The following is a 72,089-nucleotide window of genomic DNA, read 5'->3' as shown; positions in this document are numbered from 1 at the left end:
TGTCGATCGGGTGCTTGCTACAAATGTGGCAAGGAGGGGCATATAGCCAAGGATTGCCCCAAGGGATTCATAGTTTGCTTTAATTGCAACCAGATAGGCCATCGGAAGGCCGAGTGTCCGCAGCTGCGGGGGACAGCAGAAGGAGCACAACAGGGATCTGCCCCTACCGCCGTACAAGCTACTGAGGCTCGGCCGGTGAAGGCCGAGGCACCGAAGGCTCGCGGGAGAGCCTTCTAGTTGACAGCGGAGGAGGTCCGCGCAACGCCCGATGTCGTGGCTGGTATGTATTCTTTCATTTATTTATGTTGAGTTTGAGGTGTTGTGCTTATATTATGTTATGTATAGGTACTTTTCTTGTGAATTCTGTACCTACTTTGGTGTTATTTGAATCAGGTGTGAGTCAGTCATTTTTTTCCTTAGCGTTTAGTTAGCACATCAATATCCGACGAGAGGCGTTTAGCCGACCTCTGCGAGTTTCTATAGCTGACGAGCGAGCGGTGTATGCTACGGATGTGATTCGAGGATGTGTACTCGAGATCTTCGGTGTGGAGTTCCTGATAGATATGATCCCGATTGCTATGGGGGATGTGTATGTCATAGTGGGCATGAATTGGTTGAGCTGATTTGGGGCTATTATAGACTGTGAGCGACAGTTGGTGACGATACGAGACCCTAGTGCGGTAGTACTTATGGTGTATGGCGAGGGTACCCGATGTGGGTCAGCGTTTTGTCCGGCTACCAGAGCGAGACAGAATTTACAGCAGGGCTGCAGCGGGTTTGTAGCCTATGTGATGGACACACGGGTGGCCGCTGGGAGGCCAAGTTTGATTGGCGAGGTTCTGATAGTGCGCGAGTTCCCGGATGTTTTTCCCGAGGAGTTGTCAGGTGTGCCTCCTGAGAGGCAGGTAGAGTTCCACATCGATTTGGTTCCAGGGGCAGCGCCTTATCGCCTTGCACCGCCGGAGATGCAGGCGTTATCCTCACAGCTTCAGGAGCTGCTGGGGAAGGGGTTTATTAGACCGAGTAGCTCACCTTGGGGAGCGCCGATCCTTTTTGTCAAGAAAAAGGATGGTTCACTCTGGATGTGCATTGATTACCGGGAGTTAAACAAGTTGACGGTCAAGAACCGTTATCCATTACCGAGGATCGACGATCTGTTCGATCAGTTGCAGGGAGCGTCTTGGTTCTCGAAGATAGACTTGAGGTCGGGATATCATTAAATGAGAGTGCGGGATGAAGATATTCAGAAGACGGCGTTTAGAACTCGTTATGGGCATTACGAGTTCGTGGTGATGCCTTTTGAGCTCACCAATGCACTGGCAGCGTTCATGGATCTCATGAACAGGGTGTGCAGGCCGATGCTGGATCGGTCAGTGATCGTGTTCATTGATTATATTTTGGTGTATTCGAGATCTAGAGAGCAGAACGAGGAGCATCTGAGAGAGATTCTCAAGGTATTGAGGTCGAGAGGCTTTTCACCAAATTCTCCCAGTGTGATTTTTGGTTACGAGAGGTCCAGTTCTTGGGACACCTTGTTAACTAGAATGGGATATTGGTCGATCTAGCCAAGATTGAGGCGGTTATGAGATAGGAGGTGCCGAGATCACCCACCGAGATCAGGAGTTTTCTAGGATTGGCCGGCTATTATCAAAGATTTATTAGGGATTTCTCCAAGATCATTGTGCCTCTCAACAGGTTGACTCGGAAGGGTGTTTCTTTTTCATGGGGTCCGAAGCAGCAGACCTCGTTTGAGACACTTCGCCAAAGATTATGCGAAGCCCCGGTGTTAGCTCTCCCGGAAGGGATGGAGGATTTTGTGGTGTATTGTGACACATCGATATCGGGGTTGGGTACAATACTCATGCAGAGGGGACATGTGATAACGTATGCATGGAGGCAGCTGAAGCCTCATGAGACGAGGTATCCCACCCACGATCTGGAGTTGGGGGTAGTGGTGTTCGCCCTCAAGATCTGGTGTCACTATTTGTATGGGGTTCGGTGTACCATATACACGAACAACAATAGCTTGAAGTATTTGATAGATCAGCCCAATCTGAATATGCGCCAAAGGAGATGGTTGGACGTGGTAAATGATTTCGATTGTGTGATCCTGCACCACCCGGGCAAAGCTAATGTTGTAGCTGATGCCATGAGCCGTAGGGCGAAGAGTTCCCCGATTCGAGACATTTGTATGCGACTGACAGTGATGACTCCAGTGTGGGACACCATTCGGGAGGCCCAGGCAGAGGCCGTGAGGCCGAAGAACCGCAAGAGAGAGCAGGTGATTGGGAAGGTACTTGAGTTCGCTACCGATAGCCGTGGGCTTATGACCTTTCAGGGTCGGATTTGGGTGCCGTATGCAGGCGGAGCACGCACCACTTTGATGGATGAGGCACATCGATCGAGGTTCTCAATCCATCCCGGGGCCACTAAGATGTATTTGGATCTGAAGAAAGATCATTGGTGGCCCTGTATGAAGAGGGATGTAGCATGGTTTGTTGAGAGGTGCTTGACTTGTCGTAGGGTTAAGGCCGAGCACCAGTGTCCGCATGGAAAGTTGGAGCCACTTGAGGTTCCCCAATGAAAGTAGGAATAGATTTTTATGGATTTCATCGCCAAATTGCCGAGGACCGCGAGGGGTGTTGATGCAATTTGGGTGATCGTCGTCCGACTGACGAAGGGCGCTCACTTTCTTGCTATCAGTGAGAGCTCTTCTGCAGAGAGGCTGGCAGAGATGTATGTCAGGGAGGTGGTATCGCGACATGGAGTGATGATCTCGATTGTGTTAGATCGGGATGTACGTTTCACTTCCAGGTTCTGGAAGAAGTTCCACGAGGAGTTGGGCACGAGGCTGCATTTCAATACCGCTTACCACCCACAGACGGACGGACAGAGTGAGCGGACGATTTAGACGCTTGAGGACATGCTTCGGGCATGTGTGTTGGACTTCGGAGGGAGTTGGGACACGTATTTTCCGTTGGCTGATTTTTCCTATAACAACAGTCACCATTCGAGCATTGATATGCATCCCTTCGAATTGTTGTATGGGAGGAGGTGTCGGACTCCCATCTGTTGGGGAGAGGTAGGGCAGCAAGTGATGGGCAACACTGAGATAGTGCTTCAGACGACAAAGCAGATACATCAGGTTAGACAGCGGTTGTTGACGGCTCGGAGTCGCCAGAAGCGTTATGTGGATAGGCGACGATCCGAGCTTGAGTTCCAGGTGAGAGACTTCGTACTCCCGAGAGTGTCTCCTTGGAAAGGAGTGATTCGATTCAGGAAGAGGGGTAAGCTGGGGCCCCGGTATATTGGGCCGTTCATGGTGACCGTGCGGGTGGGCAGAGTAGCATATCAGTTGGAGCTAGCTGCAGAGTTGAGTCAGATAGATGATACCTTCCACGGGTCTCAGCTGAGGAAGTGTATAGCCGACGAGTCGGCGGTGGAGCCACTGGAGGATATTCAGGTGTATGCGAGCCTGAATTATGTTGAGAAACCGATCGCGGTCTTCGATCGGAAGATCAAGGTTCTGAGGAACAAGGAGGTGCCCCTAGTTCAGGTCCAATGGCAACATCGGAGAGGGTTTGAGCTAACTTCGGAGTCTGAGTTGGAGATGCGGGAGCAGCATCTGGAGTTGTTTTCAACATGAGACATCGAGGGCGAAGTCTGGTTCTAGTGAGGGAGAATTGTAACATCCCAAAATTCAGATACATCTATTTAACCCTTCTTTTTTGTCAAGTTGTCAAATTTATCCCTTGAGTGGAAAAATGTTGCAAATGAGTATGTTGGGCGTACTGGAGAGTACGCTGCACGTACTCATGCGCTTAAGTTGGACGCGGACTCGCCTAGGTACGCTGGGCGTAGTGGGCCCAAATGCAAACCCTAATTGTGGCTTGTGCACTATAAAAGCAATGTTAAGGCCTTATCCTCAGCCACCATATCAGAGAGTGAAAACCTAAGAGAGCATTTCCTTCGTCCTAAAGCTTGTGTGTGAGTGTTTTGAGCTAAAAGTGCCTTTGTGTGTTAGTAAAGAAGAAGGGGAGGTGGCGCTTTACTTAGAGGTAAAAAGCTCAGAACTTTCCTCTTAATTTTGGTTTGGTGTTGAATATTCCATTTTTAGGGTTAAAGTCCCAAAGGTGGAGACTTTATGAGCATAAGGGACCCTAGATCTGTCCCATTTCAGTGTTATATGTGTTGTAGATCCATAAAAATCCCAACTTGGTCGTTATTACGGAGTCATGCTTGAGTTATGGGCTTTTAAGTGTTGGAAATGGAATGATATGGGTGTTGGTGACTTTTACAGCCATGCAAAGGCTTAAAGTCAGCGACTTTATGGATTAAGAGGCTTAGGGACAGTCAGATAGAAAGTTGGACGTGTGTCTTAACCGTTTAAGACCCAAAATCAAAAGGAGTCTGAAACTGGGAGTTACACAGGGCGTAATCCCAATACGTGCAACATAAGGGGTCGCGTTCCACGATTCTGTGAAGTCGTCGGGTACGCCCAACGTACAGATTTAGTACGCGCAACGTAACCCGGAGGGTTGACTTTTGTTGACTTTTAAGGTTTTGGTCAACATTTGGACTTTTGAGTCAGGGAGGGGTAAAAAGGTCTTTTACCCTTCTGTGGGATTGTAGGAATGGATTTAAGCTAGCCTTTGAGAGCCATTATTTATTAGTATTGTTTATGTGATTAGGGTGATTAGGCGGGGGCTAGATCAGTGCTCTCCTGTGTGAGATTATCCGAGATACTCGAGGTGAGTCTTCTCAATATACTGTACCTGGAAGGGTACCTATGTGTGACCGGAAGGTCTTATATGTTATGAGATGTATGTGCTATATGCTGATATGTGATATGTATGTGTTATTTATGCTATTTGTGATATGGACCGGAAAGTCAAGAGGACATGGACCGGAAGGTCAGGAGGTTACGGATCGGAAGGTCGATACGGGTAGGACCGGAAGGTCTACTGGGATTCGGGACGGAAGTCCCTTGAGACACTTGGACCGGAAGGTCCCACAGAGTTATGGCCTGGAAAGGCGTATGTGTTGTATGTGGTATTTTGGGGAAGTCACTAAGCATTTATGCTTACAATTGTTGTGTTGTGTGTTTCAGGTACTAGCGAGGACCGTGGGAAGGCGCCGACATGATCCGTACACACTGAGAGGATTTATGTATTTGAGATCTTTTGAGATTATGGGATTTGTTGTTATGATGACATTGGATACAGTTTGTTTGATGCTATTTTGATGATTGAAAATATGTTTTAAAAATGAAAAATTGTTTTGAAAATTTACGTTGTTACATCTACATTTCTATCAACTCATCATTTCCTTAAAACTTCCCGAACTAAAATCCAAAATTCATAAAAAGCCCAAACTAACACTCAACTGATATACCCCTTGGCTCCAAAACATAACTAAACTCCCAGATCATCTAAATTACATTACCCACACCTAAATGGGTCTAAATATCTTTTCCCAAAGGACCTAAGCCTTATGATAACCGATCTTCGGGTCACATCCCCGAATTAGGAAACGATTTGGAATAGGGTGTTAGAAAGTTGATTCCCATCCTTGTTAAATCCAACAAACCTCTTTTCACGGTGAGGGATGACAATTCTACCATCCACTGCTCCCTGAAACATTTCGATTATAGCATTTCACTTTAAATTTTGCTTAAAATAAACCAATCAATGAAAGTGTTTCGCAACTTGTTGCACATATTTACCTTGCGGGCACCAAAAACATGACACGTTTAGGTTTACTAAATTTCTCTTTCACAATTTCTTTTTTATTGTTTCCATCCATTGATTTGTTGATGCTACTTTGTAGTATCTTCTGTTTTTTAATTTATAGTAGCAACATACATTAACCACAATGTTAGGGGAAATTTAGTCTTTTTAACATACAAATCAAGTGGATGGTGTTGCAACTTGTATTGCTTACCTCATGACATTGAAGTTGCTTAACATCTAAGCCAAGTGTGAAATAGTTACAACTGTACCCATGTAGTGGATTATTGTAAATTAGTAATTAATATAAATTATATTTTCAGTTTAGATTATATTATGAAAATCAAAAGTTAAATCCCTAACCTCAAAGTTCACAAATTCGGTGATTGGGGATCAAAAGAGAAAACTGAGGTGTCCTTGTCTATAACAACTTCAAATTTTAGTTTATTAGGTAAAGGAGCATTTTTTTTGTTCCTGTATTTATGACATATGACCCCATGGTTTTAACCATATGAGCCATTTTTTTTATTTTTCTGATAATAAATGCAAAGCCAGCTGAAAAAGAAAAAAATAACTTTAATGCAAAGAATGTGGTATGGAACGCCCGATATTCTAAGGTATTTATTTAAATTTGGTTATTTAATTATTTAGAGTTTGGGCCTTCAAGTCATTGGACCTTTTTCATTTTGGGTTTAGGGTGTGTCGTATGCGGGGCGTACCACCCTATGTATGTTGGGCATAATGGAGTAAAAAGGACGCGGATGCCATGCACGTACGTGCTGCGGACAAGGAAGTACGCGCAGCGTACGTGTCCAGACCCCAAAACCCTAATATTTAGGGTTTGCGCACTATTTAAAGAACATTATGTCCCAAGGATCTTTTCTATCGGCCTCCCTCTTGTTCCTAATCAGCCTCCATGAAATCCTAACCCCGTTGTTGAGTGTTCTTGAGCTTGGAAGGTCTTTTGAGTGCATTTTGGTGTATTTTGTCCCATTTTCAAGAAAGAGAAGGTTGGAGCAAGGTGGTGGTTCAAGGAGAAGCTTGTAGATCCGAATTATCTGCTCCATTTCAAGCTTGTGCAAGGTATAAAGTCTTGATCTTGATCTTTAGAAGCTTAGATCTCCTTGTTTAAGCTTTTCGACCCTTTTTGGTCCCATAGATGAGATCTTGTGGTTCATATCATTTCAGAAGCTTAGAGTTGCCATACTTAGTGTTTATTTGATCCTAGATTGATAAAGTTGTCACCTTTGAAGCTTAGACACATCCATGCATGATATATGGTCAATATTATGGAAGTAGAAGGTTATAATTCGAGTTTGGGCTCATTTGGGGCATATAAAGTCACCAAGTCAGTGGCTTTATGGTTCTAGACATCCTTCGGGACTCAAATTTGTGTTTTGGACCTTTAGATATGAGCATTAAGAGCTTAATGGAAGAATGGCTTAATGAAGAAGTACACTGAGCATACAAGCCATGCAGCGTGTACGCTCGGTGTATAGCTGAGTACGCCCTGCGTACTCAGTCAGATTAAGCTTCGCATCATTGGGCCTCAGTTGGGCCATTTCTTTGGACTTGGTTGCTTTGGGCCTTATTGGGCCTTTGAAATCAAGCTTTTGGGCTAAGGAAAGTTATTGGGCTTTAGGGAAAGGCCCATATGAGGGGTTGGGCCCAATTTAGAAATATGGGCCATAAGTGGGCCATGAATGGCTTTTTGGTTTTGGTCCTTTTAGATTGTGGATTTGGGCCTTAGTTTGGATCAAGCTAGGCCAGGGGTAAAATGGTCATTTTACCACAAGTATGGAATATTGGTTATAGTTTGGAACCCAAGTGTTGATTGGGTGTTATTTTGTAGTGATAGCTCGGGGAGTCGTCAAGGCAGCAGCTAGGGATTTCTTTCAGTGAGATTCAACATTCAAGGTGAGTTTCCTCACTGGGTTTAGCGGGTCTAAGGAACTAATGTCGGCTCTTATTGATTATGTTAGGATGCTAGGAGTCTGTGTGACCCTTGCATGTGTTATGTGCTGCTATGTATACCGAGCGGGGGTCGATGCCAGTCGAGGCCTGAGGACTAGAACATATGCTAGTGTTAGTGATCATTATATGTATTAACATGATTATGTGATATAGATTGTATGTGTATATCAGGCGAGGCCCAGTGACAGGCGAGGCCTAAGAATAACAGATATGTATACCGAGCGCGGGCCCAATATATGATTTATTATGTATGGTATGGGGTAGTTTGGGGAACTCACTAAGCTTTGTGCTTACAATTTTCAATTTATGTTTCAGGTACTTCTAGTGTCAAGGGGAAGAGCTCGGGACGACTGCATTGCACACACCATATGGATTTTGTTTATTGGACACACTCTGATTTTTATGATGTTTGACATACTTATTTTATATGGGTTGTATGAACAATGATTTGGAATACTGTTTCTACTTAAATACAAAATGAAATTTTTGGGTCATATTTTTGGGATGTTTCATGGTAAAAGGAATAATGTAGTAGAAAATAGAAATAAATTACCAGCTTTAAAGATGAAGGTGATAAAATATGCAATAACGAAGAAATCAAATCTTCCACAAAAAATTTAGTAGATATGTGTCTTGAGATGGATGGAGATATTTTGTTGTTCCACATGAGCGATGACTCCACTTTTTTAGTGAGTGTCATTCGATACCTATAGTTTTCAATAAAATGAATAAACTCAACCTTAAAAAACAAAAGTTAGTATTTATAAAAAAAGTATAAATATTTAGTCTTATTGACATACCGATGAAAAGATGTTGGCAATTGAATATTAGGCTTTTAAACTTGAGATACCACACCATGTATAGAAATTGCAATGGCAGGTTGATAACCTGCAAATTATATATATACCAAGTCACACACATAGAAACAAACAACCATGGTCTAACTGGTCACTATTCATGCATTTATAATTAAAGAAAATGATATTTTCATAACACATCAAACATGCAACTATTTACTCAAAATTTAAAAACATAACTAATTAATTACCCAAAACTTGTAACATACATAAAATTCATGAAAATTTTAAACTTTTAAAACCAACCCAAAATCATAATTGTTTATAATATAGTTTTCAAACATGTTTAATATCAGAGTTCTCCCAAAAATCATAAGTCCAAAACACGAGGAGGTGCATGATCACGCCTTCTTCCCACAATCATCCGAGGTACCTGAAACATAACCCGAAACTGTAAGCCAACGCTTTGTGAGTTTTCCCCCAAAGTACCAACACACAATACATATAACAATAACAAACAACATGCATACAGATCCTTCAGCATGACTGGACCACCTTATAGGCCTTCAACATATCTGGACCACTCATAGGACCTTCAACATGACTAGTGTAACATCCGTAAAAATCATGCCAAATTTAAACATTTTAAAACATTTCAAAACCAATAATTATTACAAAACTTTTTTTCAAAAAGGTTTAGTGTCAGAGTATCCCAAAATCAAATCATGAAACATTAGGAGGTGTACAATCACGCCTTCACCTTTCCGCGATCATTAGAAGTACCTGAAACAAAACCAACAACACTAAGCCCGAAGCTTAGTGAGTTCCCCCAAAATACCAACACCATACAGATATAACCGTATCACATAAACAAACAACATGCACAATGAGCCATCAGCCTGACTGGACCGCCTCACAGGCCATCACTCTATCTGGACCGCTCTCTGATCCATCGACACATTTAGACCGCCTCACGGGCCTTCAACCTATCCAGAACGCTCGCCGGGCCTTCGGTCTGACTAGTATGCCCTCCCAGGTCTGCAGTCTATCTGGTCCACCCTGGGTATGTTGGCCTAAGAACAAAGCATGTCCGCATCAACCCAACCCCTAATCAAACAAACATGTGCACATAAATATCATACGCTAGCTAGGATGTACAAATAGTCATACAGATCTAACATATCACTAACATGGCAACCATCCTATAACCAGGATACCGATCTAACCGATCACTAACGTAGCAACCATCCTATAACAAGGATACCGATCTAACCGATCACTAACATAGCAACCATCCTATAATCAGGATACCGATCTAACAGATCACTAACATAGCAACCATCCTATAACAAGGATACCGATCTAACCGATCACTAACATAACAACCATCCTATAATAAGGATACCGATCTAACATATCACTAACATAGCATAATCTTATAACCAGGATACCGATCTAACAGATCACTAACATAACAACCATCCTATAACAAGGATACAAATCATAAAGGGTCGACCTTGGTGCCTTAGACCCTGTTGATATAGTGAGAAGAACTCACCTCACACTGCTGAAGTCCCGCGGACAAAACCCTAGCTGCTGGATGACAGATTCCCGAACTGTCAACATCAAAACAACACCCAATTAATATATGGGTTCCAATATATAACCACAAGTCCATGCTTGGGGTAAAAGACTACTTTACCCCCAACCTAGCTTGATTCAAGCCCAAGGCCTAAAACTCACACTCCAAAGGCCCAAAAGTCAACCAATGGACCAAAGCCCAACATATGGCCCAATTTTCCAAATTGGGCCCAAACCCTTCAGATAGGCCTTACCTTAAGGCCCAACCATATATTCCGGTCCAAACACTTGGCATTCTAATGGTCAAATCTCTCATAATCATCAAGGCCCAATTCTGGCCCATTTATGGCTCAATTTTCCAAATTAGGCCCAATTCCCTCACATGGGCCTTACCCTAAAGCCCATCCAAATATTTTAGTCTATTTACTTGTTCTTGGATATCCCAATCACCAAAGCCCAATAGAAAGGCCCAACTCAAGGCCCAAGCAAAATTAGGGTTTTCACATAAAATGACGATTAGGGTTAAGTTTTTCTTACCTAACCTATTAAGGACTTAATACATTAAGTCCATCACTCTACTAGATCAAACATACAACGTGGTCGGGATTAATTCATGATTCCATTCCAATGGTCCAAACTTGTAGGTCCTGACAATTCCAAATTAACAAATTCCAAAATTAGGGTTTCCAACCCAATCACGTGCCTATTAGTCAAATGGTTAGGTTTTTTGATCAATTAGGGCTTCATTAGGTCAATTAGGGTTAAACAAGTCGGGCACCACACACTACCACCTCGGGTAGTGGCGGTCAACGGTGGCTCAGGGCGGAGGCCACCACCTTGTGGTGGTGGTTATGATTTTTGGCTAAAAAAATATCTAAGCATCCCAAAATGATAATCACACACACAAAAGCACACAGCCACCCAAGGTGGCGGCATAATGGCAGCGTGAGGTGGCAACCACCACCTCACGGCGGTGACGGGTTGTTTTCTTGGATTATTCCGGGCACGATAAAATGATACATCTATACAACAAATATCCAAAATAAACAAAAATAATAAAACACACACACAACCACCCTTGTAGTGGCAGGTGGTAGTTGGAGGCGACAACCACCACCTCACGGTGGTGGTGGTGGTTCTCTATCGAAACCCGATCATGCAACACACACTCCAACACACACACACAAAAAGTAGCACAATACAACAGCATATACACCCGCTTGCGAACTACAAACTCAGCCACATCAGTTTCAGGAGACGACCGAAAACACCACAGAAGGTGGTCACTCAAGGCTTACGGTGGCGTTGGGCACAGCTAGGCGTAGCACGTTGGAACGGAGAGGAGATGTGACTGGGAGCGACGGTGGTGGCACCCACGACGACAGATCGGCCCTTTTGATTTCCACATGACGCGACGTCACCTTCGAGGAAGTTTCCCGTTAGTCTTCGATACCGCCAGCAATAGAGATGTGTGAGGTTGGCTTCGTCGGTAGAGGATGCAGCTACGAATGGCAGCAAATACGAACCAAGTTTGTCCTCTTTCGATCGTCAATGGACATGGTGCCCAAAGGCAACCTTCTTTTTCAGAGGCGGTGGTGTAGCGGCGACGATTCGGTGGTGCAAGGTGGCGACGAGGAAGCTGGAGGCGGCGGCCGGATGGAGGGGATATAAGGTGGGCGGCGGCTGCAACATTAACTTGGTTTTGGGTTTGGGTTTGAGAGGGTGGCGGATTTACGGTTATGTACCCGACTCACATAAAATCATCCCATAATGACGTAAATGTTCCCCCCCCTTCTCTTTTTTTTCTTTCAACATAAGTCCAAAGGTTACCAAATGGGCCCTCCTCTACAAAACCTTTTCAACTTAGGTCCAGAATTTACTCTTTAACCCCTGCTCCCATAAATCCTTTCGTATTAAGTCCAATACTTACCAAAAACCCCCTGACATCTAAAAATCTTTACAAAATAAATCCAGGAATTACACTTTAACCCCCGAAAACCCAATTTATATCATTTGGCTCCCCGAAATCAACACCCCGCTAAATATTCTGGGTTTTTGGGCTTCTATTTGTTTATTAATTTTTTATCAATTTATTTATTTAATAAACAGGATGTTACAATTAGACCGTCATGTCGGGCCTTCAGCCTATTTGGACCGTCCTTTGGGCCATCGGCCTGACTGGATTGCCTCATAGGGCCTACAATCTATCTGGTCCGCCCTGGGTGTCTTGGACTTCAGCACAAAGAAGGACCTCCTCAACCCAACCAACCACAACATGTCGACTTGCACATAAATAATAAACATATAACCAGTCATCAGACAAATAGGCAGATTTAATAACTACATGCTAACATCCTATCTACCAGGATACAGATCTAACAGAACACTACAACATATAACATCCTATCTACCAGGATATAGATCTAACATATCACAATAGCATAGAAACATCCTATCTACCAGGATACAGATCTAACATATCATAATAGTATAGCAACATCCTATCTACCAGGATACAAATCTAACAGATCAGAACAGCATAGCAACATCCTATCAACCAGGATAAAGATCTAACAGATCACAACAACATAACAACATCATATCTACCATGATACAAATCTAACATATCACTATAGTACACAATCATACGATAAACTAGGATAATAATCCAAAGAGCCGGTCTTGGTGCCTTTGACCCGCAAGTACAGTGAGGAAAACTCACCTCGCACTAGCGAATCTCACAGAAAGAATCTATGGCCCCTGCCTCGCTAAAATCCCTGCGCTACAATTCACCATAATAATCACCCATCAATAATCGGATCTGGTCCACATTAATTGCTTAAACTGGGGTAAAAGACCTTTTTACCCTTTACTCAGCATGACCCAAACCTAGGCCCACACCAACAAACTAAAGGTCCAAAGATCCAAATAAACACTCAAGGCCTATACATGGCCTAATTTTCTAAATTGGGCCCAAACCTTTACATGGGCCTTACCCTAAGGCGCACTAATTTTCTCTACTCCAAGCTCTTCCATTTAGGTGGCCCAACAAGGCGCCAAGCCACTAAGCCGAAATAATAGCCCAAATCCGAGGCCCAAATAGGCAAAGTCCACCAGACTAAGTATGCTGGGCGTACTCAGCAAGTACACGTAACGTACTCGCTTGAGGGCTTGTACACTAAGCGTACCTGCTTGTACTCCCATCGTACTTACCCATTCAACCCAAAACTTAATTTCAACACTTAATCCCTTAAGACATATATCTGACTTCCTTGAGTTGGATTATCACGTAAAGTTGCTAACTTTACGTTGATGTATGGCTAAATGAAGCGCTTAATCTTAAAGAGGACTTAACAATTGACTTAATGCATGCATGTGACCAAAAATCCCATAAAGCTTGCACCTTTATGCTCAAGGAGTCCACCACAAGCTCATATCTAAAAGAACAAGCCCTTAAAACATCTTAACTCTTCAATCAACCCAAAATGGGACAAAAAGCATAACAAAATAAACTATGAGGAGATCTAAACATCTACAAGCCAAGGTATGAACTTGATACCTTGAAGAGATTGCAACATGTGATATGATTTTGGATCTATGACCTTCCTTCTAAGGAAGGCACCTTCAATCTTCAAAGCTTCCTTCACAATGAGCAAAACAACCACTAAAATCCTCTAAAGGGCTCAAGAACACCACAAGGAAAGCTTAAGGGACGATTTAGGGTTTTAGGAGGTTTGGGGGTTGGTAAAGAGGCCATCCCTAGGGTCTTAAGGTGATTATATAGAGTACAACACACTTAAATTAGGGTTTCTTGAACTCCTCGTACGACCAACGTACTCCTCATACGCCCAACGTACGAGACCGAAGCTTCGCGATCAAACCGCTGACGATGCTCAGCGTATTCCATGATACGCCTCGCGTAAGGGTCCTTGCACGAGTACGCCCTGCATACACCCCATGTACGCCTCGCGTACTAGGGTTTTCCCCAAACCCTAAATTCTTACGAAGGCCATAACTTCTTCATTATAAATCTGATTCCGACGATCCGTATATCCATGAAAAGGTAACAAGAAGCTTTATGCTTTTATCATCTCATAATCACCTTAAAATTTCCCGAATAAAAATCTAATTTACATGAAAGTTCGAGGTGACATTTACCAAAATACCCCTTGGCTCCAAAATACAAACTGAACCCCTGGATCATCTAGATTTACATCACCCATATCCAAATAGATCCAGATCTCATTTGCTCAATGGTCCTAAGCCTGATAATTCCCGATCTTTGGTCACCACCCCGAAATAGGATACGATTCGGAACAGGGTGTTACAAAAACTTAATCAGAATGAATTTTAAAATATATAATCCTAAAATATAGAAACAAAATAAAAGGAAAATGGAATCACAAATAATAAAATTATCCAACTGTAGCCCCTGATACGGATGCTTATAATAAACCCTATGTCCAAACAAATGCTAGTAAAAAAGGTGTAAAAGGTAAAGTTACCTATTTTTGTCTTTGATTGAAGTGCCACTAAGGTAAGAATTGTTTTCCTAAAAAAAACTAGAATGAACTTATTAGACACTCCTAAATAATTGCATACATGTGGTTATTTCATAACAAAATAATTAACCAAACTTTAATGGGTGAAATGCAAAAAATAGCAATAAAATTTCACTTTACTTACTAATATATCTATCATCTTACTTTGAAAGAGCAAGAAATAACAATGTATTTTCATTGGAAAATGAAAGTAAGTTGCTATATTTTCTATTGAAGTAAATTAAAAAAAAAATAATAACAAATGAATGTAAGTTGCTACATTGAGATTTCTTGCATTTAACCCAAGAAAAGTCTAAATGCAAGAAGTAACAATGTGCTTCTTATTTTACAAGTTAATATAACATAGCACTCTATAAGCAAATAAGTACATTAACAACCTCATATAATAGTCCATTATCAACCTTGTCTCCTTAAATTACATCTGGAATGTGAGACAATAAAAAAATTACATTAGGTCCTTAAACATTAGAGTAAAAATGATTAAACTCCAACCAACCTCTAAGTAGAAAAAATAAAAATTTGTGTATCAATGCTATAACTAAACAAAATTTCAAAGTACAATGCCTATAAGACAAGTAAATAAACTCCTTTAAAAAACGTGACTTTAATAAGAAGTGAAAATGAAAGCTTCACTTATTGGAGTGAAATGAGAATAAAAAATATGTCAAACTTATCTTTTGTGTTACCAGATAATCATTTGTCAAAACTGTAGTCATGTTGTAACATCCATTAAATTCATGAAAATTTTGAACTTTTAAACAGCCCAAAAACCATCATTGTTTACATATTGTTTTCGAAATGAGTTCAATATTAGAGAAATCCCAAATTCATAAAACAAAACATGAGGAGTTGCACGATCACACCTTCGTCTTCTCGTGATCCTCTGAGGTACCTGAAACAAAATCCAAAACTGTAAGCCCAAAGCTTAGTGAGTTCCCCCAAAATACCAATATGTAACAAATAGCACAAAACAAAACAACATACTATGGGCCCAATCAATCATCAGGTTGGAATACCCCAGGCCCCTCAACCATCGGGTTGCAATGCCAACATACTATAGGTCCAATCAACCATCGGGTTGGAATACCCCAGACCCCTCAACCATCAGGTTGGAATGCAAATATACTATGGGTCCAATCATCCTCGAAATGGAATACCCTAGGCCCTTAAGCATCAGGTTGGAATGCCATGGCCTGTTGTCTTACGCACAAAGTAGTGAAGCCTCAACTACTAACTAATCATGTGTACATAATATAGATAAACATACTAATAACCAACCAACAAACAAACAGACAGATCTTACAGATCACTAAGCATAACATCATCCTATCTACCAGGATTTTGATCAAACAGATCACTACCATGTAACATCATGCAAAACAGGATATCAATCCAAAGGGGTCGGCATTGGTGCCTTCACACCCGCAAGTACAACGAGGAAAACTCACCTTATAATGTCGAATCACACTGAAAACCTCCGGCTGTTGGCTCATGAAATATCTCGAACTATCACAACAAAACAAACATCCAATTAACAAGTGGATTACCATCCTTGAATAAAGATCCATACTTAGGGTAAATGTCCATTTTACCCTTTCCTTAATTGGGCCAAGACCCAAGTCCAATTTTTTATCCAAAAGGCCCAAATTACTTCAAGACCCATAATTGGCCCAATTTTACAAACCGGGCCCAAACTCCTTATTGGGCCTTATCCTAAGGTCCAACTCTCCAAATAGCCCAAAACACTCATACTCAGATAGACCAATGAGGGCCCAAGCATTCAAGCCAAAAAGGTGGGCCAAAACTTGAAGCCCAAACTCAAAAACCCAACAGACGACGTATGTTGGGTGTACATGGGAGGTACACAGGGCGTACATGAGCCTCACATTGACCACCATCGGGGTGACTGACTGTGTACGCGGGGCGTACCCTCGTAGATCCCAAAATTCCTTTAGGTGCTTAATGGCTTAAGCATGTAATCCCATATTACAGTCATAAAGTCCCCAACTTTATGACTTTATATGTCCATAAGTTCTTAATACAAAGTTTTAATCCTTTAAGACCCTTTTTCCAAATGCATGAGAGACTTCTGGCCATTGGGACCTCATTTTTATGACTAAGGACCCTTTCTAGGGTCTAGAAGGACAACTCAAAATGTTCAAAACCAAACTTGCACAACAATGGGACTTTTAGGGACAAAAGAACATCAGAAAGATACCAAGATGATATCTAATCAAACCAAACATAAAGGTTGCAACTTTTTACCTTCTGAAGCTTCCCAAGGAGATGATGATCCCAAAGCTACAAGTTTGCTTTCCTTCCTAGACTCCTTGATGCACTTCCTTCTCCTTTAAGCACACAAATAACACACTTTAAGCTCAAAACACTCTCTTATGGGGTTAGGGCTTGCTAAGAACAACTCAAGGACTCTGAGGCTGAAAGAGTGAGGCTAAAAGATCCATAAAGGTGCTTAAATACTCTTCAAACCCTAAAAATTAGAGTTTAACCCGGACATTAGTACGCCCAACATACATATGTGTATGCCCAGCGTACTAGGGCATGCCCACGTACGCTAAGCGTACTCACATGTACGCCCAACGTACTACTCCTGCCCCCCCCCCCCCAAAAAAAAAATTACCATTTTGCCACTAGGGCTACATCTTTATACTCTAAGGACCCAAAATGACATATTTAAAAACCAATGGAACGATTTGAAAATACCTGAAAGCTCGGGATGTTACACATGCTACGATATTGCAATTCAGAAAAGTCTCTGAAAAACTTTACAATCCACACAATGAAGCAAATAAATTTGAACCGACTTGTATTCAAACACTAGTGACTACCTTTACCTTCTACTAAGAAATAATGACTACTTTTACCAATATTCACACATATATACCAACATAAACACACATTTACAAACATTTAACCTTCATCTATTTACAAAATTGAAGTTAAACGAACCTAAAATCAAATTTTGGTGTTGTGGTGGTGGTGGTTGCTAAATGAATGGTTAGTCGTCAGAAAAGGAAAAGGCATGGGAGGTGAGTGTATGGCATACCCTCAAATCACAATAAACTTGCATTTAAACTTGATTTCTTTGTCAAAAGAGAAAAATAACGAGAAAAACGAAGGAAAAGTATCGAAATCTTCGATGGTTATCGAGCTCATCGTCAGAAATACCGATTTCGTTATCGGTAAAATATGCCCTGATAGTTCGTATGGCATGCTGGTGATAATCGAAAAAATTTGGTTTCAATCAGTGGTTCTTGTGGCGTGGTGATGATAATCTTCGGAGAGAACCAAATGAAATCAAGTGTCGTTGATTGTATCTTTGGTCCACTACAACTATGCAAAGGTTACAAAGGAATGAATCAATCTCTGAACCATGAATCGCATAGAGAGAGGTTACAACGACGTTATTGATTGTGAAGGAAATCGCCACTCCTGTAAGGTGGAACAGATAGAAGAAAAAAGAAGTGGTGGGAATGGCTATGTTGATTTAGGAGGAGCTACAGATAAGAGGAAGCGGTGAGAAAGAAATGTTCGAGAAGTATTTGAGTAACATAACACGTGTCCAAGGACACACAGCCAGACATTGACCAGTCGTTCAGGAGACCAAAAGTGCCAATAGGTAAAAAATTATTTCAAAATTTTCTCCACTACCTACAAAAATAGCAGGCGTTGTCGGTGTCGCTGCTAGCACCCACTAAGAACCGCCCCTGAACTCATATGAGAAAGATTCAATCCGCACCCCATGTTTAATGATGTTAGAACAAATGGACATAATGATAAGCCATTTAACATTAAACAACTACTAAAAACATAGTTAAGTGTTGTTAGGATCTTAGTAATGCTTGATTGCTTTTGTCCAGGGCTCGTCTAGACTGTGGGCAACCCGAGCGACTGCCCAAGGCCTACAACTCGAGGGGGGCCAAAATTTCTAGAATATGTAGTGTGTGTGTGTGTGTGTGTGTGTATATATATATAACTTTTATTTATCTATATATTTATTTAGGGGCCCAAAGTTAGTCCAATGTCATGTCCAAAGTCACGTCAACCCAAACAAATTAATAAAATAGGTTGCTTGAATCTTGATGTCGCTGAACGTGATTCCGATTTCCGTGAATATCAAATAGGAATGAGATTAGGGCGCCATATGAATCGGTAGGTAATTGAATCGATGCCTCACGCCTTGATATTGAATCATTGATTTTCTCTAATATTTAATCTCTAAGGCTAAGTGTCTTGACTCTAGATATAATATACCTCGTTTTTGGTTTCTCCCTTCTCAAATCTCAATTCTCACTTTGTCTCTCAGAGTCTCACGCAGCTCTCTGCTCTCTTCGATAATCATAAACTGATATTGATAATCGATTGAATTTCTATTCTTCGGCTGCTACAGTGCTTACTTGCGAGTTCAGTTGCAGTAGGCTGAAAATTGACGATTAGATTCAATTTCTAATCGATTTCAGTTGCAGAAGGATAAAAATAAACTGATATTGACACGCCGACACAGGGAAAAGGACACCAGGTAATCGTCTAATCGATTTCAGTTTCTCATTCAATTCGTTTCATTATATTCAATTAAAGAGGAATATGAAAAATTAGGGAAGCAGAAAGCTGATTTCTGTTTCACTAATTTAGGATAATTTTATTTTTGTATCAAATTGATTCAATTCAATTGAATATCTAATTTCTCATTTTAATTTCTAGCCTTCTGCTTAGTAATTCAGATTCCGATTCTTAGTTTCTGAAATCTTATATCTATTCTTTTACTGTATTAGATTTCTGAATTAGTGAAAATAAATGTTTATGTTTTCAAAATTTCTAATGTTTTGCTTCTGACTTGATTCTTTTAGAATTTCAGCTTCAAAGTTCAAACCTTCAAAGTATTAATACACTATTAGATATCTGACTTGAGTATTTGACAATGTTACATTGTAATATGATGTATTGGCTATTTGATTTTTGATATTATTTTAGTTGTCATATTAATGTTTTTTGTTATTAATTTTTTCAGCTTGCTTTGATATTAGGCTTCAACAGTTCAACATATTTCACAAAGAAATCAGGTGTATTCTTTTCTTACAGTAGTTTTTACTTTATTGTCAATCATAAAACCATAAACGAATCTTTCCCAGACGGGTTTACTTTGACTATTTTCTTCTTGCATAAAATTTCGGCATCGTTGGCGCTAAGCCAATCCATTCCCAAAACGATGTCGAAACCGTTAAGTTCTATAGGCAATAATTCCTCGTGGAACTTATTCCCATTCAGATCAATTAAGATGTTTCTCATACGATGGCTAACAGGTACAAACTTGCCACTAGCAACTTCGACTAATAAGGCATCATCTAGTCTAACAACAGGCAAAGCTAGCTTTCTACCAAATTCATGCGATATAAAGGAGTAGTTGGCTCCAGAATCAAATAAAATTTGGGCAGGCAATTCGTTAACGAGAAAGGTACCTGAAGCGACATCAGCTTCATCTTTAGCAGCTTCCAGTGTCATCTGGAATGCTCTCGCCTTTGGCTTTGGTGGAATGTTGGGTCTAGCTGCTTCTTTCTTCTTAGGGCAGTCCCTCGACATGTGACCCTCCTCACCACAACCATAGCAAACTTTCTTGGTAAGTGTGCATTCGTTGGCATAGTGCCCTGGCTTTCCACACTTGTAGCATGTGTTCGCCACCTCACATCTTCCATGATGCTTCTTCTTACATTTGTCGCGCCACTTCGCTTCACGTCCACTTCCCCTCGAACCAGACTTCGAGAACTTGTTTTTCTTGTTGGACCCTGAAGTTCCATCGAACTTCCTCTTTTCTCCAACATCTATCCTTTCCAGACCCTTTTCCTTCTGCTGGGCCTCCACATTCTTAGCTGCACGAACAACCGTTTTCAGAGTAGTTGCCATCTTGACTGTCGGACCAAAGTCGGCAGGCAGTCCATTAGCAAACCTCTCTATCTTGGAGAGTTCCGTTGGCACTAGGTACGGAAACAACTTCATTTTCTCAGTAAATGCAGTAGCATAGTCGTCTATGCTCATCTTCCCCTTCTTCAAGTTTTGGAACTCATTGTTCAGATCAATCAGATCTATCTCTGAACAATATTGCACCCTTAGTTGTTCCAAGAACTCCTCCCATGACATTTTCAGGGCTTCTCCTCGTGGCATAGTATCTGCCAACAACTTCCACCAACTCAAGACTCCAGTCTTGAGTTGTCTAACCGCAAAGACGGTCTTCTGTTTGTTGCTACAGTCGCAACTTTCAAATACCATCTCCATTTTGGAGATCCAATCCATTATATCAACAGGCTTTGGGCTTCCAGAAAGACTTGGCGGCTTGGCGCCCAAGAAGTTCTTGTACATTCGCCCATCCTTGTTGTTTCTCCTTTCCGGATCGTTCCTTCGTTCTCCTTGAGTCCCAACTTGACTCATAATGCGACTATTGTTCCCTTCCTCTGATTGCTCGGGAATCAATTCTGGTTCCTCAATAGGTATGATAGGTTCATCCCTATTATCATGCAACATTTGTCGCATCTCCTCCCTTTGTTCGGCTAGCATAGCCCGAATCATGACTTGCACCGCAGCCATTGTTATTGGTTCTGGTGCTGCTGCTACAACAGGTATTTGCTCAATCACTGGCGGTTGATTCCTGTTTTCATCCGCGTTTCCAAGGCCACTTCTCGTTCTCACCATATTTGATCTACACACCGAATAAGGTGAAATTAGATCCTCATTCACGATAGATATTCAAATCATCCTTATTACTCCGAAACGTTTACATGCTAGTTCTAATACCGTAAACATACGCTTAGAATCCTACACACATAAGGTTTCCAGATCCGGTCGGCAACAGACCGTAGATCTGAACAATTAATATCATATATGGCAACATATAACATTTAGCACATAAAAGCATTTTAGGCAACTTTCCTAAAATAACTAGTGCTCGTGTCTAAAATCCAACAGACACACAACTCACAATTCCAGTTAGCATTCTAAGTTTAAGTCTAGAAATACCAACAAATTCCTAGTTCGCTTAAACTAATGCTCTGATACCAACTGTGACATCCCCAAAATCTCGGCCAGAAAAGACCGATTTTCATTTATGCTTTTAAATAATTTCAGAGTAAATCCTTTTGATTTGAAAGAGTTGCGGAATTTGTTCCCAAAACAAAACATGATAAAATAATATTTATCAAATCATTTCATCAAGAGATGCATTTTCATTATATAATCAAAACTCGGGATGTCATGTTCCGATATAGACCATAAAGCATAAACGATAACATTACAAGTCATTCAACAAATATATACATATACAGACTTGTAAACAAAACAACTTGATGATTCAACCATCTTATGCCCTCGCGCCACTACCTGTAATACAAATAAAACTGAGTGGGTCAGGCTTGGGAGCCTGGTGAGCATATAGGGTTTTCAACCCACAATAAATAAGTTATATTTAATTTCACCAACCAATCACTATCCCGATTACCCATTCCCGTTATCCTCACTTTACGTCCCTAAAATAACATCTATCTCAAGGGACCTAATCTAGGATTTTCATCGGAACGGACATCACTGCGAAGGGGTTTCCTCAACAATAGATATCCTAAAGGCAACCATGAGGGGGATAGAGTACACCAGTGAACACATCGTTCACAACACCTACAGGTTATAAACCTGCTAGCGTTCCACTGGACTATCTAGAAAGAGTCCGTGGTCGTTATCCATACTCCGCTGAATAACTAGATCAACAACATCAACAACATCGAGGCCTCTCATCTGTTTATTACACACCAACTATCTACCCATGTTCTACCCAACATATTAGTAGATAAAATATATACTTTCATACATAGTTTGAAACCTGTATATCATTTTCATTCAATATATATTCCACATAACAGATGAGGCATACCCACGTAACACGTATTTCATAGAAAGCAATTCAGATCTATGAGATGGAAGAGGGTGAACATATATTCACACACATAACAACAAATTCTACACACAACACGTATTTCGTATAAAATACTTCATAATCATGCGTTAGAAGAAAGTAACTACACACTCACACCTATAAACAATAATATACTTAGTACACTCGAACCATACTTGTATTATTATCGTGTTTATGAAAGGTAGTATACACTCACTTGATCAGAAGATGATCGGACAGCACTACGACTTGCATAAGTAGTAATCCACAGCAGATCTGGAAGATCTTCACAAAAATCGAACTTCTCGCGGGCAGAGCTTCGACTCGGGAACCGCACTTCTCGGGATCTTCGGGATCTCGAGACTTGCCTCGAGGCTCGAGAATAATACCGGGGCTTCGGGGTATTTCTGGCATGCAAATCGATGCAAAACGGGAGAGAGAAGAGAAGAAATTAGCAAAATAGCCGGCTGCCCTCGCATCCTATTTATAGGAGGCTGGAGCCTCGGAGTACGCGGGGCGTACTAGTCCGAGAAACGTCACTGCTTATGTATCCGAAGCCACTTGCTGCGATGTCGACACCTTCGGAGTACGCGGGGCGTACGTCGGATCGGACCGCTGACTCCTCTTCGGATAATACCGGAATTAAAGATTAAAAATAAATACAAATTATTTAATAAACTTCGGAAATTCATATCTTCTTCATACAAACTCCGTTTTCGACGTTCTTTATATCCATGCGAAGGTGAGACTACGCTCTACAACTTTCGTTTAGACTCCGTCGGCTAATTTTGACTTTATTTTTATTATTTATTTTTAATAGGCCGCGACAGAAAAACTTCGTTATAAATTCATAACTTCTTCGTTTGACGTCCGTTCTCGCCTAACTTTTTATCGCTTCGATACCAACAACGAGACCTTCGATCCTTGTTTAGAATGCTTCGGCTAAAAACCGCTCGATCTCAAATCGATTATTTCAGGCTGCATACCGCTAAGTCGAAACTTCGATAAATCATAACTTCCTCATACGAAGTCAGATTTGGGCGTTCTATATATATTCGGAAACCTCGTTTCAACTACTACAACATTAACCAAAGATATTAAGTTCATTTTACACTTAAATTTTGACGCTTATTTTTATTCTTAATTAATCAGACCACATAATTAAGCAATTAAGCACAAAACACATAATACTCGAATAATACATTCTTATTATTTCAAAACGGGTTACAAAGGTTAACCTAGACTATTACATTGCTAAAAATGGCAAGCCCAGAAACACAGGCGTTACAACCGAACACCATAGAGATAGTGGCGCCAAATCTTGACGGCGAAAAGCACCACCCCTAACTCCAAACCATGAGTAGGGTACCTCACCTCATGAGGCTTCATCTACCTCAAAGCGTATCCTATCACATGCCCTCTCTGCATCAACACTGCACCCAATCCCGTAATGGATGCATCATAATAGAATATGAAACCCTCAACTCCCTCCGGGAGGGCAAGCACTGGAGCCTCGTACAACCTCTGACGTAAAGTCTCAAATGATGCTTGCTGCTCAGGCCCCCAACTAAAGGAAACATCCTTCTTGGTCAACTTGGTGAAAGGAACAACAATCTTGGAGAAATCTCTGATGAACCTCCGATAATAGCCCTCCAAACCAAGGAAACTATGAATCTTAGATGGAGATCTCGGTACCTCCCACTGCATCACCGCCTTAATTTTGACTAGGTCGACCAAAATACCATTCTGATTGACGAGGTGCCCCAAAAACTGAACCTCCCTCGACCTTAAATCACACTTGGAGAATTTGGCATAAAGCCTCTCCATCCTCAAAACCCTAAGAATCTCTTGCAGATTCTCCTCATGTTGCTCCCTAGTCTTCGAATATACCAGAATGTCATCGGTAAAAACGATCACTGATCGATCCAACATGGGCCCACACACCCGGTTCATGAGGTCCATGAACGTTCCCGGTGCATTGGTGAGCCCAAAAGGCATCACCACAAACTCATAATGCCCACAACGAGTTCAGAATGTCGTCTTCTGAATATCCTCCTCTCGTACCCTCGTCTGATGATAGCCGAACCTCAAATCAATATTGGAAAACCAAGATGCCCCCTGAAATTGGTCAAAAAGATCATCTATCATCGGCAAAGGGTAACGGTTTTTCACCGTCAACTTGTTCAGTTCTTGATAATCAATGCATATCCGGTGCGAACCGTCTTTCTTCCTGATGAAAAGGATCGGAGCTCCCCACGGAGAACTGCTCGGTCTAATGAACCCTTTCCCTAACAGCTCCTATAGCTGAGAGGATAATTCTTGCATCTTAGGAGGTGTAAGATGTTACGGTGCCTTGGTGATCGATGTCGCACCCAGAATCAGATCGATCTGGAACTCCACCTGCCTCTCAGGAGGCACATCCGGTAACTCCTTGGGAAAACATCAGGGAAATCGCATACCACCGGAACATCAGGAAAATAAGTTGATCCTTTCTTCTAAACTTGAGTATCCAGCACATATGCCAGAAAACCCATACACCCATGCTATAAACTCTGCCTTGCCCTAGCGGCAGAATAGAAGGGTGATCCCGATCTAGTACCCTCGCCATAGATAGTTAGCACTCCCCCACTAGGATCCGGGATTGTCACTAAGTGACACTCGCAGTCGATCAGAGCCCCAAACTTACTCAACCAATCCATACCCATGATCACATAAACATCCCCCATCGAGATAGGGATGAGATCAATCAGATATCCAACACCGAAAATCTCTAGCACACAACCCCAGTAGACATCCGTAGTTGATACAGGACGCTCATCCGATATCGAGACCCTCAAGAGCTTGCCCAAGACCTCTCACAGAATACTAAAACTGCAACTAAAAGAGGATGACACAAAAGACCGACCCGCACCCAAGTCAAATAGCACAAGTGCAAGAACAAAATTCACAAGGAATGTACCTACACAATTGACAATACAAGAAACATAAATAAATCAACAGAAAAATATAATGGATACATACCAGCCACGACATCTGGAGCTGCACGGGCCTCCTCTACTGTCAACTGAAAGGCTCTGCCCCGAGCCCTCGGTGCCTCGGCCTTCCCCTTCCAGCCATCGATGATACGCAGTTTCACTTTGGTGGGAGTCTGAACTGCATTGGATGCAATCTATGGACAATCGGCCTTCACGTGGCCCGTCTGATTACAGCTGAAGCAAACTCGAAATCCCTTAGGGCATTCCTTAGCTATATGACCCTCCTTTCCACAGGGATAGCAAGCCGACCTAGACCGACATGGTCCCTCGTGATCCTTGTCGTACTTCCAGCAAGTGCGGCCCTTATGGCCTCCAGATCTCTGATCAGCGGGCTTAGCCCACTTATTCGTCGGCTACGACTGCACTGGCCTCCTATCCATGCCCTGGTAATATGGGCATATTTAGTCATATAATTTATGCATTATCTTAATACTTTATGTTGTTTTTGTCTCATTTAATGAAAAAAAGGTGCTTAATTAGTTTATAATTTCATTTTTCAGCAACAATAACATGCTCGGATGGAAAAGGAAGCGAAACTAGCGATTGGAGGCTTGGATCTTGGATTTTTAAGAAAGAAGGATGTTGCTGGACAGCTTGACCCCTCGTCAGTGTTTTGGCCATACCTCATGAACCATAACACCGATTGATGATATTCAAAATGTTCTGAAAACTAGACAAAATTTCAGACGACTTTCGTGTTTTGAGAAAATGTTGATTCCAAACGGACTCGATGAGTTGGGCGTCAACTCGACGAGTTGGTCAGAAGTTTCGCGATTCTTGATGCTGACTTGCCGTACACGAGATTTTAAGTGATGGACTCATCGACTAGGTCACTGGACTCGCCGAGTCGCCCCTGTTTTCATAAAATATATATAGAAACGCTTCTCATTCGAACCCTAACGAATGGGGGAAGTTTAGGACGATTTTTGGAGGCCAGAAGGGTTCTTAGAAGCTGTGGATTTCGAGATTTCAACTTAGATATCAATTTGGAAGAAGATCAAAGGCAATAACACATTACTTTTATCTTAATCTTTTGCATGAACCATGTTTCAATCATTAAATTATGTTTTTAATTTGTTAATTGTTGTAGATATGATCTAAAAACTCATAACTTTTGTTTAGGATAGATGATTTTATGAATATGGTTTGATTTTATGATTGGATTAATTTAATTTGGTGATTTTGTTTTGTTAAGCTTGTTAAAGAACCTTATATGTTAATTACAACTATTCTCTATTAATAAATCAGTAATTAAGTTGTATGAACATCTCTTAGTTATTAATTTCCTATGATTTATGTGACCACATAGTCATATGTCTAGGAATAACGAATGTGAAACTAGAATTAACTAGAAGATAGGTAAGTTAATGTGTGAGCTTGTGTGATACGCCATCAACAAGAGGTTAATGGAATCACCAATTTGATTAGCTAATTACAAGTCTTACTTAACTCGAATCAACAACCTAGGAAATTCATTAATTTAGACAGCTGGCCATTGCTTGAATTAATTTGTTTTCTAAGGATTAGTAATAGCGAACGTGAACCTAATCACACTAATCGGTAGCCAAAGCCAATTAATCCATTGCACTTGTCATAAAATCAACCATAGGAATAGATGATTCAAAACCTAAACAGAAGTCTTCTTCATTATTGAATTTAGTTAATTGTTTATTTGCTTTAGCTATTAGTTGCTTAGTTTGAGTGTTAGTTAAGTATTTAAGTTTCTAGTCTTGTAAAACTAGAGAAAACCCTTTTTTTACTTGTTTTATTTAGATAATATTAGCATTTATTTTAATTGTTTACTGTTCCGTGTGTTCGATACCCTACTCGCTTGAACTATATTACTAATCGATAGGTACACTGTCTTTCGTGTGTTTATTTTGTGTCTAAGTTAGTAGGATTAAAACTAATTAGTTTCACACATCAAGTTTTTGGCGCCGTTGCCGGGGAACGGTTCTAAAGAGTTAATTTTATTTGCTAATTGTTATCATATATTTTTATTTTTTTATATAGTTTAATTTTTATTTTTTATTTATTATGTATTTTCCAAATCTCGATGCTTTTGATGCTTTTCTTGAGGAAGTAGTACAGGAAATTCAGCAAGAAGATGAGGAGTATGGATCAGATGATGATTTGAAGAAATTTGGAAGATGGTTAGATAACATCTTGTCTAACGAACAAGAGCAATATGAGTCACAAGAGCTAAAGTTACAAGATGGAGAATTTAATACAGAAAGAGATTTGGAGGAGCTGGAAAGGTTGCTGGCAGAAGGGTCAGATGAAGAACAAGAACAAGCTGAATTATAGGAACCAAACTGTGGTTTGACCATTACCACGACATGGCCCCCTGTATTTCCAATTTGTTTTTCGAAGCATGGGGTGACGATTCCAACTTTGGAGAAAGTTCTGAATCATAATCCATTTATGATTAGTATCCAACCGGTTCCAACCCTTGTCAATATTCTTGGGTTTTATGAATCCAAGCTTGTTTGGCCAATTTTTGAAGCAAAGAGTCGAATTTTACAAATTGGTCCAAAGAAAATATTTAATGCAATGGATGGATGGGCATCGAATTTATTAGAAGTTTATTAAGTTGGGAGTCCAGCTAAAGACTCGCACAAAAAGAAGCGTTTGCGGGAGGCAACCCGTCATTAGAGTTTGCTTTTCTTTTTCTTTCTAAACTTTTATTATTTAGGGATAATTTAGGATTTCTATTTTGCTATTTTTGTTATTACTTGGTATTTGTTTTTGATCTTTTCAAAATATAGGGTGTGGGATAGAATGAATGAATAAAGCGTGAGGAAATAAAGTGAGGGGTCGAGTCGTGGACGAGAATATTAGAAGATTTGAGTGATTTTATAAGTCCGATGGTTTTAATGGTTAAAAAGGAGTCTCGTCACTTAAGAATATAAGGAGGTGTATTACCTTAATACCCTCTTTGACCTCAAAAACAAACCTGAAGCAAAAAGAAGAATTTGCACGATCAGAGCCGAAAACTCGTCGAGTGCACCCTTATAACTCGACGAGTTCCAGCCAAAATTCACGATTTCTGCCCATATGAAGATTCAACTCGGAGAGTCTCCATATAAAACTCGACGAGTTTCTCATTCTTTTATCTTTGAGTCGCCGATTTGATTCAATTCAAGGTGGCAATTGGCTATATTTTTGAAGACCATTTCTAGGCGATTCCAAGATGTTTTTTCCCACATATTTAGAGTTGTCAACCACACGAGATTTGACGCCCAAGGCATGGATGCGCTGTTCTCATACCAGAGTCAGCTGAAGTTGGAGCTTTACATGAAGAAGATCAACCTCACAACTACTATCGCAGGGGAGTTTGTTCCAATTCTCTCTTTACTTTTATGTTCTTTAATTGTTTTAATATGCACTGGGGACATTTCATAAACTAAGTGTGGGGTAGGGGTTGGTTACATTAGTTGAAATTTTAGAATTTTAGTTAAATTTTGAAAAAAAAAATTTGCATACAAATTGCTAGGGTTAATTTAGAAAATTTTGGTAAAAGCAATTAGGGTTCATGCTAGTATTATGTTCGATGATTCTTTGAACACCCAAATGTTTAGTTGAGCCAATATACGTTATAATGCATTTGTGGCCTCCCTTATTCTAGTGAAATCATGGGACAAAAACACAACCTCGCTTAGTTTGAGGGATTCGATATGTTTAGCATCGTGTACTTGAAATGTATCCAGGAAAATTATTATTTTTAACCAATAAAGGTTGAAGTTGAGCGCCCCTGCTTAAGCATGTAGGTTTTGAGTGAAAAAAAAGTGAGTTACATGTGAAAAAAAAGATAGAGAATTACAAGAAAAGTTGTAAAAATTTTGGAGCAATCAAAATGAAGATCAAAAGATCAAAGTTCTAAAGAAATTCAAAAAATTGAAGATACCAAAAATCAAACAAAAAGGTGGTGAATTCAAAGAAATCAAGATCAAATTATTAAAGAAGTGAAGAATTCCAAAGAGCTCCATAGTGGTATCGAAAAAAGTTGTAATTTTTTCTAGATTATGTATGATTGGGTTGCTTGACCAAAAATACCTTGAGGTTAGGCAGTTTTCTACGGATGGATTCAGAGGGATGCATAAAATGAGCGTTGTTCAAAACAAGTGAGCGAGTGTTTATGAGGATTGTGAGTATTTAGAGTATGGGGGGTTCCTTAGGAAAAATTTTAGACACAAATGCATGCATTGCGGTCTTGACATAATAGATAGGTTTGATTGAGATTGTCTTATATGATATTAGTGTGCTAAAATTCAGTTTTGCTTGGAGGCAAGCAAAAGTCAAGTGTGGGGTATTTTGATATGGGCATATTTAGTCATATAATTTATGCATTATCTTAATACTTTATGCTGTTTTTGTCTCATTTAATGAAAAAAGGTGCTTAATTAGTTTATCATTTCATTTTTCAGCAACAATGACATGCTCGGATGGAAAAGGAAGCGGAACTAGCGATTGGAGGCTTGGATCTTGGATTTTGAAGAAAGAAGGATGTTGCTGGACAGCTTGACCCCTCGTCAGTGTTTTGGCCATACCTCATGAACCGTAACTCCGATTGAAGATATTCAAACTGTTCTGAAAACTAGACACAATTTCGGACTACTTTCGTGTTATGAGAAAATGCTGATTCCAAACGGACTCGACGAGTTGGTCAGAAGTTTCGCGATTCTTGATGCTGACTTGCCGTACACGGGATTTTAAGTGATGGACTCGTCGAGTAGGTCACTGGACTCGCCGAGTCACCCCTGTTTTCATAAAATATATATAGAAACACTTCTCATTCAAACCTTAACGAACGGGGGAAGTTTAGGACGATTTTTGGAGGCCAGAAGGGTTCTTAGAAGCTGTGGTTTTCGAGATTTCAACTTAGATATCAATTTAGAAGAAGATCAAAGGCAATAACACATTACTTTTATCTTAATCTTTTGCATGAACCATGTTTCAATCATTAGATTATGTTTTTAGTTTGTTATTTTCTGTAGATATGAGCTAAAAACTCATAACTTTTGTTTAGGATAGATGATTTTATGAATATGGTTTGATTTTATGATTGGATTAATTTAATTTGGTGATTTTGTTTTGTTAAGCTTGTTAAAGAACCTTATGTGTTAATTACAACTATTCTCTGCTAATAAATCAGTAATTAAGTTGTATGAACATCTCTTAGTTATTAATTTCATATGATTTATGTGACCACATAGTTATATGTCTAGGAATAACGAATGTGAAACTAGAATTAAATAGAAGATAGGTAAGTTAATGTGTGAGCTTGTGTGATACACCATTAACAAGAGGTTAATTGAATCACCAATTTGATTAGCTAATTACAAGTCTTACTTAACTCGAATCAACAACCTAGGAAATTCATTAATTTAGACAACTGGCCATTGCTTGAATTAATTGGTTTTCTAAGGATTAGTAATAGCGAACATGAACCTAATCACACTAATCGGTAGCCAAAGCCAATTAATCCATTGCACTTGTCATAAAATCAACCATAGGAATAGATGATTCAAAACCTAAACATAAGTCTTCTTCATTATTGAATTTAGTTAATTGGTTATTTGCTTTAGCTATTAGTTGCTTAGTTTAAGTGTTAGTTAAGTATTTAAGTTTCTAGTCTTGTAAAACTAGAGAAAACCCTTTTTTTACTTGATTTATTTAGATAATATTAGCATTTATTTTAATTGTTTACCGTTCCCTATGTTCGATACCCTACTCGCTTGAACTATATTACTAATTGATAGGTACACTGCCTTTCGTGTGTTTATTTTGTGTCTAAGTTAGTAGGATTAAAACTAGTTAGTTTCACACACATCACCTGGTCCTCCCTCTCCTCCCTAACCTGAGTCTGCAGTTTGATCTCTCTCTTCTTGGCATTGGTCTGCAGCTCAGCCAATGTCCTATACATTGTATTCGCCACAAAATCCCTGATATCCCTCCTCATAATACTCAAATACCGGGAAACATGAGCCTGCTCCGTCGATACCTGCTCAGGGAAAAACAAAGCCTTCTCATGAAACATCCTGGTGATATTAGTCACCATCTCTGTCTTCTGCTTGAGAAATAGGAACTCATGGGCTAACCTTTCCCGCTCAACTGTAGGCACAAACTCATCCCTGAACATCGCAGTAAACCTCTCTCAAGTCATCGCAACATGCTCTACAGGTTTGTAGTCAGCGTTCACAAACTTCCACCAGTCCTTCACTCCCAAGGGAATCAGGTTCAATGCAAACGAAACCCTCAAAATCTTCGGACAGGAGCAGGTATAGAAACATCCCTCAACATTAGAGATCCATATCACAGCGGCAATCGGATCCTGGGTCCCATCAAAATCGGGTGGCTTTGTGTTGGTGAACTCCCGGTACCACAACGAATCACCCCCCAACGGTCTCGCAGCAGTGAGAGTTATGGTGGCTACGGTAGCAACAATGACATAACGCTCCTCAAAGGTCTCAATCAGCGTGGTCTTAATAGAGCCAAACATCTCCGGGATAGCTTTTCGGATTGACGCGGCCACCTTTGCGGCAATGATCCTACGCATCTCATCATCACTGGCACTTGACCTCTTAGGGTCGCTGGAGCCTGAACCTCGGGTAACCACCATACTAAAATGCATAAGAAAAATTATCAGCACAAGCTAAACACATTTATCGACCCTCACCCCTACAGGCTCTCTAGTCCCTCGAGATTATTTCTTGAGTCGTATAAGGATCTGGTGCTTTCACTAGTACAGGCCCAATACTACCTTCTACACTAATTCGTATTCATCTCGGGTCGCACCTTCGAGACCCTAAGAACTCTACCTCCTCACATCAGCTATGGAATCGCCCTACTAGTTCCTAAGAACCTCAACATATGTCTAGATACTAGTTCTAGACCACTCCCAACACTACTCTACCTCACGAGATCTTTGTTGCCCTTGCCATTTGCCTCAAGTATGCCAATTGTACATAGTACGAGACTCGATAGACACTCAAATAAATGATCCTACCTCAAATCCACAACCAAACAAGGAACATGAAGAAAGGCTAAATCATGCATTCTAATGCTATAAAATCTTATCTATTTACAACTATAAACCATACGCCAAACAAATAATTAAATAAGGAATGAATTCCTTGGCTAAGGCATCATTAATCAAGCAACATTTATACTATTTCAGCAAGATTCCTTAGCCTACACTTTACTAGCATGCAATCCTATTTGCTCATAATAAAACATGTCTGCTCTGCAATACTAAAATGAAAATGAGGTATTTTTGGGAAACTGCCGCTCGAGCACTGGTCGATTGTACACACAACTTATATGGGTCTTTCCTCTTGTAAAAGTCTTCATTCCTTGTTAAGTTCTTAAAATTCAAACCCTCAGTTTGAGTTTGGAATCACCCAAAGGCTCATCCAAATCCCTCAAACCAAGGCTGTGATACCAAATTGTAACATCTCAAATTTTAGACCAAAATTTTCATTTTTAAAACTTCCAAAAACATAGTTTATCAGGCAGATTAATTACAATTCATTTCACAACACAGATGTCATAGTTATCAGAGTACATAAAGATCATGTCCCAGTAATAAATTCCTAGTGCACGTGTACAATCAGACATTCGCTTTCCCGTGGTCCTGCGAAGTACTTGCCACAAACAAATCAACAACTGTAAGAACAAAGCTTAGTGAGTTCCCCAAAGATACCACATATAACACAACATAAGTAAACAATTATGTGTTATCTGCAACCCTGGGACTATCAACAGTCCTAGTATGCTAACAACATGATCATAAGGTTATTCGAAACCCTTAGTTGGCTATCAGCAGCCCCGGTCACAAACAAATATCATATCAACACATAACATAACATAACATAACATAACATAACATAACATAACATAACATAACATAACATAACATCACTTAACAGCTAGACCCAACTTTTCATAATATTACAGCTATCCTACCATACATATAAGAGTAAGTGAGGGGACTCACCTGATACTAATGACACGAAAACCTCGCACCCGAACTGCTGGATCTAGACTCCACCTAGTTAACAAATAATTAACCTTAATTAGATTAAGGTTCAAACAACTCACGAGTCCAAAGTCCACAGTTAAACCTACTAAGGTCAAAAAGGACCATTTTGCCCTTCCCTTGGTCCAAAACCCTAAACTTTGACCAAAAGTCAAAATCAGAAAAAGTCAACACCCAACGAGTACGCTGGGTGTAAATGTTGGGCGTACAACCTGGCTAAGCATGCGACGGGGCATCACCGAGCTATGTTGTGTGTAGCTGGGAGTATGCACGACGTATTCCATGAACTTCCTTTTTCCTTACTTTTTGGTCTGAATTCGTTAAGATAACCACTCCATCCATAAATATGACTAAATTAAGACCTCTTAAACAATAAAGTCTTGGGCTTTAAGCCTTTTCATGGCTAAGAGTGGCTAAAACATCATTTCATCCATTCCAAGGTACATTACTCATGTATGAGGGCAAAGGAAAGATCAAGCAAACATTTTTATCAACATAGAAGCCCAAGGATGCATAAAAGGACAACTTAAACTCTTTGGAGAGTCTCCGACTCAAAAAGTTCTAAACTTTGGGGACTTAAGCTCACAAAACTTGCACTAAAGATATATAGAAGAACACTAGCCAAGGTATAAGCTTTATACCTGAAATGATTTACAAAGGTGGGAGGTTTGTGGATCTCTAAGCTTGATGGAACCTTCTTCTTCTTCTCTAACCTTCTTCTTCAACTACAAGAGCCAAGAATCACTCAAAACTTACAAAATCACACTCACAAGCCACACAGACGAAATTAGGGTTTCAGAGGGGGTTAGAGGCTGATAAGGGTGGCTAGAAATGAGGCCATCATGTTCTATTTAAAGGGGACAAAAGAATATTAGGGTTTGCATCTTATCCTAGTACGCCCAGCGTACCAAGGGGTACGCCTAGTGTACTAGGTGGCCTCCGCGATCCTACATGGTGCAGAAGTACGATGCACGTACTCATGCATACGCCCCGCGTACTGACTTGCCAACTTTTCACATTAAGGGACTAATTTGGACATAAAAAGGAAAGATTCAAGAATAAAAATGTACCCATATCAACTTTTCACTTGATATGGGCGTAGTGCCTACATTTCCATCAAAACTTCGTATTGTTAGAAAAAACAATTTGATGAAGGTGATCATGTACAAGAAACACAATCGGTTGAAGAGTATTTAAAAGTTCACTATTTTTTGGTTGTTGTGGATATGACATTTGTTTCATTAAAAAATAGATTTGAACAATTAAAAAACTTTGAAAGTATTTTTGGGTTTTTAAATGATTCAAAGAATTAAAATCATTAAGTGAAAGTGAACTTAAAGAAAGTTTTATAAAATTTGCTATTACTTTTTCTAAAGACAATGTTTCTGATGTGGATTCAAGTGAATTTTTTTTTCAGAATTGAACAAATTACTTTACCTAATGATATAATTTCAGCTGTTGAAATTTTGGACTTTGTTAAAGCTGTTAATTGTTACCCAAAGACTTTTATTGCATATAACATTTTGTTAACCATTCCTGTCATTGTTACATCTACAGAGAGAAGTTTTTCAAAGTTAATGTTATTGAAGAATTATCTAAGATCGTCGATATTACAAGAAAGTTGAACGGATTAACAATATTATGTATAGAGAAAGACATGTTAGATAAAATTGATTTGGATAGTATTATTAATGATTTTGCATCTAGAAAGGCTAGGAGAAATATTTTCCTTTAAATTAGTTGTTTTGTAATGTTGTGAACGTATTTATGTTTTTTTAATATTAATAGTGAATTTTATATCATTTTAATTCGAACTAATTTTTATTATATTTATGACGTTTGAGGGCTCATTTTTCTTTTTATTATGGGCTCATCATATCTTTGAACCGACTTGTCCATTATACAAGTATGAGTCTATATGATCTGCAAGAAACAAAATTTTGTTGCATTAAAGTTCTCATTGCATGTGCAGATGCGATTTCTAATTTGTTTTTCATCTTGCCATCCAAGTTAGTGAAAATGGGTTGTCATCTAATATAATTCAAACATGATTTTGTACTGGTTTGATTAAATTGTTGAAGTTTTAGATTAAAGTGGTCTTCAATCTGTCGTTGGTTATGGTAGATGAAGGATAAGAGGTCAATGCCTCAATGGGTTGGTGGGCCCAATTTAAATTAATAATCTGAATGAAAACGATAAAACGTGAATAAAATGGTAATTTTAAAATGAATTAACAAATTCTATTTAATGATATTAAAAGAAAAAGACGAATCCAAAATAAAACACTATTCGTAATAATAAAAAACCATTTAGAGATTAAAACCAAAGGGAATAACAAGTCATATCAACATTTTCTAGTTTACTTTCTTTATAATGTTCTGAAGAAACTATAAATAAAATATGTATGGGCTACAAATAGGGACATTTAGTTTATTTATAATTTTGTAAAGAAACTGTAAGTTAGGTATGGGGTTCAAAATGGGTTGAGATTTTGGTGGGTTAATTATTGTGATTTGAACCAATGAGATGTTTCTTTTTATTGTTGGTAAAGTCATGTGCACTTACAAGGAAAAAGGGTAACCAATTGCATCTACTCATTGCTTAGTTTCTTTGAAATATAAAGTCAATATCAATCCACACAACCACACAACTACCAATTTTATTTTATGTTATTTTATTTATTTGATTTCTTAAAGAAATATCTTTATATTATTCTTATTATGTATTTTGAACATTAAAAAGCTCATCTACATCCAGAGAATAGGGACTTTATGCACCCCAGAAGACCAAGAATCAAGAACACCACCCTTGAATATAAGCTCAAATCCATCCACATACACTAATCATATTTTTATTGTTGGAAAATGGATATGAAAAGTAATAACATAAAATATAATAAATTGTGTTGGGCAGAAGCAACATAAAATATAATAAATTGTGTTTTGCAGAATTAGTTGATAGTTGATAGCTGGTAACATAGTCGGAATATGTATTTTTTATGGCAATTTCTATATGTATCCCCAATGTTGTGTACCTCTTTTCTCTCCTTTCCGTATGAGTGTAACAGTGTTTGTATACCCCTTATGTGATTATTTATATGAATGAAGGGGAATGTGTACTTATAGCACAACCTTTTTTATTTGTTATATTAATATTTGATAAGATAGCTGAAAACTTTTAAAATATGTAAATTCCATAAAAAAAATAATTGTTTAAAAAAATAAATATATAAATATATTTTGAAGGATAATTTTGAAAATTTATGAAAAGACTCAATAGTTTTTTTTTTTAAAAGCTACGTTAAATAATTTTTAAATTTGAAGTTTTTGCTTAAACTAAAAGATACCAAACGGATTTTTTTTTTTTTATAAATACGAGTTTTTTATTAGAAATTTAAAGTCAGAAGCTCTAACATTGTCCATAAACTTGTACCAATTTAAAATAGCTTTATGATATTTTTAAAAATTTTAATTGATATATCTTATTTGAAAGAGAAATTAAATATCCTCTCCTAATGGTTATAACTTATAAACTTGGAGAAACAAACCTGAATAAAGACGTTTACCAACAAAATTGTTGAACATAAGAAGTCTTACAAGACTTCCCATCCGTTTGAAGAAAATTGAGAGAACATTAAATTAGATTATTACGTGGGACCAAATGTTTATCGAAGACAAACGTGTAAACTTTTTCATGAAAAAAATTGACACGCATTTAACAATTGATAGTTTCTATATGAAAAAAAAAACAATTATTATTGTGAATTGAGTTTTTTTTAAAGAAAAAAAAATCAAAGAGAAACTGTGTTCTCCATGTTTGTTAAAGAATGAATCGAATAAAATATATTTTACTTCTTTTCCAGTTTCATAGACAATATAAGAAAAATTAGGTAAATGTTTTGTAAAAAATTATAATGTAAAATAAAGGTTCACCATTTTACTGGAAATAATTAGGTTTTTTTTCCTCAACCCAAAAATATAAAAACTATGACGTTTTCTTTATTTTTTCAACTGCAGAATATAAGTAGAATATGATTATCTTTTTTTTTTTTTTTTTTTCTATTATCGCCTAAAAAAGTCGAAAACATATTAAGATAAGTTTTAGACTTTAGTAAAACATGCATAGACACATGAAAAGGCAATATAAAGATTTCCTTCTTTTAGTCAATAAATAAAAAGAATTTCTATTTTTCTTTAAAACCTATCCCCCATAAAATTTTGGTCACAAATTAAATATTTTGTGGAGATGGTGGAGGTTACTCGTGATGTGAGATTCACATTACTCCAAATGTTGACGTAGATATTTATAAATTGATTTTTAACTATTTATTGACGTCGATTTGTAAGAAAAAACAATTAATCATTGAAATGAGTTTAATAAATCTGTATAGTTTTTAATGATTCAGCCATAGTTTTTGAGATCTAATTTTTTATCTTAAAATTTTATAATTTTAAAAACCTACAAAGTACAATAAAATATCTCGTTTCCATAAGAATGTTTCGGAAGCAAAAACTATAATCTCGAAAATATCTTACCTCGACCTCATCTCCTTGTTTATATGTTTGTCGGTATTGGAACTTTTTAGAGCTTTTACCCAAGGTTGTCAAGATCGGGATCCTACCTAGGATCGTTTTTGGGTTTGCAAGATCGGGATCGTAAGATCGGGATCGAGATCCTAAGATCCCACAAAATATAATATAATTTTAATTTATAATATTTAATCATGAAAAATATTTCAAACATTTAATTTTTCGTTCAAAAATTATAAGAACTTCAAAATATTAGTCATAAGTCACAATAAAAAATGATAAATGATAGATTGGTAAAGGGTAAAAGATATAAAGTGGTAACAAAAATTCATTTGCAAAAAAAAAGAAAAAAAATCAAAGGAAGGTAGGATCGGATCGGATCTCGATCCTACGATCTTACGATCCTACCTGCGATCCTACCCCAAATACGATTCTTTTACGATCCGGATCGTTTTTCACACCTAGGATCGTAGGATCGTACGATCCTACGATCAGGATCGCGATTTTGACAACCATGCTTTTACCTTTCAAAATAAATTAAAAAATAAAATTTTACATTTAAGTAAATAGGAGATTTTCGCTTTTATTTAAATAAGAAAACTTATAATCCAAAAATAACTTTTATGATCGTTTAGATTTTTGGAGTTTTAGGGGCTGTTTGGTAGGATTTGAATTTTTAAGAGATCTGAATTTCTAAGAGGGCCTGAAATTTTAAGAGCTGAATGTTTAATATGATGTTTGGTTGAGACCTCTGAATTTTTATGCTGAATTATTAAAATGATCATTTTATCCTTCTGTTTTATATTGTATTGATTCAACTGTTTGTTTAGAAAATAACCTAATAAATTTCTTAAACATGTATTAAAAAAAATATAAACACCATATAAAATCCAAATCAAATATAAATATTTTTAAATCCACAAAATCATACTAAAATCCAAATACAATGCTACAAATGATTAATCTATAAATGTAACACATGTTGAGGGAAATCATAATCAACAAGATACAAAATTACAGATGATTATGTAACAAGGGGTCGTTCTTTTGATGATTTATAGATTTGGTATGCAGCTATGCACATTGTAGCATTGCCAATAACCGTTAATGCCCCTTGGATTGCAACCAAAACCTATAATTTATGATGAAAATTGATGAAAGTTCGTTATTTTCTTTCTACTTATAGAAACGATTTAAACACAGTGAATCGTATATGAATATGAATGCGTTTTAAATTCAATTAAAATGAACAGGATCAATCAATCATACCTCTAGTGATTCCGAGTTATAAAAGAAATGCCAAGTACACGTACAAAATGCTCCTCCTAGTAAAGGCACCTGATGCAATTTACTCATTATGCTATGTATACATATTATACAACAATGGGGGACTCAAAATGAGTGAACTGATTACAAATAAAGGGAGTTGGGATTGATAATAACTCACCATACCCCATGAAAGCCCCTTCCAAGACTCATATCCAAATTTCTCCCCATATTGCCATATACTAAAATCATTGTTGTAATCCTTCGAAATTTTGAAAATGAGTAAAATCACAAACCATGGAGATACACTAAAGGAATAGGCTTGAAATTAGAAATTAAAAGCTAGGGTGGACTCATAACAGAGTATTAAGTATCCATCAGTAAACAAATGGACACATTCAAATTCGATGGTATACCATCAAAATCGAGCATTAAACATCAAAATCAAGCATAACATCAACTATAGATTACAATTTAATTAATCTGATTAGCATAACATAACCACTTATTTCGATTTTTGATTTTCGACTTTGGGGGGAAAGAAGGAAGAAACAGAAGAAGAGCAATTGATTTTCAGAAGAAAGAACAAACCTTTTTTTGATTGTTGATTTTCGAGTTCAGGGCAACCGCGAGAAGGTGCAGCAGCATCAGCCTTGCTAGGTTGCAGCGACGTCGGCGTCGGTGTTGCTTGGTTGGGTGGCGTCGTTCAACGGCGTCGTCGAAGTATGCAGTTGGGAAGGGAAGCAGACGTGAAGGGGGAAGAAGCTGCAGGAAGAAGATAAGAGGGGGCAAGGTGTTCGATTGTGTGTTAGGGCAAAACAAGAAACGCGTGTTTTTTTTTTTAATTCAGACTTTGTTCCATATCTGAAAAATTAAGAGGTGTTTTTAATTTTAAGAGGTAAAAAATAAGACACAAACAAATGATCTGAATCTGAATTTGTAAGACATTGCCTCTTAATTTTACAATTAAGAGGTAAACAAACAAGACCTTAATTTAACGTTTTTATGACCTTGATTGACTTGACAATCATGTAAGTTTTGAGATTCTTCTATGGAAAGATCCAAAATGATCTTGATTTTTTTGACAAACTCGGTTACCTTCATGTCACCAATTTCGATCGAACAGAGCTCGTTCAGAAAAAATAAAAACTGAAACAAACATTTTCGAGACGGTTCTGGTTCAGAAAATGTTATGTTGCTCAACCCTACTCAATGATATGCCAAGCACTATGACCACTATGAGCCTTGACACCCTTTTGGAGTATCATTTGGAAGAGTGGCTTCCTTAGAGTCCTGTAGATTCACAACTTGCAAGCGCGTCAAGTTTCTACCACGTTGGACTTCGTGGAGGTGATGATCAACACCAAAGCTATGACAACAGATTGGAAGGGTTCCCTCCAGGCATCACGGTTTAGTTCGTCAAGGTTAATGGTGATCGGAATGTATGTATGGAGGGTCATCGAGATGTATGTCTGTAATCAACAAATATGTACGTCTGTTACATCTTTGTTGATTGCAGTATTGTTCATGGTGAACTTTGAAAAAAATGGAAAACCACATCATCTGAGCGGCTCACGTCAACCTTTCCCTAAGGCCATGGTAAACTTGAGGATCAAAGAAGAAAACATAAAGAAAGGAGTAGGGTCTTAAATCGTTAGAAGAGAAGGATGAGAAATTTAAGAAAATGATTATCATGATACCATATCAAACAAAAGGTATTTTCCCATGAAATAATTTCATTGGTATCTCTAAATACACGGAATATGGGTACAAGGTTCATGGGCCGAATACAACACACCTATGGGCTAAATAAAACCTATAAAATAAATAAAAAAGATATCGTCTGATATTGATATCATGTTAAGATTATTATATAACGTAATATGAATATGAGTACATAGGAATATGGATATTGACTAAAAATGATAGATATCCTTTTGTTTGTTTGGTTTAGAAACGATCTCTCGCTTGATAGTTGATGATTTCGGTTCTTTTATATTTTGTTTTCCGGTTTCGCCATTGGGTGATGTTCTAAGAAAATATCCAAAGCCCATCAAAATATTATTCAAAACCGCCCAAATAAACAAGTATGGGCCAAAATATTATCTTTTAATAATCCAATGTAAATTGGGCTGGTCATCTTTGGAACATAGAAACCTTGATGAGTTATTTGTTACAAAATACAATAAATGACAAAAATATAAAAAATAGAGCTTCATGTCATTATATAATATATTTTCTTGGAAAATTATCACTAAATAATTATTATGTTAGTAAAAAAAAAGTTATAGATTTGTATTGTGTTTTCATTGATTATATTATATAAGTTTATTTCGAAGTGATTCATATCAAGTTCTTGTCATTAGATATTTTGATTGTGGTTATTTCCGCATCATTTCACACCATATTTGTATCTTTTTTGGAAAATGAAATTCTTTTATGAAATGATAACACTTCGATAAAAGGTAATGTTATTTTACCAAAGAACAAAAATCACAAATACTCTATTTTGGAATTTGATCTAAAGAGTTGATGAAAAGATGATGACGTAAAAGGAGTGTTCGATAAAAGTAGCTGATAGCTAGAAGCTAGTAGTTGGTAGCTGAAAACTGAAAACTAAAAGCTGAAATTTGTATTTTTTTTTTTTTTTTTTTTTTGTATAAGAGTGTTCGACATAAGTAGTCGGACATTTTTGAAATATATAAAATTACATAAAATGGCATATATATATATATATATATATATATATATATATATATATATATATATATATATATATAGATGGTTAAGTTCATTTGAGAAAATGATATTTTGTGAGACGTGGAGATAAAATCTGAACCATTCAACTACCTTGATCTATAGCTGAGATTAAATCAAAACAAAACATAAAGAGGCGGTGACATTTATGCAATTTTTTCAAACTTTAGGATTAGTGAAAGACACAGAGGGATAGTAACGTAACTTTACTTTTTAATTGATCTGTAATTGTGATTCAAACAATTTTATTCATTCTTCATGCTCCATAAAAACTCTCACCTACCACTGAACCCTAGAAATCATATTTCTTGATAATCTCGATGGAAGAACTGGATACATTTCAACTCTCACCTACCACCGAACCCTAAAAATCATATTTCTTGATAATCTCGATGGAAGAACTGGATACATTTCAACTTTCTATTATTCTGATTTTGATTTTGCTTCGCATTAATCTTCGTGACATCATTGAATCGATTGCGATTTTGATTATGATACTTTTCTCCAAAACCCCTCGATAAAACCCTAAGAAACCGATTTTGGTTCTTCTTCTTAAAACCATGATTTCATTCTACCACAAATCAAAGCTTGAATACCTCTGATTTTGAATCTCTTGATTCCGATTATGATCATCAAGAATGGATATTTCAACAATCGAGTAAGGTGAAACTTATATATCATTTAGTTTATTTTTTATGAATTTGATTTCTATGAATTCAATATTTATATGATTTTTCTTTCTTTATGATTTCGATTTCTATGAATCCATGGATTATTGATTTATTTTTCCTGATTTGGTAACTAATGGAATCTCTTGAATGTTGTAAAGCTATAGAATGTTATTGACTTTTTATGTTTGCAATTAATCTCAGTTAACTTGTTTCAAATTCAATTGACTTAACAACATTATATCTTACTATATATTTATTCTGGGTTTTATGCTTATAAATATTAATAAAATGTTAAAATGATTAATGTTTGTTGTTAATTTAAGATATTTTTTAAGAATATATATTTTGTTAGTCTTCTGGTTAATATGTATGTAACTATAACTAATTATGGATAGTTAGAATAAATCAGATTCAAATTAAAATTCCACATCTTGACAATATTATGGTTTTTAATTAGTGTATGATTTTTCTTAGAAGATAAGAAATAATGTATTTTATTAAAGTACAATACAGCAAAGTTACTTTAAAGTAAGTAGGATGAACTTGCTTTAGTAAACTAATGAACTTATAACCAATTATGGTCTATTGTTAATGTCACAGATGTAAAAGTATTTTGGTAACATGTAAGTAAGTGGAAATGTGGAATTTTGACTTAAGTACATAAGGTTTTCTATAGAATAAGAAGCTTACATATTTATGTTGTATGTATGTTGAAAAGTGTTATATACATACAATAAACAAGCACAAGAAAAAAAAATTAACAAATCAAAGGAATATGGAAAGGTTGGTAAGGAGGCTCATTAAAAATGGTGAGGGAATGAATCGAATCAAGGAACACATTAGAATGAGTGTGAATAAAATTTCTGGAAGATTTAGAAATCTTTTATTATGTATGACATGGTAGTGTTTTGTTTGTTTGAATGTTAGTTATCTTTTTAATTTTGAATAGTTGGTATGCTTTTTTGAATGGCTAGTGAATGTATCATAGAATAATATATCATGCATTTAACTCCATAGAAAACTGATTCTAATTTCATCTTTTTCGGATTTCATCTTGCTGATTACGATTCATATATTTTCAGGTTTCGTCAAGATAAAATTGTGATTGCATCAAGACTTCATCGATTTAATCATTTTTCAAATACATCTCGTTTGGATTCGTGTTCTAATTCTAATTTTGATCCATTTTCACCTCATAAAAGAATTTGACAGGTTCTTTCTTGTCTTTTAATCTGTTATCTTGTAATATCTCCTAAATCCTAATTTCTTTTCAACCCTAATCGTTTTTCTTGATAATTTCATAATATAAATTCTGGATTTTATAATTCCAACAAATTAATGTTTCTTGGTAATTATAGATAACATGCGTTGCTTAATAATACAAACCTTGATCATCATCATCATAAACTTGATATTTTTAGAATATTATGTTGCTTGATAATTCTAGAATATAGCATTCTACAAAAAATTTGGTGATGCTTTATAATAACAACTTTGATCCCCATCATGAACTTGATAATTCCAGTAAAGTCTACATATTCTGGAATGTTTTATGTGAAATTCTAATTATTCTATGAAGTATAATGTATGTTTAGTATAATTTTTGATATGTTCTAAATTGTAATGTATGATGTATTTGAATACTCTATATATTTTGTATTGATATTATATATATATATATATATATATATATATATATATATATATATATATATATATATATATATATATATATATATATATTCTTGATTACTACTCTAATTATTATAATGTACGTTCTTGTAGAATATTCTACATATTATGAAATGTTATTACATAATATTCTAGTTATTCTATGAATTGAAATGTGTTTTTAATATAAAATTCTATATATTAAGTCTACTATTCTACATATCTGCACCAGTTAAACACCTTATATTCTACATAAACCTTACACCTCCATGAAGTACAATATGCCATATATTTTAAAATATGAATATGTGATATTCTAATTATTTTATAAATTGTAATGTGGAACGTATAGTATTCTACATATGTTAATATAATATTCTATATATTCTTCATATTTTCTGTGGTATGTGCAATATTCTACATATGTTAGTATAGTATTCTATATATTATGAATATGTATTCTTGTTCTTTAATTCTTTCTCCCAATTTGTCATGTACATCACAGTCATTTGCTAAAGAAGTTGTGAACTGATGATTAATTTCTAAAATCTTCATTGAATTGAATGTGTGATATCATATTCTACATATTTTCATTAGTTAAAGGCCTTGCACTTCTATATAAGCCTTGAACTTCCACGCAGTACATAATATTATATATTTCAAAATATGAATTGTTATTACTTGATAGTTTGATAAGTCATATGGTACTTCTTAATTTGATCCATATGTTACTTTGTTTGATTATTTAGATGATCGAGTAAAAATATTAGTAAAATAATGTTTGGTAACTTAATATTCTAGGTATTCTGATTTGTTAAGTTAGGTGTTACTTCATAATTTGGTTTCAGGTGTTATTTTATTGATTAATCAGATGTTACTATTTACTTTGATAAATCCGAACTAATTCATACACCAATGACTTTATTGTGTAAAGTTAATGTCTATATGTAGCACATTCTAACATTCTATATTTTATTTTATCATAATTTGATGTATTATTCAAAGAAGAGTTCTTTATACTTTATTAGGAGAATGTATGATATTGATTATTATTAAAATGAACTATATGGTTAATAATGTTAATATTATAATATACTAGATTTTATTTCATCATAACTTAATGTATAATTCAAAGAAAAGTTCTTTATATTTTATTTGGAGTGTCTATAATGTTGATTATGTATTTTACGCTTTATAATAGCAATATTCTAGTTTTTGTCAAGTATTTAATAAACAAATTCACATATTATTCTGGTTTATGGTATTTAGTGTGAATATTCTAGCATTCTGTTCTAATTTAAGCATGATATATATATTTTGATGCAGATCACATGACAAGAATGACTAAATCAATAGCAAAATATGTTGTTGATACTAAAACTAATAAAATATTGATAGTTCAATTGATAGATCTTTATCATAAAGTGAAATAAGGACAAGGTATAACATTAAACACATTAACGTATACGTATATTTGATATAAATACTCTAAGTTAACATATTATTAAGTGTTATATTCTTCTTTTCACGATGTTGATTATTCTTAGAATGTACATATTTTTATATTTGATTTTATATTGGGTTATGAAATAATGCATTTGTTTTAGTTTTTTTAATAAAGTTATGATATATGTTTTGATGCATTTGGAAATCTTGATAAATAAACTTGGTATAAGATGAAGGGAAGAGATTGATGGAAAAAAGAAAGCATAAAGTATCCAAAAATAAAATTGATGGAAGTTTGGAAATGTGTAGCGGTGAATGAAATTCTTAGAATGTTACAAAACGTTTGATTTTTGTTATTACTTGACTGTAGTATGTATATTCTGGGTATTTTGTTCTGGTAAATATTTGTTTACATTGATTTTACTTTTCATGATGCAGCCAAATTGAATGGTCACCTAAACTAATTGAAGAAGCTAAGGATTTTGCAAAATCTGACCGACTAAAGCATCTTAACTTGGTGCAGGAAGTGATGTAGTGAAATGAAGATTGTCGATCTAATTGATAAAATATTTGAATGAATTTAATGGTCAATGAATTTGGAGTCTTTTTCTTTTTGAATATTGGCTATATTTTTTATATTTTGAATAACATGTATAGTTGAATGTTTGGTAAACAATAGTTATGGTTTGAAGGTTTGAAGATTGGTTAATATTTAATAAAATAATATTGTGGTTAAACAATAGTTATGTTTTAAATGATATTACATGTAATCTTTCACATATTAGACGAGTTTAAAATTAAAGTCTCTATGTAAAATACTCTATCCGAATAATATTGTATGTTTTATGTTATAATAAGTATATGCATAATATTCTAATAGAATAATTTTATGTGTTGTTTCTTATTGTCAATTAATGTTTATGTCTTTTTTAGATCTAATAGTTTATGTCGTATAATGGTAGTAATATCTTTCACATATTAGATGAGTTTAAAATTAAATTCTCTATGTAAAATATTCTCTCAGATAATATTGTATGTTTTATGTAATAATAAGTATATGTATAATATTCTAATAGAATAATTTTATGTGTTATTTGTTATCGTCAATTGATGTTTAGGTCTTTTTAGAATCTAAGTCACCATTCAAGGTAAATTTTGTAAGTAGAGTGTATGATGTATAAAATCATTAGAATGTTGTAGTTTATGATGTATGATGTTTATAATCTAATAAAATAAAGTTCTAGGTTTTTTGTTAAATAAGTTCATTTATTTACATGAAAATAATATGTATACGTATAATATTCAAATGCAATTATGTTATATGTTATCTATTTTCATAAATTTAACATATATAATATTCTAATATAATAATGTCATAGGTTTCCCTTTGAATAAGTTGATTTATTACATGAAAGTAATATATATGTGTATAATATTCTAATAGACTAATATTATCTGTTGTATGTTTTTATAATCTATATGTAGAATATTCTAATAGAATAGTATTCTATGACATTGTAAGGTATATGCAAGATATTCTAATACAACAATGCCTAAATAAAATTTGGCTTTTTTAATACTCAATGATATGATATTAATATAGTTATTCACCATTTTTATAATGTGTCGTTAATATGTAATATTATAAAATTATGTGTAATATTATGAAATTTAAGCGTAGTATTCTAAAATTATGTTGTATGGAATATTTTGATATTAAAGTGTAATATTCTAAATTGTATTATAACATGTACAATGAACTTATATTACATAAGATTCTAATATTATATGTAATATTCTGAATTTACATAACATTCTAACAGAATAATTTAATTAGGTTGTCTATATTCAAGTTACAACTTAATATCATATTATATTAATTTTTTTTCACTATATTTATTTGAAACTCCCAATTCTTCATATTTCCATATAATATACTTAATTTATTTAATTAAATATGTTTCTAGTTGTAAACATTATCATAAATGGAAGACTTTATGACTTATCAATATGATATACTTAATATGTTAACTTGAATATATTGCTAAATAAATAACCTACATTAATATATCAAATAAGCTTAAAAATTTAGTGTAAAATTTAAAACCTAAAGTATAATATCAAATAATGTTTAAAAAAATTCTCTATCTCTCTCTCTCTCTCTCTATATATATATATATATATATATATATATATATATATATATATATATATATATATATATATATATATAACATAGTTAAAAGGAAAACATTAAATATAATAAATATAAAAGAACCTATATTGATGAATCAAATTAACTAAAAGATGTCTAAAAACTATATTTAATAATAACTAAAATTCAATTAAGATGTTTTTAAATTAATTTATAATAATAATAGTTAAAAATAATAGAAACTTAGAAATTAAATTATGTTAGATTACAAACAGTTGTTGATAATTTAAATAATCATCATGGTAAAATTAAAATACCATCAATTTTTTTTAAAAAAAAAATTAATAAATCATAGCAATAGTAAATTTAAATAGTTGACAAATATAACTAATGTTATACACACGTAAAACATGAGTAAAGACCATTAAAGGATTTAATTTTAATAAGCATCATTTATTTATTGTTCAAATTAATTATAATTTTATATAAACTAAATGTCATAATTATTATTTTATAGTTAATATAAATGATATAACTATTTTCAATAACATAAGATTACCAAAAGTTTTAATTTTATTATGCGCAACGCGCGGATATTTGCCTAGGTCTTATATAATAATGCTATAGTTTGTCTGTATCCGTAGAACATTCTAAATAGAATGTAACACTAAATGATTATATGAACATCAAATATCGAACTAGAATATAACAATACATATGTAAGAAAATTAAAATAATGCACAATTTATTTGTAAATACCAATGTAAAAATAAAACTTAGAATTTAGTGTTATCGTTTTATTCAATTACCTCAAATACATCACTTGAAACCAAACAAAGAAAAATAAAAACAAATTTACAACATCCCACTACATAAAACGAGACTCTCTAGGAAATTATTATCAAGCCACATTCTCTATAGTTCCAATCAAGACTTACCTAAAAAGTTGTAATGATAGAAAACCTCAAAGTTTTAGCTAATTTTATAATTGTATGTACCACTTTACACTGTGAAAGAGATTTGATGGGTATTGGGATATATAAAATTCTTAGCCACTTTAAATCTTTATGGAACAAGCACCATTGAAACCAAAATGTTAAAATACTTCTTGAAGTTCTCATCATTAATTAATGGTGGTAAGATATGGATTATATGCTTCTTCCAACATATGCATTGAACATTTGCATCAATAAACAGTTGTATGTCCTTCAATCACTGACAAAAAGAAGTACACCAGTCATCACTAAGTTAAGAAAAACCATCTTGGGATTTGGGGTCAATATCATTAAATAGTAACAAAGTTTAATGGTGGGAAGGAAGGAGTGATATATTAGACTCTACATTAGACTCTTTATTCATTCAAGACTTTCATCAAACAGCTAGAGTGCATGTATAATGTACGAGAACTGGCTTAATAACAATAATATTTATGTACATACCTCATTGATTTTATAGAATGAGCACAAAATAACTCAAAAATACGTTGTTTTTGCTTGCTTCTCTTCATTAGCAAAAAAAACCAAAAGCTTGAAATTGATAATCGATGGCTGAAATCAAATATCTGGAATGCTAATAGATCTAGGATGAATTTAAATTTCTAAAACACCTAATTTGAGAGTAAAACTCGAATCATCAATCTGATGGAAATCGATATCAGTTGATGATCGATTACCGATGTTGACGAATGGTTAAAAATCGTTGACCTGAAATTAAAATTGAAGCTTGAAGTTGTTTAGTATCATACTTTTTGTTATGATTCCATTAGATGAAGGGGACAACTTTCTACGAAGGATTGGTAAATTTTGGTTGTGATTGAGAAATCATCAGACGACAAAGGGGATGACTTCTCTGTTATGTTGACTGGGGAATATCATATGGTTAGAAAACCATTGATAATTTGAAAACAACGTTTGAAGATAGTATCATAAAACTCCATCATATGGTTACCTTGTTAGATAAACGGATGAATATGAATATCAAAAAGTCTTATAAAGTTATAGTCAGATAATAATGTACCAAAAACCATAAAAAAAAATCTATTACATATCCATTAATAACGATACTTATAGTTGAAAACTTCTAGCTTGAAATATTCAAGTTCTTTACAACCTCTAGAATCCAAATGAAATAACCATCAGGTCAAATAATTTATTTGCAAGAGACACATTGGGTTGTAAAATTGTCACTTTTAACTACAAAAAATAATATGCCACCACATTAATATATAATAATAATAATAATATGCATTCATATGACTTTAATCATAAATTTATGTTTAATATTCTATAAGAATAATATGTAGTAACATGAAATAATCGGCAACATGATGTTAATAATTGGAATTAATAGATCTATGTTCAATATTCTATAAGAATAATTGATATTGGTAACAAAATTACCATGGGTTTCTGATTAATTTTCCTCATTATGGAGAATATATGAATCATCAATACTTAACATAAAACACTAAACATAATATTGTTCTAATTATGAAAATATATAGTTCTATATAGATTTAAACAATTTTATGCTAAAAAAAACCATCTCCAATCTTTTGTGTTTAAAATAAAATATTTAAAAATAAAATGTCATTATATTAAAGAGTTGGTTTCTATAGAAAACCAGATAAAAGACAAATATATAACATTAAACACAGTCATAATGTCAATTATTATTGAAACAGAGTCATAAATTCTACTTCTTATTGTAATGTTTTAGTTTGTAGCATAATATTATAGTTATGGTTGGTACTGTTAAATATATTTAACATATAGTATAATGTTAACATTATAGTTTCAGTCAAGTTTTAATGAATAAAGTAAAAAATTACATGACAAGGAGGACTATAACTAACCTGAACCTGTTGTACATCATGCAAAACTAGTCAATGCATCTTTTACTTAACACGCAATTGACAAAGAGGACTATGATTAACCTGGAGCTTTCACTAAGATATTACATGCTGATTAATCTCAACATGGTTGTAAAAACTTCTAATTTGAAACATTCAAGTTCCTTTCGAGCTGGACTTTATTAACTAAATTTCTCTACAAAAAAAATGAATGAATTTTTAGAATCAATGTGCATTAAAATAAATGTTATGTTTTTACAAGTGATTCAAACTTCACATGGATTAGGATTTACAAATTATATTCATAACATTTCAATGATTGAATTAAATTAGTCTAATCAGAATAATATACACTAGTAGAGAATCACATCATGTAATAACATATCAATGATGGTATCCATTAGATCTAATAAGGACAATATACATTCATATGAGCATCTAATCTTTTCTTTAGTACATCCCATTTCCAACAGGTTAACAAGAGCATATTCAAACAAAAGTGTGCTAAAATACATCTCCAACAATTTGTATTTAAAGAAAATGACATATTTTAACAAAACTAAGGTAAATTTAATAAGATTTGTTAATATTGAATTATCTTACTGCAATTCTAACTCATATTTTGGAAGTATACTCATTCTTAAAGAGGGTGATACATCATAATCTTTATTCAATCAGGACTTTCATCAAATAGGTAGAATGCATGTATAGTTTAAGAGAATTTGAACAGGAAAAGTAATTAATTTTAATCAATCAATATGATTTTAATTGCTGAAATCACGAATCATACATATATGAATTGGAGAAATCACTAGTAGCTTAATGATTCAATCAGTTCATGTTACCAGGTTAACAATTAAAAATGTTATATGTAAGTAACAATGAAAGTGATGAAAACTCAAGAAAGAAAACTCAAACCTTGATCAATTGATGAAATCATGATGTAGAGTAAAATCATAGATTGAAAGATCGATAGTAATTGTTGAAGATGAAGATTAGTAGAAATCGTCTAAACACTTGAAACTCTACCTTGGATGAAATCGATGCTCACAGAGCTAAAATCGATAACAATCTTGTAATGAGTTGTTGGTGTCGATAGATGAACATAAACCTCAATCACTCAAATTATTAATCGGAGATGTAGAATAATGAAGAATAGATGAATTAAGGAGATAGAAGATCGATCAGAATGAACTGGATAACAAGGAATATTGATCTAGCAAATATCTTGGTAGAAGAATCAAAGCAGATGATTTCTTGATGGAGTGAAGATGACACTAACATTATATCTGATCATCTTTAATTTAACCTAGTGACTAATCTACCCCTACTGAACTAATCCATTAGATTAATTAGTGTTAATCACGTTTTTTTATGAGCCACAAGATTAGTTTTCATCAAATTCTAAGATTTGGTCCCTATGTCTCACAAAATATAAGTGGTCTCAAATGAACCTCTACCTATATATATATATATATATATATATATATATATATATATATATATATATATATATACACACACACACACACACATATATATATATATATATATATATATATATATATATATAGGTATGAAAACCTTATTATTCTCGTGTCGTCTAAAGCAAATTCATAAGGTTCCTATAACGCCACGTAAACTGCCTATAGGCCGATGCAATGTACCATATCGTCGCTCCATACCGTTTCACGTTCATCTTTCCTTCAACGTTCTGCACATCAAAACATCCACTGATTGTCCTTCTTTTCGGCTTCCTCCCAACATCAACTTCGACGACTTCATAAAAAAACATATATGCTTTTTCTTCTTCAGTATGTTTCTCAAAATCCATCGCTATTCCTATCGATCCAAAATTAACTTCACGATTTCTCAAGTTCTTAAGTTATACACGATTAATTTGGTCTTTTGGGGTTTTCAAAGAAAAGCCCTATTCACTTTCTTGGTTGATTCATATGCCCCTGTAAGTTCTTTCTCTCTGTACTCGATTCTTGAAACTCAACTTATGTCTCAAGATATTCTTCCGTAACAGGAGTTTTTGGCATAGTATTATGTCTACTCTCGCTTTCTCATACATTTCAGTTTATAGTCATCATTGGTGACTCATTCACCCTATACATTATGTACGTGATCTTTGCTTTGTGCTAGATTCTATGTTTATTAGCGTTTGAATTTATTACATACATAATCTAGAACAACGGTGAAGGTTTTCAATGTGGAACCAAAATGGAATGAATCTATCGTTCCATCTGTTGCCACCATCTTTGTTATTGATATATTATCAACATGAACCCTGATTTTATTTCAACTTTTATTAGTTGTTAGGGTTAATGTTATATTTGTATTTTCTTGCCTCCTCTCCACTCTTCTGGATTTCACAATTCGATCCGCCTTATTCTCTTAACATATCAGAACAATCAAGAAGACATAATCTTCGGTTGTTAACCTATATGGCAATTTGAAGGTAAATAGGTTTTCCTCAACAATCAAGACACCCTCTTCTCTAAGTAATTTAGAACAATCAATAGTGGGGAAACGAGGCAAGCAAGTATTTCCGATATCTTTTAAGATTTCCATGACTTGATTCGTCTTAATTTTAGTTTTTCATGGTTTGGTTGGTAATTAATTTTATTTTTTGAATTGGTCTCTGTTCTTCAAACTTTTTTGGCAACTCTTTTCGTGCCCTGTTATTTTTTATGTTAGGTGTAAAAGAAATTTCACAACCCTCAGCAAATTAAACACCTAATTTTATTACTAATTTATATTTATTAACTACAAATTAGCACTAAATCAAGGATTTTGGTTGTGTATTGGTTCTAGATATGGCACAAATTGGTAGCACAAGCATATAACATATTACATGTGAGTCGAATAAGGATTTGAATGTCACTATTTTTTATTACTTTTACTTCCTACGATGAATTGGAAAAAATGATTAGGGGTGAGCATGGTGCGGTTCGATGTGGTATTTGGCCAAAACCTAACCGAAAACCGCAACTTTGGTTTTTTGAAGTTTATAAACTGCACCGTTCGGTTTTTATGCGGTTCGGTTTTTGCGTTTTTTTTTGGTTTTTTGCGGTTCGTTTTTTCCTTTGCGGTTTTTTGTCAGTTTTTTATTTGGTTTTTGTTTTGCCTTTGTACTAAAGCTCAGGTAACTCAACAAGTTACTTTGACCCGGACGAGAAGTGTTAATCATTGTTTTAGAGAATTTATGTAAAGATGAGGAGCGCCAAATTTTTCATCTCCAGCAATGTGCGACTCCTCAAAGATGTGGGTTAAAAGTCATACACTTGACTCTCTTATATGAAATGTGAGAATGGTGAAGGTTTTATCTCAAATGCGATGAAGGATACTCTTATAAGGCTGACAAAATTAAAGTCCAAATGATATCTTGAAGATTAACCGATACCACCACCTCTTGGTTTGAAATCAAATAACATAATCACTCATCTAATATTCTTCTAATGCTTGAATATAATATAATATTTGTTTCACAATACATACGATAATATCAATTAATGTATTCATAAAAATGATACTATCATCACTAGTACTCTTAATATTAAAATGTCAAAAAATATAATAAACATTATTTGTTCTTGTAAATATCACTATATGTATACTTAAAAATATACAATCATCCTCTAATAAAATTGATATTTATATTTATAGAGATTTTAATTGTCATGAGTTTTTCGTTCTTAAAAATATCAACACTTAATATATATATATATATATATATATATATATATATATATATATATATATATATATATATATATATTCAGTGCGGTTCGGTTTTTTGCGGTTTTGAAAGATTAGAAACCGCACCGCACCAAACATTTTCAGTTTTACAAAATTAAAAACCGCACTGTCGGTTTTCATTTCGGTTTCGGTTTATGCAGTTTTTTCGGTTTGCGGTTCGGTTTTTGCTCACCCTTAAAAATGATGATCATATGGCTATAATAGATTATTTTGAAGATATTTTGGTAATGTTTTATGCTTTTGTTTATGTTAACAATATATGAATTTTAGATTTTAGCCGAAGAGAACAATACAAGAAATAGTATTTGTAGTTTTCATTTTTCATTTTTTTTCTTTTTTTTTAAATATGATCATATGATTTTGCTTCTCCATGAAAATATCATTCATATGAAGGTTACTTCAACTGCATCATTGTTCAACTTTCTCGTGGTAAGTTTTTTGATCATTTTGATCTTCTTTTCGAAATAGTTTTCTTAAATTTTTTTCATGGGGTTTTGTGAGGTACAATTATTCTAATTGGAGTCTCAATATGTTGAGATTTATGATTTTGACAAATATGTTTTTAATAAATGATATGCTTCAGCAAATTTCTCCATAATGTAATATTTTTCCCATGCTTCAGGAGAGTCTCGGATGAGATTACGATGTTATGTATTTGAGACAAATATGAAGTGTCACAGATGATATCCCTTCTTTCTTAATTTATGTGTGTCACTAATGTATGTTTAAACCAGTAAGAATCCTAGAAATCTTCACATTATGCTCCTCTTTTATTAACAAGGATTTTGAACTATTTCCACAGAAAAGTCAACATCATATAGGAGATGGATTAAATCATTATGAACAAGCAATAATCATTATGGGAAAACATTAGTTGCCTTTGATGAAGATAGTTTCATTCCTTAATGGAGTTTTGGAGGTGGTATAGCTTTTTCACTTACATTAATGGTGCAATAAGTGTGAATTCATAAATCTTACATTTTGTAACAAAATGACAGCATCAACAAATGATCAAGATGCTTCAAGCTTTTATTTAGAAGAGAGGTTTTGTAATGGACTTCGAAAAGTCATGAGTATATACAGGGAAATGTCTGTCATCTATAGCTTCCAGGTTTCAGATATTATACTCTATTCTTTATATCTTTGGTATAATATGTACACTTTACTTTTATGGTCTTTTAAATGTTTTTTTCATGATTCCGGCCAGCCTGCAGGAGTATTGATATTACTTCCCTGATTATTTCTTAAAATGTTGATTTTTTCCCTGGTGTTTTACCATGAAGTTAGGTAGAGAGAATGGGTAGGTTGGTTGTGATTGTGTAGAGCTTGACACCTAGCATGAGTGGTGCTCAAAGAAATCTCTTAGCCGAAACCTTGAATATTGTTAATATGAAAAAAAAATTCAATCAGGGAGACAAATTAAGGAAAATTGTTGTTGAAAGATTACATTTAATCACCTAGGATGCTTCAAATTATAAACCGCATCAGAGAAAATCATTTTCTTATCCAGTTGGTACTCATCTCTATATATCATAACTAGGTGAACGCCCGCGCGTTGCGCATAAACATCTATATAGTAGAAATCTTTACAAATATATGTTTTTTTAATATAACAATAAAATTGTTAAATTTGATATAATTATTTGTATACTAAATTGATATAATATATTGATTATTTTGAATTATATGATAATATATGCATCTGTTATAACTGCATAATCTCAACCGTTTGAATGACCTCTACCCGTGAATTACTCATGAATAAAATTAAATATAATATATGGTTTAATGTTATTTATAGTTGTTGTTATCATTAACTAATTTTTTAAAATTTATTTGCTTAACGTTTTAATTTCTATCATTATAGTAGAAATTCTTACAAATATATGTTTTTTTTAATATAACAATAAAGCTGTTAAATTTGATATAATTATTTGTATACTAAATTGATATAATATATTGATTATTTTGAATTATATGATACTATATACATCTATTATAACTGCATAATCTCAACTGTTTGAATGACCTCTACCCGTGAATTACTCATGAATAAAATTAAATATAATATATGTTTTAACGTTATTTATAGTTTTTGTTATCGTTAATTAATTTTTTAAAATTTATTTGCTTAACGTTTTAATTTCTATCATTATAATTACTTAAAACATTAAACATTGTTTTTTTATTTTAAATGTAACAATATAATCATTTATATAGAGTTATTTTTAACTATTGTTATTATAAGTTATTTTAAGCTACTTATTTTAAAACTTTTAACGATTATAAAAATATATTTAGGAAAAATTTTAGTTAAATTGAGATTATAATTTAGTTTTTTGTATTTAGCACTACAACTTATCACTTGTAGCTATTCAAAAAATATTCATTTGGTTTTTTTAAGTGAAACTGAAATTTAAATTTAAGGTGACACTGTAATGTTATATTTAAATTACCAAATTAAGTATTTTGTCCAAACTGTTCAAAATTTGTAGCTTAAACTGATAATGGTTTACATACAACATATTAAATCTAATAAATTAAATATAATCTGTTAAAAATTAAAGACATAACTTTATAAGTAAAAGTAAAGATGTTATTTTAATATTGAAATTTAGTTTATTTATGATTACACTTTAGGTTTGATATTTATTTAGCCTTATTAACCAACTTATAATCATTATTAAAAAGACACTATAATTTATCACTTTTAACTATTTACAAAATATTATTCGGGTTATTTAAGTTAAACTAAAATTTCTATTTAAGTTGATCCTGTAATGTTATATTTAAATTTATAATTTACTTATTTTATAAAAATTGTTCAAAAGTTGTAGCTTTAAAATGATAATGCTTTACATCCAACAATATATTAAAACTAATAAATTAAGTATAATATGTTAAAAGTTAAAAAATATAACTTTATAAGGAGAAATAAAGATATTCTTTTAATATTGAAATTTAGTTTGTAATTATTATGAAGAAACTGAAAAGTCATGGGAGTTTCAAATGAATGTGGTGAAAGGAAAAATGCATGGGAGTTTCAAATGAATGTGGTAAAAGAAAAAATGCTAGTTTTATAATATAGTATGATATGATATGTTATGATGATATGATGATATGATATGATATGTTATGATGATACGATGATATGATATGATGATATGATATGATATAATTGATTACCATTCTATCTGGGGCTACTTTTATATTTCTGATGGCAACATACTTTTTAAAGACAATGTAATTTCATTTTTCATTTGTAATATCAATGTATTATCATTTCTTTACCAATAATAGCATCACTAATTTTCCTTTATTGATAATAGAAACATACTTAAAACTCTCCACCCAAAATAGCAATGTACTTAAATTTATTCAAAGATTTTAGATAAGGGTGAAGGACATATCCATATTACCCACCATGGGTTGTGCTTAGCATGGGCCTTAAAATATTTCATAAATATATATACACACACACACATACATATTACCAAATAAATAAAAATAAATGTGTCACATGTGATACGAATAACAAGTGCTATTTATAGCCTTACAAACTATTACAAAAAAGAAACTAACTATAAAGAGAAAACTACCTAATAAAGGCTTAAAAAGAATGCAACAAAATATAAATAAAATAATTGTGGCAACCCGAAACTTTCATCCTATGTAATTGGTCTGCATATTGTCTTTAAATCTTGAATTCATCATCCTTTGTAAATCTTGTGGTTCCAAATGCGTGTTTTCGACCTAATATAGTCTAGTTATGGGTCTTAGGAGGTGTTGGAAAGTGTTTTGCATCATGGAATCGGATCAAACACACCAAAAGAGGTGTGTGTGGCCACACTTTTGTGTGTATGGCCACACACCCATGTGTGCTGCCGCACACCCAACCACACACCCTCCAGCCTCACACCCAAACATATATATAGATGGATACCCACTTCATTCATTCATTTGGATGCTCCTTACTCTCTCTCTACTTTCTCTCTCTAAAATCTTCAACCAAGAACACCTTGAAGGCCTCATATTTGTGATCTAGTTCATCTTCAAGCTTATTAGTGGTAAACACTTGAATCCCAAGCTTTAAAACTCATCATGTTCATCATATTCATGGTCCCTTGAAGGTGTACGGCCGCACACCTTCATGAGGGGGCAGCACACATTCAAATCTCCTTAGAGTGAAGAGAAAACACTTCATTTGGACTCAAAAGAGGAGTGTACGGCCGCACACACACTCTGAACGGCCGCACACACTTGTGTGCAGCCTCACACACCCTTCTGGCCGCACACCTCAGCCGCACACTCAATTTCAAGGTCATGCACTCACTCAAATGCCCACTTTTGGCCCTAAACTTGCATGAATCATTAAGTATGGATCATGAGACACTTGTACTCAGTAATGCCGAGCCCTAAGGATGTTTTTCCATCATGTTTAAGCATGAAACACCCTAGTTCTAACCCAATTATGTGTCATCACATGATTTATAGGAACCATTGGCATTCAGAGCATCCGTTGACACTCGAACCCTACGATAAACTGTAAGTTCATACCCCTTTAATGAACCTTTCAAATGTTTTTAATGTTTTAAGGGGGGAGGGGTACAAGTCAAATATACATGTTTATAAAAATTAATCACATGTGATTCACTATCAGTAGTTCAAATCACATGTGATTTATCACTATGCCTTATAAAAGAACTTTGCGTTTTCAACACTATTTTGGATAAATAAACTATTTTCTAAATGTTCCCTTTTGACAAGATTTTTATAAAATATATTTTCTTATTAAATGTAACCACACTAATATATTTATATAAGTAAGACTTGAAGGACTTAGGACCAATAGCTCGCCTTATTCCCTGTTCTTGTTTGATTGTGGGCTTAGGGTGGTTGTTATCCGTCCGACTGTCGTCGATTTCTTAATTATATATCATGTATATTGGTGTTGGATACGAGTATTTTCATTTCATTCGATGCCTGTACAACTAAAATGCCAAGAACCATACACACTAAGTTAACTATAATAGGTATAGTTAAGGTCACTACTGCTCGTTACTGCCACTACTTTACATACTATAATACACACTATTACGAGACGACACACTAGTAAGAGAACTCACTACGAGCTATACAAAAGACTACTACACTACGACACACTAGTAAGAGAATTCACTACGATCTATATAAAAGACTACTACACTATAATACAAGAGAAAGCACTAATCAGGGGATAACACACTAACTCACTATGAGATACGCTATTCGCTACATACTATGCCCAAAGGTTTTCCAATAGGAAGACGACGCTACATGTATAGATCTATACGGGGCAGACACTATTACATCCCGACTGTTAACCTCAGTCCGAGCCGTGCAGGCCCAGGGATGCCGCTACTTCTCTACACTATGCATGACCGGGAAGGTCATGGGGTACTCTATTACTCACACTATCAGTAGCATACAAGGAATACACTACATTCACACTAAAATACTAACACTAAAGAAGAAGTTTAAATCCCGAGGTAAATAAGTATCTATTTCTTATGGGAGTTTGCCCCACTATTACCGATATCAGGCATAACTTTTCTTATTACACTACTTATTGGAGACTCACTAATATACCTTTACAACAAATGGTTTTAAATGGAGATAAGTACATGTAACTTAAAGGCTTTCACTTACAAGGTATTTTCTGGAAAATATAGGATTTTCTAGAGTTTTCTACTACTTACGAATGTAAACTGCAGCTTTTCACACTATCTGCACTAATACATTTTATACTAAAATTTACACTAAACCCTTATGAACTCACCAGCTTTATGCTGATACTCGTTTTCAAAATAACTTGTATCCTCAGGTCAAAGATAGACAGGTACAGGTGCAACATTTTGTAGAAGATGGAGCATACAAGACCCATCTCTTATTTTTGTATTACTTTTGGTGTTTGATGAACATTACAGAACACACCTGTAATTAAACTCACTATGTAAATGAAATGGTTGCATGTTTCTTGTTTTTACTATTATACAATTGTGATGATACTGTACATGACGTCCTCCACCCCGAAACGTATTCCGCCGTTACCGGTTTTGGGGTGTGACAGATTGGTATCAGAGCATTGTTTATAGTGAATCAAGCATATCAACCTATAAAAGATATACGAATTATAAACACTTCGGGACTAAAACACTCTGACCAAGAATATATATCGTTAAGCATCTAAAAGATTTAACTAAGTATATATATGCACACATCTCTATAAAACACAGAAGTTAGTATCACACTAGAAAAGAACAAAAGTATTAAGATTGTTGGACAGCACAATTGGGCATAGAGGCATATAGTCACAGTTAGGGGGGTGTAGCCTAATCAACTACGTTTTCCTAGGAGTGAATAGCATGTGCCTAAGCTTGGTTGTAGTGTTGCAACAAGTCTATAACTTACCAACCCTACCACCATAACGTTAGTATAAGAATACTATAGGAGTATTCTGTATCTCTAAAACATACATATGTGAGAACTAGAAAGGGCGTTACTAGTGGAGTAATAGTTGCTAAATGGATACTTTCCGGTTACCTGTGATTAGGGCGTTATAGACTTAGAATCTGTGATCTTTGCTTTACTTCCTGTTCCTTGTTTGGTTGTGGATTTAGAGTTAGGGTCACTTATTCGACGGACTATCCTGCCCCGATCGCATGTAATTAGTATGCATTATGCAAATATTGGTCTAACTCGTGACGATCATCTTATAAGTAATTTAGGTTAGTATGTCTATTAATCTTCTTTTCCCCTTTCTCGCATAGATAGCATGGCTGGCTTCCACCATCCCGGTGATCTGTACTATCCAAACCAGGGCAATGGAGGATGGTTCGATGAGGAGTCAGATGGTGATCACCCGATACCTTTGGATGATCATCATGCTGAAGGCTTCTCGGATAGCTCCAGCTCCGAACGAGAAGTTAACAACCTACCTACTGAGGCTCCGAACCCCAACCCTCGTCTGACATTTCAGGGACCCACTCCTATGTGGGCCATATCCTTGCACCGATGGAGCGAGGAGCAGGGCCAGCCTTTACCTTACAATGGAGACCGAAGCTACTACAACACAAGCGAAGGAGGATTAGCGGACCGAGTTCTGCCCATCATGGTCCGAAGGATTGCCAGGAATGTCGATCAGGGTCAAGCAGCCATTGGTCGAGTTGTAGAAGTGGATGCCAACTCGAATCTCAACACCGTTCGCATTCGCCAAGCCATGGACAACACAAGGAGGACCAACGAGGCTCTGCAGCAACAACTAGCTGCATCCCGAGCCGAAGTTAGGGAACTCCGAGTATGCCAAAGGATTCACGATCGACACTTTCAGGAAGTTATGCGTCAGCTAGCGAATCTGAGGGTTCGCCCAACAAGTAACCGTCGCTAGTAGAAGATATCTAGTTACCTCACTCTTTTGTCTAAAGGACTAGCCTTTTCTCTCAATGTTCCGTAGATCTCTTATCTGTAAACATTCCTAGCTCTAAAAAGTACCCTAACTAGACCTCTAGAGTGCCAACATTTTTCCCTATGGTTTGATGTAAGACCTTCTAATAGGTCAATTTTTCCTGAACTTGTATTACATCATCAATACCAGTATATTGGCAGCTAACTATTCTATTGCTATGACTCTCATTCTGATTTTTGGATTATGTTGAATTAATCCATGAAACACTCTATTCTTATTTCGCAATAGACTCTTACTATTTCTATCATTCCTATGATCTTCCAGTAAAAGATGCCTCCACGAAAGTGTCCAAGCAGAGGAAGACCCGCAACTCAAACCCCTCCTCCACCACCTCCTCCTCCACAGTTCGATCCAGTGTTGTTCCAAACGGCAGTGACCGCAGCTGTGACAGCAGCAATGGCTCAAATGAACTCCGGGGACGCGAGCGGTGGTAACTCTAGATTTGGTGAAGTCCATCAAATAGTACAGGGATGCACTTATAAGGACTTCATGAACTGTAAACCTACCTTCTTCGATGGTACTGGAGGAATTCTGACATTATCCCAATGGTTCGAAAGAACCGAAGCTGTATTCGAAATGTGCTCTTGCCCCGAAGAGAGCAAAATCAAGTTCGCTACTGCCACCCTCACTAACAGGGCTTTGACATGGTGGAACGGCCATGTCAGTGCACTCTCCTTGGTCACAGCCAATGCCATGGGCTGGGACACTCTAAAGGATCTCATGAGAAAGGAGTACTGCCCGAGGGGCGATATTCAGAAACTTGAGGAGGAACTCTGGAACCTCAAGATGGTAGTGACTGACATAATAGCTTACATGGCCAGGTTCTACGACTTGGCAGCTATGTGTCCCAACATGATCCCATCCGAAAGCAAAAAGATCGAACGATACATCTGGGGTCTAATGCCCCCGTATCAAGGAAATGTTCTAGCCTCACGCCCTACCACCTTCGACAGCGCCAAGGAATTGGCCCAAAGTCTGATCAACCATGAAGTCTCTTCTACTCCAGCAACAGCAACCACAACTACCATTGCACCACCCGATTCATTTGACAGAAAGAGGAAGCGATGGGATAAGAAGAAAGGAAAGAAAACTCAAACCTCCTCCAAGGACCAACAAATCATGGCAGTCCATGCTGCCACTACTCCAGCCACTCCTGCACCGCTAAAGGCTTATAGTGGGAATCTTCCCAAGTGTCCCAAGTGCCCTTTCCACCACAACGGCCCCTGCCGTGAATTGCAGTGTTCCAACTACGGTCGGAAGGGCCATATTGTGCGATTCTGCGAGGCCCCTCCCAAACCTATCTCACAAGTTTCCGGTTCGGGAGTGACCCCGACGTGTTATGGCTGCGGTGAAGCTGGTCATTTCAAGAAGAAATGTCCGAAGACTGCAAATGTTGGGGGAACTGGAAGACTACTCGCCATTGGTCACAATGAGGCGGTAGCGGATCCCACAGTAGTCACGGGTACGTTTCTTCTCAACAACTCTTATGCCTGTGTATTATTCGATAGTGGTGCAGAAAGAAGCTTCATAAATCAAAACTTTACACACTTACTCAAACAATCCCCTCAACCACTAAAAGAAACATTCGTTGTAGAAATGGGTAGCGGGAAAACTGAAAGCTCTAACGAAATCTACATAGGTTGTACCCTCACGTTAGACGAATCCTCATTTCCAATCGACCTCATACCAGTCTCGATCAAGAGTTTTGATGTCATTGTTGGTATGGACTGGTTGAGTCTTCATCACGCTGATATCCTATGCTTCGATAAAGCCATTCGCCTGAACCTTCCGAATCACGAAACCCTATTGGTCTATGGAGATAAACCCGGTACGAGCCTTCGTATCATCTCCAGTATTCAGGCTCGGAAATACTTGCGTAAGGAATGTTGCGCCTTTCTTGCTCACGTCGTCGACACAAGCCAGAAATCAAAAAATCCAAAAGACATTCTCGTTGTATGCGAATTCCCTGACATTTTCCCAGAGGATCTTCCAGGTCTACCTCCCAAACGTCAGGTTGAGTTTAGAATCGACCTAGTCCCAGGAGCTACTCCCGTAGCTAAGTCACCTTATCGTTTAGCACCTACAGAGATGCAAGAACTATCTGGTCAGCTTAACGAACTGCTCAGCAAGGGCTTTATAAGACCAAGCTTCTCACCCTGGGGAGCTCCGGTCTTGTTCGTAAAGAAGAAAGACGGATCGTTCCGTATGTGCATCGATTATAGGGAGCTCAACAAACTCACTGTCAAAAATCGCTACCCTCTCCCTCGTATCGACGACCTATTCGACCAACTGCAAGGAGCGAGTTACTTCTCCAAGATTGATCTTAGGTCCGGGTATCACCAGTTACGGGTGCTTGAGGAAGATGTTCTGAAGACAGCTTTCCGAACCCGTTACGGACACTTTGAGTTCGTAGTAATGCCCTTTGGACTGACTAACGCTCCCGCAGTATTCATGGGCTTAATGAATAGGGTATGTCGTCCGTATCTAGATCAATTTGTCATCGTCTTTATTGATGATATACTCGTCTACTCTCGGAGCGAGGAAGAACATAAGGATCACCTGCGACGAGTCCTGGAAACACTGCGATCAAAGAAGTTATATGCGAAGTTCTCTAAGTGCGAGTTTTGGATCCGAAGAGTTGAATTCTTAGGACACGTGGTTAGTGAAGAAGGAATCCACGTGGATCCCTCCAAAATTAAAGCTATTGAGAACTGGTCAGCACCGAAGACGCCTACGGAGATTCGTCAATTTCTAGGATTCGCTGGCTACTACCGCAGATTCATTCAAAACTTCTCTAGGATTGCGAAGCCTCTCACCATGTTGACCCGGAAGGGCGTACCATTCGACTGGGAAGAGAATCAAGAGAAGGCATTCCAGACCCTGAAGCGAGCCCTATGCACCGCACCAGTATTATCGCTTCCCGAAGGAATAGAAGACTTCGTGGTATACTGTGATGCATCGAATCAGGGACTCGACTGTGTCTTGATGCAACAAGGTAAAGTCATCGCTTATGCCTCAAGACAACTAAAGACGCATGAGGTGAACTACACTACTCACGACCTTGAGCTAGGAGCGGTCGTCTTCGCACTAAAAATTTGGAGACACTACTTGTATGGAACGAAGAGCGTAGTGTACACTGATCATAAAAGCTTCCAACACATACTGAACCAGAAAGAGCTGCTCAACATGAGACAACGCCGATGGGTCGAGCTACTCAACGATTACGACTGCGAAATTCGATATCACCCGGGGAAAGCCAACGTGGTAGCCGACGCCCTGAGTAGGAAAGAGTATTCTGGCCAAAGAACCAAGTCATTAACAATGATTATCCATTCGCATCTATCCGCACAGATCAAGGAGGCTCAGCTTGAAGCCTTAATGCCTGAGAATGTGACAGGAGAATCCCTGCGCGGAATGATTAAGAGTTTGGAGGTCAAGGGTGATGGAGTTTACTACCTTATGGACCGAATCTGGACTCTGCGCCACGGAGGTTTCAAAGAGGTAGTCATGAAGGAAGCTCACAACACTCGATACTCCGTCCACCCAGGTTCGGATAAGATGTATCTGGATCTCAAGAAGCTGTACTGGTGGCCTAACATGAAAGCAGAGATCGCTACCTTCGTGAGTAAGTGCCTTACATGCGCGAAGGTCAAGGTCGAATATCAAAAGCCATCAGGACTCCTCCAACAACCAGAAATATCGGAATGGAAGTGGGAGTGGATTACAATGGACTTTATAACCAAACTGCCCAAGACAACGGGTGGATTGGATACCATTTGGGTCATCATCGACAGATTGACCAAGTCTGCACACTTCCTACCCATCAAGGAAACGGACAAGATGGAGAAGCTCATGAGAACATACCTTAAGGAAGTAGTACGGTTGCATGACATCCCTATATCTATTATCTCAGACAGAGATAGTAGATTTACCTCGAGATTTTGGCAATCACTACAAAAGGCTCTAGGGACGAGGCTGTACATGAGTACAACTTACCATCTGCAGACCGACGGACAAAGTGAGAGGATGATCCAAACTTTAGAAGACATGCTGCGAGCTTGTGTGATCGACTTCGGTAAATCATGGGATACACACTTACCTCTTGTGGAATTTTCCTACAATAATAGTTATCATACGAGCATCAAGGCAACTCCATTTGAAGCCCTCTACGGCCGAAAATGCAGATCCCCTCTGTGCTGGGCTGAGGTGGGTGACACTCAGTTGGCTAAAGGACGAGTTCCTGACAGCGCTCTCACTGGTCCGGAGATCATTCGAGAAACGACCGAGAAGATTGTACAGATTCGTGAACGGTTAAAAGTTGCTAGGGATCGACAGAAAAGCTACGCGTACAAACGAAGAAAACCCTTGGAGTTTCAGGTATGAGACCGAGTCCTTTTGAAGGTCTCACCCTGGAAGGGCACGATACGCTTCGGAAAGCGTGGAAAGCTGAACCCAAGGTACATAGGGCCTTTCGAGATTCTTGCTAGAATCGGCCGTGTAGCTTACAAACTCAAATTACCCCACGAGCTAACGCACATACATCCTACCTTCCACGTCTCAAACTTGAAGAAATGCCTGTCTGACGAGACTCACGTGATTCCCCTCGACGAGAGAGAGGTCAATGAGAGCCTCAACTTTGTGGAAGAGCCTACGGAGATTATGGACCGAGAAGTGAAACGAACAAAACAAAGCCGCATCCCAATTGTGAAGGTTCGGTGGAACGCCAAGCGGGGACCGAAATTCACTTGGGAGCGCGAGGATCAAATGAAACTCAAATATCCCCCATCTTTTTGGCATAGTAGTTTTGTAATTACCCTCTGTAGGAATTATAAATTTCGGGACAAAATTCCCTCTAACGGGGGGATAATGTGGCAACCCGAAACTTTCATCCTATGTAATTGGTCTGCGTATTGTCTTTAAATCTTGAATTCATCATCCTTTGTAAATCTTGTGGTTCCAAATGCATGTTTTCGACCTACTATAGTCTAGTTATGGGTCTTAGGAGGTGTTGGAAAGTGTTTTGCATCATGGAATCGGATCAAACACACCAAAAGAGGTGTGTGCGGCCACACTTTTGTGTGTACGGCCACACACCCATGTGTGCTGCCGCACACCCAACCACACACCCTCCAGCCTCACACCCAAACATATATATAGATGGATACCCACTTCATTCATTCATTTGGATGCTCCTTACTCTCTCTCTACTTTCTCTCTCTAAAATCTTCAACCAAGAACACCTTGAAGGCCTCATATTTGTGATCTAGTTCATCTTCAAGCTTATTAGTGGTAAACACTTGAATCCCAAGCTTTAAAACTCATCATGTTCATCATATTCATGGTCCCTTGAAGGTGTACGGCCGCACACCTTCATGAGGGGGCAACACACATTCATGAGGGGGCAGCACACATTCAAACACTTGTGTGCAGCCTCACACACCCTTCTGGCCGCACACCTCAGCCGCACACTCAATTTCAAGGTCATGCACTTACTCAAATGCCCACTTTTGGCCCTAAACTTGCATGAATCATTAAGTATGGATCATGAGACACTTGTACTCAGTAATGCCGAGCCCTAAGGATGTTTTTCCATCATGTTTAAGCGTGAAACACCCTAGTTCTAAACCCATTATGTGTCATCACATGATTTATAGGGACCATTGGCATTCAGAGCATCCGTTGACACTCGAACCCTACGATAAACTGTGAGTTCATACCCCTTTAATGAACCTTTCAAATGTTTTTAATGTTTTAGGGGGGGGGGGGGTACAAGTCAAATATACATGTTTATAAAAATTAATCACATGTGATTCACTATCAGTAGTTCAAATCACATGTGATTTATCACTATGCCTTATAAAAGAACTTTGCGTTTTCAAAACTATTTTGGATAAATAAACTATTTTCTAAATGTTCCCTTTTGACAAGATTTTTATAAAATATATTTTCTTATTAAATGTAACCACACTAATATATTTATATAAGTAAGACTTGAAGGACTTAGGACCAATAGCTCGCCTTATTCCCTATTCTTGTTTGATTGTGGGCTTAGGGTGGTTGTTATCCGTCCGACTGTCGTTGATTTCTTAATTATATATCATGTATATTGGTGTTGGATACGAGTATTTTCATTTCATTCGATGCCTATACTATTAAAATGCCAAGAACCATACACACTAAGTTAACTATAATAGGTATAGCTAAGGTCACTACTACTCGTTACTGCCACTACTTTACATACTATAATATACACTATTACGAGACGACACACTAGTAAGAGAACTCACTACGAGCTATACAAAAGACTACTACACTACGACACACTAGTAAGAGAATTCACTACGATCTATATAAAAGACTACTACACTATAATACAAGAGAAAGCACTAATCAAGGGATAACACACTAACTCACTACAAGATACGCTATTCGCTACATACTATACCCAGAGTTTTCCAACAGGAAGACGACGCTACATGTATAGATCTATACGGGGCAGACACTATTACATCCCGACTGTTAACCTCAGTCCGAGTCGTGCAAAAACAGGGATGCCGCTACTTCTCTACACTATGCATGACCAGGAAGGTCATGGGGTACTCTATTACTCACACTATCAGTAGCATACAAGGAATACACTACATTCACACTAAAATACTAACACTAAAGAAGAAGTTAAAATCCCGAGGTAAATAAGTATCTATTTCTTTTGGGAGTTTGCCCCACTATTACCGATATCAGGCATAACTTTTCATATTACACTACTTATTGGAGACTCACTAATATACCTTTACAACAAATGGTTTTAAATGAAGATAAGTACATGTAACTTAAAGGCTTTCACTTACAAGGTATTTTCTGGAAAATATAGGATTTTCTAGAGTTTTCTACTACTTACGAATGTAAACTGCAGCTTTTCACACTATCTGCACTAATACATTTTATACTAAAATTTACACTAAACCCTTATGAACTCACCAGCTTTATGCTGATACTCGTTTTCAAAATAACTTGTATCCTCAGGTCAAAGATAGACAGGTACAGGTGTAGCATTTTGTAGAAGATGGAGCATACAAGACCCATCTCTTATTTTTGTATTACTTTTGGTGTTTGATGAACATTACAGAACACACCTGTAATTAAACTCACTATGTAAATGAAATGGTTGCATGTTTCTTGTTTTTACTATTATACAATTGTGATGATACTGTACGTGACGTCCTCCACCCCGAAACGTATTCCGCCGTTACCGGTTTTGGGGTGTGACAATAATTTCCAAAAATAAGGCAAAAATTTAGAATCTTTGTTCATGCAAAACTCCTTGCAATAGGAACTGATCCCAATCGACCTTCGCATCCAAAAAATCTGAGACTCGCATTGGAGAACCTCATATCGCAACTGGCTTTTGAGGTTCGCAACCAAACAACTTCCAAGAATCACAGATGGACTTGTTCTGAGATTCACAATTTGTTATACTTTAAGGTTCACATCTGATAGTACTACGAGGTTCGCATTTGAATCCGATAACATTCCTCGGTTCGCATTCGCATCTGAAAACAAAAGACTATGATTGCTTGCGATCATTCGCAACCAATTGTAACCAGTCGCAATTGTAATTGAAGTGTTTGTTTGAGAATTATCTTCCAATAGCTTCTGATCCTTTGCACTCAGTCACATTTGTCTTTCATAACCAATCACGATTAAGTTGGAAATAAGTTTGGAGAATCGTAATGATGGGATTAAAACACCTTTTAATCTATGAAGATCGATTAGATCTTGAACAAGTATATAAATATGAAACAGCAAAAACGCAATAATAAGAACAAACAGCTTGAATCAAACGTGTCGAATGATTAAATAAAATCCTCAGAAGAGCTCGATTAAGAACATCAACTGTAGAGGATTAGAAGATTACAAGAACAATGAAAGAAAAATGTTGTACGCTGTATCAATCGCTATTTCGACAGTATCTGCAATCTTAACCTAATATGCATGCAAGCATTAACTTAAATACTATACATAAAAGGCTCACGGTTGGACAGGCCCAAACCGGAGAATACAAGGCTAAACTAACGAGCCCAAAAGACGCAACACCAAAACAATCTTCAGCCCAACAATCTCCCCCTTTGCGTCAATTTGGAGCGAGACCTTCACTTTTTACTTGGGCCGGCAGCTGAAGTTGGTACCTTCTTTTTCACGGTACTAAACAGACACTTGGTTATGGAGAGGATGGTCTGTCTAAACCGAATGTACCAATTGATCATATCATTGAAGTACTTGATGTCATCAGCCGAATTGTCCTTACACCGTTTGATAATCGACAAGACGTGTTCCAAGCAAGTCGTGGTGTAAAGGTGCTTGTCTGCTAAAGCGAAGAGACATTTCTGTCCTTCGGATCTGGTGAACATCACTGAGTTTCGCCTCGGATCTATCTTACCCATTTGCATTGTGTTTAGATCACTGGCCGATCCCACTGGTGCTACTTTCGGTTTCTTTTTGAAAACAGTGGCGACCTCCTGATCCATTTGGGCAACCTCCATGAAGATCGATTAGATCTTGAACAAGTATATAAATATGAAACAGCAAAAACGCAATAATAAGAACAAACAGCTTGAATCAAACGTGTCGAATGATTAAATAAAATCCTCAGAAGAGCTCGATTAAGAACATCAACTGTAGAGGATTAGAAGATTACAAGAACAATGAAAGAAAAATGTTGTACGCTGTATCAATCGCTATTTCGACAGTATCTGCAATCTTAACCTAATATGCATGCAAGCATTAACTTAAATACTATACATAAAAGGCTCACGGTTGGACAGGCCCAAACCGGAGAATACAAGGCTAAACTAACGAGCCCAAAAGACGCAACACCAAAACAATCTTCAGCCCAACAATCTCCCCCTTTGCGTCAATTTGGAGCGAGACCTTCACTTTTTACTTGGGCCGGCAGCTGAAGTTGGTACCTTCTTTTTCACGGTACTAAACAGACACTTGGTTATGGAGAGGATGGTTTGTCTAAACCGAATGTACCAATTGATCATATCATTGAAGTACTTGATGTCATCAGCCGAATTGTCCTTACACCGTTTGATAATCGACAAGACGTGTTCCAAGCAAGTCGTGGTGTAAAGGTGCTTGTCTGCTAAAGCGAAGAGACATTTCTGTCCTTCGGCTCTGGTGAACATCACTGAGTTTCGCCTCGGATCTATCTTACCTATTTGCATTGTGTTTAGATCACTGGCCGATCCCACTGGTGCTACTTTCGGTTTCTTTTTGAAAACAGTGGCGACCTCCTGATCCATTTGGGCAACCTCCATGATGTAGCAAGCCAACATCCTTTTGACATGGTCTAGGATGGGACCATATTCGGCTTCATTTGTCAGCAGGATATTGTACAATACTATCCAGTCATGAGGATTCAGATTTGGCAGATCCGCCAGGGTGATAATGTGAGCAGTTCTTGCTGATCCACGAATAAGCTTGAACTTAACATTCGTGAATCTCCCCACGGCAAAAGGCTTCAGCACCCGAACATTAACAATCTTCTGGGTGCTCCATGTGAGGTATTGAGGTCAAGCGGCCTCCAGGTAGAAGTCAATGAGCTCGCTGTCAAGCTCATCGTTCGGATGCAGGACTTCAAAAATGTTAGAGAAGACGTGGAAGATGAACGCCTTTCGAGTCAGCGGCATATCGAACTGCAAATCGATAGTGTTGTTGCAGTCGAACGATATCACCGGCTCGAGCCATAGAATGCTTGGAGTCTCTATAGCCTCTTTTATCATGCGATCCCTGGTCCAGGCAGGG

The sequence above is a fragment of the Lactuca serriola genome, chromosome 8 (assembly GCF_051521515.1).
Source record: "Lactuca serriola cultivar US96UC23 chromosome 8, Lser_US96UC23_V15, whole genome shotgun sequence".
NCBI classification, from domain to species: Eukaryota; Viridiplantae; Streptophyta; class Magnoliopsida; order Asterales; family Asteraceae; genus Lactuca; species Lactuca serriola.
The sequence above is the reverse complement of the archived record's forward strand: the minus strand, read 5'-3'. Positions refer to the sequence as shown.